At 43.2% G+C, this 71549-nt stretch overlaps 2 protein-coding genes across 7 annotated transcripts; one reads left to right on the top strand and one right to left on the bottom strand.

Moving 5' to 3' along the window:
• The first annotated feature begins 12242 nt into the window (after window positions 1-12242).
• LAMP2 (lysosomal associated membrane protein 2) lies at window positions 12243-54560 on the top strand. Of its 6 annotated transcripts, none has more exon segments than NM_001244255.1 (9): window positions 12243-12450; window positions 24036-24154; window positions 25710-25923; window positions 30862-31020; window positions 32768-32955; window positions 34517-34639; window positions 36825-36888; window positions 37278-37442; window positions 48485-49902. In NM_001244255.1, coding segments are annotated over 9 exon segments (1236 nt in total). In that variant the 5' UTR covers window positions 12243-12386; the 3' UTR covers window positions 48625-49902.
• An 11188-nt stretch (window positions 54561-65748) lies between these two features.
• On the bottom strand, window positions 65749-69965 carry LOC100154946 (testis-expressed protein 13D-like). Its single transcript, XM_001925205.6, has 2 exons — window positions 68493-69965; window positions 65749-66924 (listed from the first exon to the last, which is right to left on the bottom strand). Exons 1-2 carry the CDS (start codon window positions 69511-69513, stop codon window positions 66878-66880), a joined length of 1068 nt encoding a protein of 355 aa, XP_001925240.2. The 5' UTR covers window positions 69514-69965; the 3' UTR covers window positions 65749-66877.
• Between the last annotated feature and the right edge of the window lie 1584 nt (window positions 69966-71549).

The raw sequence follows: 71549 nt of genomic DNA, 5'->3' as shown, positions 1-71549 counted from the left end.
TCCAGAACAGAGTTTCTAAAAATGTATCCCACCAACCAAATACATCCGAATCACCTGGATATCTTCCAAAAATGCAGATCCCTGGGCCCTAGCCAGACCCTTAGATTCTCTGGTAGTGAGGTTTAGAAATTATCATTTGATATAAACCACAAGTTCTTCTGGACACTAGAATTTGAGAACCCTGCTTTAGGAAGTTCCTTTGTGGCCCAGCAGGTTAAGGGTCCAGCATTGCTGCAGCCATGGCACAGGTCACGACTGTGGCACAGGTACAATCCCTGGCCTGGGAACTTCCACACGCCTCAGGCTTGGCCAAAGAAAGAACAGAAGCAAAAAAACCCCAAAACACCCTGCTTTAAAACTTCAATGTAGTAGTCTCCAGCAGGGGGTCTGAATCCTGGCTGTATGTTAGAATCATTTGGAGACCTCTTAAAACTCTGACACCCAGACCACACCTGGTGTTAAGTCTGAATCTCTGGAGGAGGGACCCTGGAATCTGTATGTTTTAAAAAGTTCTCCAGGTGATTCTAATGTGCAGTCATTATTGAGAAACAGTGATTGATGTGTTCCACAGTACAGATTTGAATGTTAAATAATATTTAACAAATTGTCTGAGTTCCCCCATGGTGCAGTGGGTTAAGGATCTGGTATCGTCATTGCAGTGGCTTGGGTCACTGCTTGGCATGGGTTTGATTCCTGGCCCCAGAACTTCCACATGCCGTGGGTGCAGACAAAAAGAAAAAAAATTAACAACTTTGCAAATTTCTCTCTCTCTCTCTCTCTTTTTTTTTTTTTTTTTTTTTGCCACACCAGGGAGATAGGGAAGCTCCTCGCCAGGGATCAAATCGGAGCCACAGCTGCAACCTATGCTGCAGCTGCATCAACATCAGATCCTTAACCCACTGCACCACAGCGAGAACTCTCAACTTGTCAAATCTCAGCCAAGCACTTCGAGCTCATAATATGTTACCTGCTTACTTTGGATTTGAATTACTTGTGCTGGAGGAAAAAAAGAACTATTGTGAGGAGAGACACAAGGTACCTTTTATTCAGCATGAAAAATCCCAGTAGTTTACTGCCATTATTATTCAGATAAGGGAGGTTGTGAGGGCTCTCTGTGCAGTCCCGTGTTAGGCACTGCTGGCAGCGCTGGGCATAAATGTGCTCCTCGAGGAACTTAGTCCTAGTGAGAGAGTCAAAACAAACCTGGGGCATTCCTTGATGGTCCAGCGGGTTAAGAATCCGGCAGTAGCAGTACAGTGGCTCGGCTCACTTCCAGGGCATGGGTTCAGTCCCTGGCCTGAGAACTGCTGCATGCTGAGGGTGGGGCCCAAAAAATTGTTCGTTTTTTTTTTAATTAATTAATTTATTTTTTGTCTTTTTGCCATTTCTTGGACCACTCCTGTGGCATATGGAGGTTCCCAGGCTAGGGGTCGAAACGGAGCTGTAGCCACCGGCCTACGCCACAGCCACAGCCACACGGGATCGAGACACGTCTGTGACCTACACCACAGTTCACGGCAACACCGGATCCTGAACCCACTGAGCAAGGGCAGGGATCGAACCCGCAACCTCATGGTCAGATTCATTAACCACTGTGCCACAGTGGGAACTCCAAAAATTGCTAGTTTAGAAGCTCGCCAGAGGAAGAGGGTTTGAGCTTCATCTGAAAACATTTCAGGATTTGCACCATTAGTAGAACACATGGACAGCTTCCTCTATGAAGGGTGTCATAGACTTCAAATGCAAGCAGCAAAGTTCCCCAACTAAAAGTGACTTAGGCTTATATGGACATTTATTATTTATTATTTCACTTAACCAGAAGCTGGGAGGTGGGCAGTGCCATGGTTTGTGTAGCATCTCAATCATATCATCAATATTTTTGTCTTTTTGCTTTGATATCCTCAGAGCAGCAGTGACCTCTCTACTCATGGTTTCAAGATAGCTGCCACAGCACCAAGCATCATATCCTAACTCTAGTACCTCAAGCAAGAGGTTGACGGAGGCTTTTTCTACATTCATCTCATTTTGTGAGAGAAAAAACCTCTCCCAAAACTCCCTCAGAATCTTCCTCATATCTCATTAACCAAAGCTGGCTCACTTGGTCATCCTTCTATCCATCAACTAGCAAAGGCTCGCATAAATGGTTCAGAGCAATTGTGATTCATCTCTTGGAGCTGCGCACATTTCACTTGTGACATAATTAAGGTTCTGTCACTTAGGAAGTAGGAGGAATGATTCTTTGGTAAGCAATAAGCTGTGTCTGCCACCGATGTAATGTCAATGAAAACTTATGCCATAAGAAGGAGACCGACCAAGCTAGAGCTATGAATGTATAATGTGAAGATAAAATTGGCTTGGTAGAAAGGATAGATTGTGGAGGCCTTAAAAGCTAAGCAGAAAAATCTAGAGTTAATATAGTTGGAAAGAAAGAGCTGACAAAGGTTATTTTTATTTATTTTTATGGCCACACCTGCAGCATATGGAAGTTCACTGGTGGGGGATTGAATCCATCCAAGCTGCAGCTGTGGCAACACCAGATCCTTTAAAAACCTCACTGCAGTGGGCCGGGGATCCAACCCATGCCTCTGCAGTGACCTGAACTGCTGCAGTTGGATTCTTAACCCACTGCACCACAGTGGGAACTCCTGGGGAAGGGTTTTGAGTAGGAGGAAGTTGTGGTAAAAGCAATATTTTGGGAAGATCAATGTAACATTGGATGTAGGATGGATTGGAGTCCATGAGACCAGGTAGACAATGAGGGTTTGGTCTAGGGTGGAAATAGAGTCCTAAGGATGGATTCAAGATAAATAGAAAAAAAAGCATAACAGAATTTTTTTTTTTTGTCTTTTTGTGGTTTTCTTGAGCCGCTCCCGCGGCATATGGAGGTTCCCAGGCTAGGGGTCCAATCGGAGCTGTCTGCCGGCCTATGCCACAGCCACAGCAACGCGGGATCCGAGCCGCATCTGCGACCTACACCACAGCTCACGGCAACACCAGATCCTTAACCCACTGAGCAAGGCCAGGGACCGAACCCGCAACCTCGTGGTTCCTAGTTGGATTCGTTAACCACTGCACCATGATGGGAACTCCACATAACAGAATTTGGTTGAGTGGCTAGTTTGAGGTATGGAGGAGCTAGATGAAAGATAATATCAAGGAGTTCCCTGGTGGCCTAGGAGTTAAGGATCTGGTATTTTCACTGCTTTGGCTCAGGTTACTGTTGTGGTGCGGGTTTGATCCCTGGCCTGGGATCTTCCTCATGCCGCAGGTGCCACCAAACATTTTTTTTTTAAATGAAGATAATGTCAAGACATTAAAAACAATGTCTACATTGTAAATCCAGTATAATAAAAACATATTTATAGCATAAAAAATAAAAAAATACAAATAATGTCTAGAAATCTTTGTGAGGACAAAGGAAATGGGGAGAGACTCCAGTCTTGGGGAACAAGAGAAATGATGAGTTTGGTTAGGAGAAATGAAGTTAGAGGTGACAGTGAGCTGTTTAAGTGACTGCGTCTAATGGGCAGATGGCTTTTCAGAGATCAGAAACAGCACCTGATGCTAGAGACTTTGCACAAGAGTGTGGTGGTTAGGAACATGGACACTGGAGCTAGGCTGCCAGGGTTTGAACTTAACAGACACTTGACCATGGGCCATACTATGATTAACTGTATGTGTCCCTCTCAGATTCATATGCTGCGGGCCTAATGCCTCCTGTAAGGATGTTTGGAGGTGGGGCCTCTGGGGGCCCATAATTAGGTCATAATTAGGTCATGAGTGTGGAGCTCTGGGGAGTGGGATTAGTGCCTTATGAGAAGAAACACTAGAGAGATGATGTCTCTATCACATGAGGACAGAGAAAGAAGGTAGCTCTCTGTCAACCAGCTCTGGCTCTCACCAGACACTGATCTTGGGCTTCCCAGCCAGCAAGTGTTCATTGCTTACACCACCCAGTCTATGGTAATTGGTCCTAGTAGCCTGAGCTGACAAAGGCAGGTTATTTAACCTTTCTGTGCTTCTGTGTCCTCACCTGTAAAACAGAGATAATAATACCTACCTCATAGAGCAGTTGTGAGAAATACATGAGAAATAAATAAATGTGAAAGACTTACAACAGTCCCTGGCATATCCGATGCGCAGCTATTATTTTTTTTTGGTGTCATCAGCTTAGAGGTGACCCTAGAGGCCAGCCATGGATGTGCTCTTAGAATGTTCTCATTTCAGCTGCTCTTTTTAGAACAAAAGATACCAGAATCTGAAGTTCTCTTGTGGCACAGCAAGTTAAGGATCCGGCATTGTCACTGTAGCAGCTCAGGTCAATGCTGTGGCGTAGGTTTGATCCCTGGCGCTGGAACTTCCATATGCTGCTGGTGTGGCCAAAAAAAAAGAAAGATACTGGAATCATTATCAGACAGACCTTTCTTGGAAACCCAAAAAGAACAGCTACAGCTGAAAGTGACTGTGGTGATTTTCTAGTCCAATTTTTTTTTTCTTTTTTGGGGCCACAGCTGTGGCATATGGAAGTTCCCAGGCTAGGTGCTGAATTGGAGCTACAGCTGCCAGCCTACACCACAGCCACAGCAACACAGGCTCTGAGCTGCGTCTGTGACCTACACCACAGCTCATGACAATGCCAGATCCTTAACCCACTGAGCAAGGCCAGGGATCGAACCTGCATCCTCATGGATACTAGTTGGGTTCATTACTGCTCAGCCACAATGGGAAATCTTCTGGTCCAATATTTCAATATTTCTTGGGTTTTTTTTTTTTTTTTTTTTTTTTTTAGCCATAGAATCCCTTGTCCAAACAAAATTTCACAAAATAGAAAACTGGAGCCATTCTGATTGGTGTGGAGTGAACGGCAGGATATCCAGCCTACCTGCTCTGAGATACCAGCCCTGAGCCCGTGGATGCCATGGAACACACTTTGAGAAACACTGCTGTCGTTCCAACCCATGGACAGTAGAGGAAAGTGTGATTCAGTGGCCAAAGAGAGTAAGTGGCCTGAACAGGCCACAGAGTGAGTAGTGGCCGAAATGGGATCAGAAACCAGCTTTCCTGGGTTTTACAAAAGCTCAGGGGACCGAGTCACTTCGGAGCGAGCCCTGTGCCAGATGCAGCCGAATGGGGAAACCTCGGCCGGGCCCTGTGAACCCGGCACTTCATTTTATTGGCTGGTTGGTGTCTACATCCTGGTGGATGCATCTACCCCGGGTTCTCAGAAATCACTGGCTCTGGGGAGAAAGGGTAGGGAAATATGAATGCAAAGAAAGGGACAGAATCAAGTGATGTGCCCTTCTTCTTTTTGACTTCTGTTACATCCCCAATGAAGGGGCTGGCCAGATAGATTGCCTTCCTGAGTCCACTGTAAAGCCAGCACGGACTCCTGCCACCAGCCGGAAAAGGGAATAAATAACACCTGGAAGAGTGAAGTTGCCAGGAAACTTAAACATTTCGATTCATAAGAGTGCGAAGGTCTCCATGTCATAAATTCTGTACCAGACCTGAACAAAGTCCTCTGTGTTTTCCTGGCCTTTCTCACTGACATGAAACTTTAACGAAGGGGGGCCTTTTAGAGCACAGGATTTGAGCCAACAGAGGCTAGAGCACTAGGCAAGAAATACAGAGGTAGGAGTTTTATTCCCAGCTCTGCTGCCTACTTGGCCAAGTAAACAGATCTCCCTGGGCAAGATGAAGGTGTTGAAGCAGGCAAGAGCACTTCCACTTTTAAATGTCTATCATTCCATATCAGGCGTCTGCAATAAGCTGCTGACATCTTATGCCAAAGAGCTGGCAGCAGTCATATCAGTTCCACTTGAAGCATCAGGTTATTGTCATCCTCGACAGTGGCATGAAGGGAAGCAAGAATCTCTGACTCTGAACCGTCTCTCCCCAACCCCGACTGCAAAGGAAGGGAATGATATGACATTGCAACATACCATCTCACCGTCTCGCGGGTCCTAATGGCCTGGGGTCCTTCTCCTTCATAATCTAGTGAGTTGAAAGAGAAGGTGGAGATTACAGTGAAGAGATAAATGAGGCTGGTGTGTGTGTGTGCGTGCGTGCGTGCGTGTGTGTGTGAGAGAGAGAGAGAGAGAGAGAGCGCGCGCGAGAGCGAGAATGACGAAGAGAGACATTATAGACAAGGAGAAAGTGAGCAAGTGGAAGAAGGAAGGGGGAAGTCAGAAGTTTGTCCACAGTCAGCTGGTTTGTCTAGTGGAAAGAAAGCATCTATCCTGCCACTTTCCCTGATGTGACACAGATGGAAAACACTTTGGAAATATCCTGCCAGGGAGACCATTCTGCCGGCTTAGCGCGTAGGTCATGTGATCTCCAAAAGCCAGAACCTATTCTTAGATCTGCTATTCATTCGTGAATTCAATACGTGTTTACTGAGCACTTACTATGAACATAGATTGGTGAAAAAAAAATGGCCATGTTCTCTGCCCTAAAGAACTTCATGGGGGAGTTGCCGTCGAGGCTCAGCGGAAACGAATCTGACTAGCATTCATGAGGACGCAGGTTCGATCCCTGGCCTCACTCAGTGGGTTAAGGATCTGGCATTGCTGTGAGCTATGGTGTAGGTTGCAGACATGGCTCGGATCCTACATTGCTGTGGCTGTGGCTGTGGTGTAGGCCAGTGGCTATAGCTCTGATTCGACCTGGGAACCTCCATATGCCACAGGTATGGCCCCAAAAAGACTTAAAAAAAAAAGGAAGTTGTTCATGGGCTCCTGTAGGGTCTGGGCCAGAGAACAGACAATTACAATATGATGAATGCCATGATGAGAGAAGTCCAGAATTTTAGACTGACTAGTTAGGTGAACCCCCCTCTAACTTAGCCTTGACTGCTTAAAGATTTCTTAGGAGAGGAGTTCCCATCACAGCGCAGCGGAAAGGAATCCAACTAGGAACCATGAGGTTGTAGGTTCGATCCCTGGCTTTGCTCCAGTGGGTTAAGGATCCGGCATTCCCATGAGCTGTGGTGTAGGTTGCAGACACGGCTTGGATCTGGTGTTGCTGTGGCTCCGGCGTAGACCGGCAGCAACAGCTCCTATTCGACCCCTAGCCTGGGAGCCTCCATATGCCGCAGGTGCGGCCCTAAAAGGATAAAAGACCGAAAAAAAAAAAAAAGATTTCTTAGGAGAGAGTCATGTCACCTGATGGGGAAGCAAGGCCAGCCTTGCGTTGGAGGAGGTGGGAGAAGGAATGTTCTGGGCAGAAGTAGGACCACAGATTATTTTCATTTTCTTCTTTGTGTTTAGCAATGTTTTACAAATGTTCCTCATTGGACATATATATATCTATATAGAAAGAGTTTTAGGGAATTCCCTTGTGGCACAATCTGGTTAAGGATCTGGCTTGTCACTGCAGTGGCCTGGGTTGCTGCTGTGCTATGGATTTGATTCCCTGGCCTGGGAGCTTCCACACTGCCAAAAAACAAAACGAAACAAAACAAAACCAAACAATCCCCAAACCAACCAACCAACTAACAAAAACCCAAAATAAAGAATTTTAAAATATGAAGGATAACAATGACTGTCCTTTAATCAGTGAGCACCAGTGAGAACTTCCTTAGGTCTGTGACACACCAGCAGAAAGAAGGGAACAGCACAATTACTGCTAATAATAACAGTAATGGGAATGTTTGTTGAGTGCTTTTCATGTCGGTGTTAAACTTTTTTGGCTGCACCCCCAGCATGTGGAAGTTCCCAGGTTGGGGATCAAACCCATGCTGAAGTTTTGCCCAGCACTACAGTCGACGAAATGCCGGATCATTAACCCCCTGTACCGCAGGGGAACTTCCTATAAGGCTCCTCTTTCAATGATTAAAGCGACATACACAAGACCACTAGTATTCACCTTCTCTTCCCTTGTGGCACAGTAGGTTAAGGTTGCAACTGTGGTGTGGGTTGGATCCCTGGCCCAGGAACTTCCAGATGTGAGGGTGCTGACAAAAGAAATAAATAAAGTTTGACTTCTAAGAAATAACTTCCTGCCATCAGCTTATTCTGTCCCTTCTCCAAGTTGGAAAGGGTGTGTGAAGAGGAAGATCATATGCCCACAGAGCATGCAGTGACCATCCTAAGGTTGCATGATAATCTGATGGCTGAATGGGTTCCAAAATTCACTTCGGCATTGCAAAGGCTGGACCCTGCTCTGTTCTGGCCACACTGGTGATGCTTAACTTGTGGCAAGTTTCCACTTTTATTTTAGGTTTTTTTTTTTGTCTTTTTATAGCTGCACCTGTGGTATATGGAAGTTTCCAGGAGAGGGGTCGAGTTAAAGCTTCAGCTGCCAGTGTACACCACAGACACAGCGACACCGGATCCGAACCGCATCTTTGACCTGCACCTGCAGCTTGAGGCAACGTCGAATCCTTAATCCCTGAGCGAGGCTGGGGATGGAACCTACATCCTCATGGATACTAGTCAGTCTCTTAACCCCCTGAGCCATGACAGGAACTCCAAGTTTCCATTTTTCAAGACAGTGACATGTCTACATGATTTACTAAAATTCCCTTACGTTCATGATATAGTTCTGGGATGCAGTTCCTATGTTAACCACAGGGTGATGCTGCAGACAGATCTAGGGATTTGTTTGGGAAAGAGGGGTTTAAGAATATTTGTGTTTTTATAAATTGTGGTACAGCTACACAATTAAAGGTTATGCAGCTATTTTGAAGAATGAAGTGAAGCTATATGACTTTTAAGGACCATCCTCAAGATATGCCACTAAGTGAGAAAAGCAAGTCACTAAACAATAAGTAGAGCATGCTTGTATTTATCTATTTAAAAAAGTATGTAGGAGTTCCCGTCGTGGCGCAGCGGAAATGAATCCGACTAGGAACCATGAGGTTTTGGGTTCAATCCCTGGCCTCGCTCAGTGGGTTAAGGATCCATCGTTGCCATGAGCTGTGGTGTAGGTCACAGACGCGGCTCAGATCTGGCGTTGCTGTGGCTGTGATGTAGGCCAGTGGCTACAGTTCCGATTAGACCTCTAGCCTGGGAACTTCCATATGCTGTGGGTGTGGCCCAAAAAAGACAAAAAGACAAAAAAATAAAAAATAAAAAAGTATGTAAATATATATGCAGATGTAGGTACATGCATAATTTTTTCCTGAGAGTTTTAGAAAAGAGATTTTACTAGTTATTACGTTGAGGAGTGGAAGTCCAGGGGAGATGAAAGTGTGTTTCCTTTAGATTTTATACCCTAAAAAATTATTTGTTTTTTGTAGATGATTTGCACTCATTCATTTAAAACCATTATTACAAAACCAATCCAATTGCTGTAAAAATGGAAATACCAGAGAAGTTAATGAAAGTCCCTTCTCCCCACTTCTTCATCCCATTCGCCAGAGGACAGGTGACCTCGGTTTGGGCCTCTTTATTCATTGTGTGGTTTCCAGAAAGACAGTTTCAGGATCTGGGAAGTTTCCAGAAATGCAGAAATGCCCCACCCCAGACTTGCTCAGACTCCATAGTGGAGCTCAGTACTCTGTTTTGATGGCAGAGAGAGAATGCAAATAATTACAGGATGCGAGGACAAAGATATGTCACCTGCCAATTCAGTAAATAGAGAATGTTGCCCCCATCCACCAAGCCATCAGCCACAGCAGCCCCCCCCACCACGGTGCGCCCCAGGGGAATACAGGATGAAGAAAAACAGGATTCTGGCCCTAGTTAGTTAAGATGTATATCTCAGAACAATTTCAATGACCCCAGATTCTTGCATCTTCCCATACAGAGAAAAGCACTAAAACCATTAACTTGACTACGTAGTTTTTTCTTTTTTTTTTTTTGCCTTTTCTAGGGCTGCTCCCGAAGCATATGGAGGTTCCCAGGCTAGGGGTCTAATCGGAGCTGTAGCCACTGGCCTACACCAGAGCCACAGCAACGTGGGATCCGAGCCGAGCTGCGTCTGCGACCTACGGCACAGCTTATGGCAATGCCGGATCCTTAACCCACTGAGCGAGGCCAGGGATTGAACCCTCAACCTCATGGTTCCTAGTATCATTTGTTTCCGCTGTGCCACAACGGGAACGCCTTTTTTTTTCCCCAGCAAAACCTCTCATGTCCTGACTCCTCGTTTGCCTCTTTGGAGCAGTTCCTCAGAGTCACTTGAGAGGCTGTCTGGGTCTTCAGTTCTCATTAAGGTCCTCAAAACATAACTTGCAACTTTTCTCTCTCTCTCTCTCTCTCTTTTTTTTTTTTTTTTGGTCTTTTTAGGGCCGCACCTGCTGCACATGGAGGTTCCCAGGCTGGGGGTCGAATCAGGGCTACAGCTGCCGGCCTACGCCACAGCCACAGCAACATCAGATCCTTAACCCACTGAGCAAGGCCAGGGATTGAACCTACATCCTCATGGATACTAGTCCAGTTCCTTACCTCTGAGCCATGAAGTGAACTCCAACCCGCAACCTTTAGGTTGTTCATTTTTCTTTTCACAGATGAAAAAGTAGATGACACCAATACCGCAGGGCCACTCATTTATTTAATAAGCATTTACCATTTTTTCCATTCTAAATCTGTATCTTTATGTCCATTTCCTTCCTCTGACCCACACTTTTCATTGTCAGTCATTTACCAGCTCTGAGAGGGTCATCATTTCTCCCCCCATTCAGTGGGCTTGCATTTAGGGAGGTGTTTGCCGGTGTAGGCCGGCAGCTGTAGCTCCAATTCGACTCCTAGCCTGGGAACCTCCATATGCCGCGGGTGAAGCCCTAAAAAGCAAATAAATAAATAAATAAATAAATAAATAAATAAATAAAATAAAGTTATGCAGTTTATAGTTGAGGGAGAAGTGATAGATTCCTTTCATTAAGACTTGTGCGGGGGGGGTGTGCAATTTCTGGGTACTCAACCCACTTACGGCTTCTCCAGGACATAGAGCCTACCAAGCCTTATTGATGGTAGGGCAGTCAAATGACCTTGTTTTGCTAAAAACAGTGCCTAAGACTAGTGTATCTCAGTCCCTCTTGTAGTGCAAGTCACTTGCTCATGACTCAGTTTCACCCACAAAAGAACACATTCACTTTCAGCAGTTAATCATATTAAAGCAAATGACAGTGGGGGTAGATCTCTGGTGCTTAGTATTTGAGCTGGGGCGGGTGTTAGGTTGAGGAGTCACAGGTTCCATTTAAGAACTAGTAAAAACTATAAATTTCCCCAGAAAAATCTACATACATAAATCTTGCACGTGATTTCTGGGGATTTACGAACATCCCCCCTCCTCCCTCAAGTTCACCCATTGGCACCAGATTAAGATCTCCTGGAGTAGATGATTTTGTAGGTCTCTTTTAGCGTTTCTCAAAATGTAGTCTGGGGACTTTTGGAATCAGAATCCCTTGAGGCCCTTGTTAAAAAACAAAACAAAACAAAACCAGATTCCTAGGACGGCCACAAACCTACTGTTTCAGAATCTCTGGGGACTGAGTTTGAGGATTCTGTATGTTATTAAAAAATCCCTGGGTGATTCTATGCAAACTAACATTTGAGAATCAGTGCTTTATCCCAACCTGAGATTTTTATGGTTTTTAAATGCTTTCATTTGTTGAATATTTTAGGTTTCACCTGTTCAGCTGTCAACTATACCAAAGGGTACATTTAGTATGAACTCTAAGAAGATTTACATGTTTATAGGCAGAGGAAAAACATCTGAAGAAAGATCAGTGTCTGTGCAGTAGGAATAAGAATGGTTTTTTTTTCCCCTTTGTTCTTCTACTTTATTTCTCTTCTTCCTCATTTTCTTTCTTTCTATATTTAAAAAAGACTCTTCCTCTTTCTGAGTTTAGTTTCCCCATCTAAAAGACAGAGTGTTGTAACCAGGTGAACCTCAAGGCCAAGCTCTACTCTGGCGCTCAGTGACTCCATATTACCCTTGTCCTTTTAATGGTGTGAACTACATGGACAACAGTGTTTGGAGAATAATCATGTATTTTTTTTTTAGGTATGACGTTTCGATGCCTAGCAACCGTCTTTACTTCAGCAAAAGTATTGCTTTCTTTCTCTGGGAGTCGGAACTGAAATAATCTCTACCATCTGCAGCCCCCGAAAGTTCATCCCCTCTCCTTAACCTTAGAAAAGGCCGTCCGCGCACTTCTCTTAGGAGCGTAAGAATGAGTGTGAACCAAAAAGCCAGGGCGTGGTCGCCCCGCCCACCGGGCACCGCATCACCACCCCTCTGGCCCCCTTCACGTGCGGAGATTGGCTGAAGGCAAGAAAGAGCCCCGCCCCTGGTCTTATGACCCGCTCTGAAGAGCCGACGAGTCCTCGCTTTTGCAGCGTTGTGGTCGGTGGTCAGCGGCGCTCTTGCCCGGGTTCTGGGAGCCTTTTCCCTGGTGTTGCTGCTCTTGCCGCCGCCGCCGCCTGCTCTGCGGGATCATGGTGTGCTTCCGCCTCTCCCCGGTTCCGGGCTCCGGGCTCCTTATGCTCTGCCTCGTCCTGGGTGAGTTGTCGGGCCCTCCTGCTTAGTCCCTGAGCCTGGGCCGGGGGCGCCTAGTTCAAAGGCCACAGCCTGCAAGACTGGTCCAGGGGAAGCGGTTTGAGAGGCTAGACGACTGACATTGGGCGTTGGCGCTTGGCCCGAGGTGACGAGCAGTGACCTAGAGAAGGCCCGACCGAGGGATGGCGGGGGAGAAGGGCCCGCAAGAGTAAGAAGGGGCAAGTAAGGTGGACGCCGAGGGAGTAGGTAGGGAAGAGGGAGGAGTGGAGCAGATCGGGGTGGAACGAGTAACTTGGGGAAGATAACTAAGGAGTGAGGAGCGGAGGAGGGCGGTACTTGCAGATTCTGGGGGTGGCACATACAATTAGGAGAGCCCTGGTTCTAGAATTGGCGAAGAGTTTTGAAGATGGTGGAAAACTATGGGGCGCGAGAGAAAACTGCAGAGGGAAGAGACTGCCTGCGTGGAGGAGATTGGGGGGAGGGCGAGGGCAGACAGGAGCAGATTCTGAGGATAGTGAGAGGTTGGGTTGGAGCGGGTGGGGGTAGGAATTTGAGGCCGTGGAGCAAGGGTAATTAAAGAGATGAGGGATGATGCTGGATTGGCGTCTGGTACTTGGAGTTTTGAGGTGGAAGGAGTCTAAGGTGGCTGGGGCAAATTCCAAGCGAGAAAACTAGGACCCAATAGTCCGGAGTCTAAAAGGATGAGTAGGAACTTGGGTGGGGAGTGAATGTCTGACTTGGAGGTGCTGAGGTCGTTGGTTTTCTACCAGTTTTGTTACTTCCTCCCAGCTAGACTCTGACAAAGAAGTACCCAGATGTTGAGGTTTTAGGGGTGGTGTGGCTGAGTCTTGTATGTACTGCTTTTTTTGCCTTTAGAAGCTCCCTTTCTTCCCCCTCACACAGCTGGTCTCTTACCACATTTTGAGAGGAGGAGGGTAGGTACCGTCCTAGGGGTTGGGTTGTTATCAGGTCCTAAGAATGGTTGGCTGAATGTTGGCTGACGGTGCTGTGCACACCCCACCCCCGCCGGCCCCAAGCATTGGGTCCCCTGAGGCCTTTTATGCCTGAAAGGTGAACTTTGACCAGAATGTCTCTTCCTGACCTGATAAATCCAGTGCTGATTGCTACCACTGATTCTTGCTGTTTGTGGCCTAATAAAAGGAGGAACAGACCCAGATGGGAGTGGAGATATATTAGGGGCCTGAGAAGGCAGCGAAAGGTACATGTTTTGGAATTTACATTTCAGTAGAATAAAATGAACACCCTGGAAGAATGGTGGCTTCTCAACCAGGGGACTTTTTGGCAATACATTTTTGGTTGTCACAGCTGGGGATTGCTTCTGGCATCTATCTAGTGGGAAGAGGCCAGGAGTGCTTCTAAACATCCCGCAATGCACAGGACAGCACTCCTCCCCCAACAAGAGAATTATCCACCTTAAAATGTCAATAGTGCCAAAGATGGAAAATCTGGCTCCAGAACTTATAGCTTTGGAAGGGGTCTTGATGATCTAATCTAGTGATTCTCAAGGATCTTTTTGGAGGTTGGGAGAGGGAGGCTCTCTGTCAGCTCAAAACTGTTTCCAGAATAATACTAAAACATCCGTCTTTTTCACTCTCGTCCTCTCATTGGTACAGTGGAGTATTCCAGAGGCTATACAATGTGTGATGACATCACCACTGTGATGGCTCTGGTGTGTTTTACTCACTTCCCGGTTTTAATTTCTAGTACGGCAAATACCAGTAGATGTAACCCACACAAACCAAAGTTCTTTCGAGGTCGTCAGTGGATAGAAAGTAAAGGGGTCCCGATGCCAAAACACTGGGGAGTCCACCTTGGCACACGGTGCTTGCAGGAAACGTCCGTGGCCCTTCTGACCGCCCCCCTCCCGGCCCCCCCAGACCTTGCTGAAACACTCCCCTGTGAAGCACTTACTGAGGGCCAGGCGCCCCTAAGAGAGGATTGTTGACAACGAAAAGCACCTTATCAGTGCCTAGAACACGTCTGACCAAGGCATCTGGTAGTCAGTAGTTCACTGCCAATTGGATCTGCACAAACAACACTGTAATTGTTTAGAGAAAGTGAAAAAAATAATCATTGTCTTGCTGGCTTTCATGTCATTAATTTTTTTAAATGAAAGCTTTTTTTGTTTTGTTTTTACAAAAGCAGTGCTGGCTCATTGCAGAAAATAAACAGGCAAAAAAGAAGCACATGAAAGAACCCATCAGCTCATCTGCTAGTTTGCCATTTATTGATTGGGGACTAACTAGATTCCTTCTCTTGGAAGATTTCCAAGATAGATTCCCTCCTCTTTCAAGTTCAGGATAGGATTTGGAGAAGTAAAAGTTAATAACGTACGCAGGTCAGGTTTTTTCAAAAGTACCAGGATGAAATAGAAAGTACTTTTTCTCTGCAGCTGCTTTTGCTGTCCTCTTTTGGTTCAGTGTGGAGCTCAAACTCCTTCCGTATGTGTTTTTTTTTTTTTTTCCCTTAAGAATTTAGCAGTTCTTCAGTTCCTTGGTGGGTTTTGCACATTACTTTTATATATCCAAATGAATACCAGGAATAGTTTTTTTTTTGAAAACTCAATAAGTATTTGTGAAGTACCTGCTATGAATTTCATGCAGTTCCTGAGTACTGCAGAGGGTACTGCAGAGGGTACCGAGGGAGGAAGGGGGATCTGTTCCTGAATTTATGGTGTTATTAGCATTAATGCTCCAGCTGGGCAGGTTTCACTTGGTAATTTTATAACTCTCTCCCAGTTCCATCACGTAACTTTAAAAATAGCTGCTTTAAAGTAAGCAAAGAAAAAAAATTCATGGAGACAATGTATTGCTCTATTTCACAGAGATTAAGGTATCTGGTATTTATTTGAATAAATTATACCTGACTAGAAACCTTTCTGAAGAAGAGCTATATAGAGGCTTTATAAGGAGAATAGGGGGTGAAAAACTTTTCCTACCATCATTGCTTATGTTCTGTTTGTGACATCGTAGATTTCAGGATTCTTCTGTGGTTATTGATTCCTGTAAGTAGTCTGACTTCTAGTTTTTTTTAGGGTTGAGGCTTTTCTGGGTGGGAAAAACCAGATATAAGTGTCCTGAGTGTGTCCGTCCCTGGTAGGAGTCCCTCCTTGCCACCGTTGTTTGTGGGATGACTGTTGTGTACCAGGCACTGGGTGGAAGGCGTAGGTAGGGCAGCGGAGCAGGTGAGACGAATAAGGTTTCCAGGTTTCTGCCTCTTGGGGAGCTTACCTTTTAGCGGGGGAAGACAGCCCGATAGCTGCGTGCTGGAATCGGAATTTCAGCTCGTGAAAAGTGCCGAAGAAGATGAAGCAGGTAAAGAGGAAGAAGTTAGAGCCGGTCTTAGCAGTGCTCGGTTGGGGGGATGACCTTCCTTTAGGTTTTGTGGTCAGAGGCCTTCATTGTTGGGTGACATTTGAGCAGAGGCCTGAGTGTTGGAAGGTGGCCAGCCAGGTGACTGACTTGGAGAGGAATAGGAGTAAACCTTGTCTTTCTCAGACTCTGAGGTTATTAGGCTAGCCTGTTTTCCACTCCCCCCCATTAGTCAAGTCTCCCCTGTGGTGTTAGTCTCTGTGAGTGGAGACTGTCTTTTCTGCAGTGTTATTTCCCATTGCCTCCCTAGCACAGGGCCTGGTGCTGCATGGTTAACTCTGTAAATTTTTTTTTTTTTTGTCTTGTTTTGGGCCGCTTCCATGGCATATGGAGGTTCCCAGGCTAGGGGTCTAATCGGAGCTGTAGCCGCCGGCCTGGCCTACACCAGAGCCACAGCAACGCGGGATCCGAGCCCCATCTTTGACCTACATCACAGCTCACGGCAACGCCGGATCCACTGAGCGAGGCCAGGGATCGAACCCGCAACCTTATGGCTCCTAGTCGGATTCGTTTCCACTGAGCCACGACGGGAACTCCATTCAGTAAATTTCTGTTGAGGGTCTTCATTCGTGGGTGCTGGAGATAGGTCGGTGAACTAGACCACCTTGGACTCCTTTTTCTTCTGTGAACCTTAAATTAGGTCTTGCAAGAAGTTTTTTTGTGCTTTCGGATTGAGAACCTTAAGATCAGTGTTAAGCAGTATAGATAAGTATAAACCAATGCATTAAAAGGATAATGCCATGTACTAATGCTAGTATCTTACCTGTACCCCTTCGCATACACTTTACACTGTAGCGAAGGCTCACATGTGGAGCTAGGGAAAGTCCTAGGGGAGAACGTTTTTACAAAGAACCAACCTCTCTCCTTTTGGAGGTGACAGAGAAGCGAGAATAATAAGCACTGAGATTTTTCTGTAGCCTTACCACTGATAACTTTGATTTCAAGAGTCTGCTGAAATTATTCTGGCTTTGAGATACTTGAAAGGACAGGCTTATCATTCATCCATTAGTCTTTTCATTACATCTGCTAGGATTTATAGATATTCCAATATTTCCCATGAGTGCAGCTTTCTTCCCCTATATCCTTGGGTGGAATTTGTGGTCAAGGATTACTTCCCAGCATTCCAGCTGACTTCAGCGGTCTTTGGTGCAGGAAGACCGCTCTTCCTCCTGTAGTGACAAAAGCATTCCAATCATAATTTCAGAGTAAAGTGATCAGAGATCCCCTCAGATCTAAAAGCATACTCTATAAGTCCTTGTTGGTATCCTGCTGTGCCTTGCAAAAGAATTCTGGAGATCTGCCAGACACTATTCAGCAATAAGCACTTTCCATTAGTTGAATGGTGTTGAATCTTATTTCCTTCTCAACTCTCTGACCTTAAAAAAATTTATTTTGTAGTCATTATTACTCTCCTTTTTTAAGAGATTTATTAGAAATCAAGACTATCAGCAACTGAAGGGGTAATTATGCTTATTATATTAGGAGTTGTAAATGAGGAACAATGGTCAATCTGACCTAACAGACCTGTGAGTTGAAAAGAAAGAGTAAATAGATGTGGGATGCCTGTGTCCAGTTTTGTTTCGTTTTGTTTTTTAATGGCCACACCCGCGGCATGTGGAGGTTCCCAGGCTAGGGGTCAGATTGGAGCTGCAGCTGCTGGCCTACACCACAGCCACAGCAACGCCAGTTCCAAGCCTCTCCTGTGACCTACGCCACAGCCACATGGATCGGAGCCACATCTGTGATCTATCCCACAGCTTGTGGCAATGCTGGATCCTTCTTAACCCACTGAGCGAGGCCAGGGATGGAACCTGTATCCTGACAGACACTATGTCGGGTTCTTAACCAAATGAGCTACAATGGGAACTGGTTTTTTGTTGTTTTTTTTTTTTTTTAAAGACCTTCTGCTCAACCTCATCCAGAATTGGTGAGTTTGAGGACAAAAATCCATAACTTCATATGATGAAATTAGACATACCTAATATTTGGGAAGGATCCTTTTAGGTCCTGTATTTGCTAGAAGGAAAGAATTTTTTTTTTTTTTTGGAAGGAAAACTTTTAACCTGGAATCTCTAACTTGCTTGGCAAAGTTCTCTTAGCTCTGAAGGACTTCCATATTTTTGAAGAATGTTTTGGAGAAATACACACCACAATTCTTAGCAAGGTTAACTTGTCCAGAGTCTCACAGCCAGTTAACTGGACTGCCTGATTTGAATTCTAACTCCAGTGATAGGGTTCTTTAATCACCTCATAGTGCCTCTTAGATCAGTGTTTTTTCTTGGATTTATATTACCACTAGTATTATGTTCCCATTCCACCCCCATCTTGTTTCCAAATATATATTTTTCTCTTTTTTTTCCTACAAATGTATATTTTTCAACTCCACTTTGGGTCAAATAGACTTCTAAAAACCTAGCCACTTTTTGCAGTGTGTCTTGCTTAGAGAATAGATTTCGGAGTTCTAAAAGAAACAAGAAATGATCTCTTTGGAAATAAGATTAAGAGGATATTTGAATTTGAGAAAGTTGATTTTGCCTTTTTCTTTTCTTTGGAGAATAAACTCTCAGCTCTATAATTATACACTCTAGGATATATTTAGCTGTGGTTTTTTTTTTTTTTTAATGCCACAAAGCCCTTTAAACAAAAATGGCTTGGCTATTCTAAAATGAAACACAGCACTAAGATGGAAATGGCTTACTGAAGATATTTTTACCAAAGTCTAAATGTTTCAACTAGAAATTTACCTTCCGGGAAAAGCATAATTCCTTGCTTGAAATCCATGGCAAAATTTATTGAGGAGAAAAAACCGACATGGGAGTTGAGGGAGTATCCAGAAGACTGATAGGTTGGGTTCATGATTTGGAAGAGCTAAAAGCTGGGACTTCCTGTAATTAGATTAAGCTGTGTTCCAAGTCCTTATTGCATGGTGTCTCACCTTGATGTAATCAGTCAAGACTTATTGAGAATCTAATATGTATTCAGCACTACTAGGAACGGCAGGAGATAGAAGGAAGTAATAGACATGGTCTCCCTCACCTTGACACCCGTGATGGATGGCATTCATACAAAAAACACGCTCCTAGGGGCTGTGGCACAGATAAGATCATCTGTCTAAGGGAGCATTTTGGAATTCAAATGAGACCTTATCAAAAGAATCTTGACTCTCTCTATGTATATCATTCATTCATGGACTTTGGTACGTTTTTTATTAGTTCACAAATTACTTGCTGTGGACCATAATTTACGGTGGCATGACAGCGAAGTGATAGTCGAAAGCTTGTTTTTTGGAGTTTATGACAATGAGGGGTACAGAATTTACAGGTGTAAAACAGCTGAATAATTCAGGATCGTATAAAATATACTGAAATGTGGAGATATGCACTGTCGACTGCTCCCCGAGAGCTTTTATATAGTCAGGGAAATGTTTATGAAGAAAATGGCTGCTGAAAAATGAACAGCATATCTAGGTTCTTAATAGTAAGCAACAGAAGTAAAATCTGATTTTTAAGCAGGAAAGGATTTTTATTAAAAAGATACTCGGACATGGCGTGTGTATACCTTTTGACCCTTATAATTACATTCCTAGACATATACCCAATAGGCACACATACATGTGTGTTCACCGAAGTGTTCGTTTGCAATAGAACCAAGCTGGAAACTATCCAAGTGCCCATCAGTAGTAGCGTAGACAAGTAGTGGGGTTATTCACTCAATGATAGAAAGCTATACTTACAGAGCGAGAAATGACAAATTCCAGTTACACACAACAGCGTGGGTGACTCACAGACATAATAGTGAGTGAAAGAAACCAGATACAAAAGAGAGCATAGAGGAGAGTTCCTGCTGTGGCGTAGCGGGCTAAGGATCTGGCGTGGCCGCAGCTGTGGTGGAGGTCGCAGCTGTGGCTTGGATGAGATCCCTGGCCAAGGAACAACATATGCCGTGGGTGCGGCCAAAAAAAATAGAAAAAGCATAGTGAATGATTTCATTTATATCAAGTTGAAAACACAGGCAAAACTAATCCATACTGTTAAAAGTCAGGATGGTGGCTGCCCCAGGAGGAAACTGGTAATTGGAAGGGGGAACAAGGGAATTTGGGGGAATACTTGGAATATTGTTTCCTAACACAAGTGGGTTCAGTTTGTGAAAATTCTTTAAGCAGTATACTTTGTGCACGTTAAATCCTTTCCATATGTATGCTGTGTCCTTTTTCTTTTTTTTTTTTTTTTTTTGGTTTTTATGGCTGCACCCCTGGCATATGGAGGTTCCCAGGCCTAGGGGTTGAATCAGAGCTACAGCTGCCAGCCACAGCAACTCGGGATCCGAGCCACACTGGCGACCTACACCACAGCTCACAGCAAAGCTGGATCCTTAACCCACTGAGCAAGGCCGGGGATCAAACCCGAAACCTCATGTTTCCTAGTCGGATTCGTTGCCGCTGTGCCACGATGGGAACTCCCGCTGTGTACTTTTGTGTGTATATGTTACACATCCATAAAATTTTACTTCATAAAAAAATGTACATTAGGTAATTAAGAAGTACTAGACTTCTTGACTGTATATCCCAGAGCCTAGTTCAATACCTAATTCAATACTTGGGATGATGCCTCTGAATTGCACTGCCACTGCCAAGCATTAGACTGCAGCTTGCTCCTCTGGCTGCTGCCACTAGCTCTGGCCTTGTTGCCTGGGAGCCTGATCCTGCTGTAACTACTTCCACCTGAGAGTAACAAGTTCCATTCCTAGCTCCATTTTGCTGCCCTCCTATTCAAAATCTGGAGTGGATGCTGTAGTTAGATGGAGCCTAGTGCAAGTGCCTGTTCTTGCTGCAAGGGAGGCTGGGAAAGCAAGCAACCAACATTTTCAGCTCTTATAGTGGGTGGGGATATCCGCCAGAAATTGTTTAAAAAAAAAAAAAAAAGGAGTTCCCATCGTGGCTCAGTGGTTAATGAACCCGACTAGTATCCATGAGGATGTGGGTTTAATCCCTGGCCTCACTTGGTGGGTTAAGGATCTGGCGTTGCCATGAGCTGTGATGTAGGTTGAAGATGCGGCTGGGATCTGGTGTTGCTGTGGTTGTGGTGTAGGCCAGCAGCTACAGCTCCGATTCAGCCGCTAGCCTGGGAACCTCCATGTGCCTCAGGTGCAGCCCTAAAAAGACCAAAAAAAAAAAAAAAAAAAAAAAAAAAGGCAGGGCGAGGGGTGTTTTAGATTTTGGTGCAGCCAAAAAAGAGTGAATCCCTCCTGAGGTGGTAAACCAGTCGATTTCAAATGTTAGGAACAGTAGAAGTCTGGGGTAGAGGTTGTCTAAGGCATGGCGAGTGGGTTCAGTAGAACAAGTTTAACTGGATTAAAGGGTGTGTTCTGGGAATGTGGCTGAGAGAAGTTGAAGGAATAGGGTGGGACAAGATTAAGGATGACTTTGAACCACCCGCAGAGGACTGAAATATCATATGGGAAATGTGGAGCTGGGTGCGAGGTTGTCAAGTGTCCTGAGAGAAGAAGAGGTAGTTAAGGACTGTTGATCTGGACAGCACTTGTAGGGGCAGTTAGGAGGCATCTGTAAATTGGTGTGGAGGTGAATTGGAAATAGAAATAAAAGGCAAAGATTGGATTTCAGAGGGAATTTGAAGGAAAAAAAATCAATAGATGTTCACACGAAGAGCATGAAGTAGAAGCTAATTCCCAAAAGCTTTTGAACCTGAGTGGCTGTGCCAGGTGCTGCCTCTCCTTTCTCCTAAAAGCCAGTGAGGTTGAGACGGGGATCCGTTTAGAGGACGTGGAGAATGGATTTTTGTTTTGAAATTGTTGAGTTTGAGGTGCTGGGCGCTGAGTCAAAGTGGCCCCTGCGCAGTTGGAGTTGGAGCCCTGGGTGGCCGAGGAAGCTCTGTGTAGAAGTGTAGCTCTCACAGGGAGAAGGGCTGGAAAGGCACAAGAACCCAATGTGCTGGACCCTCGGGCCACTTCTCATTTTTTGAGCTTGGCTGGTGGGCTCTTTTGGCGTTAGTGTGGTGAGTGGTAAATGTGAATCCCAGCCTGTGCCTTCTGTGCCTTCACAGAGCTTGCTCCTCCCAGCCGGGCACATGTTGACACTGTCACTGCTTTACACTGTCCTCTTCCTGTTGCTCTAACATGTTTGGAAAGGAAATGATTATTCCATGTCAGGCTTTTCTTGGTTCTTTCTAATAGTTTTATTTTGTTTGGTTTTGTTTTTTGCTTTTTAGGGCCATGCTTATGGCATATGGAGGTTCCCAGGCTAGGGGTCGAATTTAACTATTCCTATTAGAATAGTTTTGAATACTTTGAATACAAAGAGAGTATATTAAGACTAGGGACTTTATTACCTTTTTTTTTTTTTTTTTTTTTTTTTTTTTGCTTTTTAGGGCCGCATGTGAGGCATGTGGAAGTTCCCAGGCTAGGGGTCCAATCAGAGCTGTGTCTGCGACCTACGCCACAGCCACGCCGGGTCCTTAACCCACTGAGCGGCCAGGGATGGAACCCGCAACCTCATGGTTCCTAGTTGGATTCGATTCTGCTGTGCCACGACGGGAACTCCTCCTGTGGAGCCACAGGGGGAACTCAGTTACTGTTGAGCCACAGCGGGAACTCCTCCTTTTTTTTAACTTTAATTTTTATTTTGTATTGGAGTATAATTGGTTGACAGTGTTGTTTAGTTTCAGGTGTACAGCAAAGTGACTCAGTAAAACTAGGGACTTTAAACAAGACTGAGAAAAGCACTTGGGGAAGAATGGCTGGAAAACTTCTTCAGGCCTCACAAGGTCTTTTGGCGTCTCAGCCGATGCATTTAGGCGCTGTCTGTAACCACCAGCTTTAGCATATCAGATGCAGGCTTGGCCTCTGGCTCCAGAGCGTGACTGGAGTTTTTGTGTATGACTTGAAAGCTGTTGCTGAGGCACGCCTTCTTGGTACTCCTCTTAGGACTAGTCTGTAGCGTGTCCCTGCTTGTAGGTGACGCCAGAGTGCTCAGGTATCCTTCGAGGCTATGCAGCTACCTTAACAGGAAATGGATCACCTTTGGGTATTGCGAGAGACAGAGAGGAAAATCCTTAGATGGTTGCCCATCATTTATGCTGTTGCTGTGTTTGTTTGCTGGCGTTGTCGTGTTTGGAGTCCTTAGGGTCTTCAGTGTGACGGGTGATGTCCCCCTGTTTAACCTAGGGTAGAAGATCAGAGTTGGGTTGGCTGAAGAGTCTCAAGGCTTTTCTGTTCCTGAAATGTTCCTCTGCTGAAAGAGAGGTAGCAGGTTGAGAAGGTGGAAGAGGCTTTGAGTTCATATCAAAAGACTAATGAGCCTTTCTTTCTTCTTTTTTTTTTTTTTGTCTTTTTTGTTGTTGTTGTTGCTATTTCTTGGGCCGCTCCCATGGCATATGGAGGTTCCCAGGCTAGGGGTCTAATCGGAGCTGCAGCCACCGGCCTACGCCAGAGCCACAGCAATGCGGGATCCGAGCCGCGTCTGCAACCTACACCACAGCTCACGGCAACGCCGGATCGTTAACCCGCTGAGCAAGGGCAGGGACCGAACCCACAACCTCATGGTTCCTAGTCGGATTCGTTAACCACTTCGCCACGACGGGAACTCCTAATGAGCCTTTCTAATCAATGGGATTTTAAAACAAAGGAGCATGAATGTTGCATTTATAAAAACCTTTTGCTTATGGATCGAGCAGCCTTTGCAATACTGTCCCTTTGGTCATATGGTACAGGTGCTTAGACCTATTACATCTTCACATGAGAGTAAAAGAGTTTTGCCAAGACTTCTGAGTGTCCTAGGTCGTGTAGCTTGTGACAGTATTTAAAGCTGTAAGACTTTCCATGCTTCCCCTTAACCTCATTTATCTTAAAAAAAAGTCCTAACAGGTAAACTGGAATTGCCTAAAACAAAACTAGCAAGGCACAGAGTATGTAGAAACAATTATTAGGAGGTAAAAGGCAAATGTCGCCAGTCTGTGCCATTACCTAAGCGTCCTAGGTTGAGTAACCCTTTGGGGAAGTCATCGTGCTAACTTGATCAACAAGATTTTAATGAAAAGATACAAACAATCAAGATACCACATATTTTAAAAGTGTTTTGTTTCATTTTAGAGCTGGTTGAACTTTGGTGGATAGAGCCTGTTTTTATTTAATATATGTTTTTATAGTCCAATTTAAAAATCTTACTCTTTTTAATACATCTAGGAGCTGTCTCGTCTTATGCATTGGAACTTAATTTGACAAATTCAGAAAAAGCCACTTGCCTTTATGCAAAGTGGCAGATGAATTTCACAATACGCTATGAGACTACAAACAACAGTCATGTAAGTATTTTTATTTTCATTTGAGCTTTATAGTAGGATTTTTTTTTTTTTTTTAGGGGCTGCACCTGTGGCATAGGGTGTGGGTCCCAGTTCCCAGGCTGGGGGTCAGATCAGAGCTGTAGCTGCCAGCCTGCGCCATAGCCACAACAATATGGGATCCAAGCCAAGTCTTCGACCTACACTGCAGCTCGTGTCAACGCTGGATCCCTGACCCACTGAGCGAAGCCAGGGATCAAACCGCATCCTCATGGATACTAGATGGGTTCTTAACCTGCTGAACCACATTGGGAACTCCCATATAGTAGGGATTTATTTCTACTTTGGGAACTCCTGAGCTATTTTTTTTAATGGTTGCTCCCATGGCATATGGAAGTTCCTGGGCCAGTGATTGAATCCGAGCCGCAGCTGTGGCAACACTGGATCCTTTAACTCGCTGCACAGGCCAGGCCAGGGATTGAGCCTCTATAGTTGGATTCTTAACCCACTGTGCTATGGTGGGAACTCCCTATGGAGCTATTTTAAGATGTACACTTGAAGGTATTCTGTTTAGTGTTGGAATGGATATTTTAATTCATCAGTTCTTCAGAGTTTTTGGATTTTTTTTTTTTTTTTTGTCTTTTTAGGGCCGCACCTGTGGCATATGGAAGTTGCCAGGCTAGGGGTCAAATTGGAGCTGTAGCCGCCAGCCTATACCACAGTCACAGCTATACCAGATCCAAGCCACATCTGCGACCTACACCACAGCTCACAGCAACACCGGATTCTTAACCCACTGAGCAAGGCCAGGGATGGAACCCAAGTCCTCATGGATGCTAGTCAGATTCGTTTCTGCTGAGCCACGATGGGAACTCTGGTTCTTCAGTTTTTCTCAGAGTTGGTTAAGGGCAGATTGTTTGATGACTATATGGTGTTTCAGGTCTAACTACTTATGTAGTGTTTTTAACATCACCAACGTCAAAGCTTGCTGTTTCTTTAATAACTTGCTATTAAAATCTCCTTTGAGGGGGTATCCTCTCAATCATTTTTGCTGAATTATTTCTTTTGATTAAGGTCTTGATGGAGTTCCCGTCGTGGCTCAGTGGTTAACAAATCCAACTAAGAACCATGAGGTTGCGGGTTCGATCCCTGGCCTCGCTCAGTGGGTTAAGGATCTGGTGTTGCTGTGAGCTGTGGTGTAGGTTGCAGACGTGGCTCGGATCCCACGTTGCTGTGGCGTAGGCCGGCAGCTTCAGCTCTGATTCGACCCCTAGCCTGGGAACCTCCATATGCTGCGAGTACGACCCCTAGAAAATTAAAAAAGAAAGAAAAAAAAAAAGATGATCTTGCCTGATTATAACCTGATTTAAAAAAAATCAACTTAATGGAAGTTCAGGCCAGTTTTCCTTTTACTTTTAGATATACATGTTTGTCCAGAGTGACTGGTGTGTAGCTGGAGTCTGACAGGACAAGCTGGCCGTGGGGGGGTGCGAAGGCATCTGAAGCGTCACCCCCTGCAGAAATGCCTGTGTTCATTGCTGCCTGTTTGTGTTTTACCCCCAATTCCTTTTTCTTTTAGAAAACTGTATCCATTTCAGACTTTGGTGCTGCAACGTACAATGGAAGCTTTTGTGGGGATGACCATAACGATCCCCAAATTGTGATGCAGTTTGGATCGGGTTTTTCCTGGATTGTGAATTTTGCAAAGGAATCGTCTAGTTATTTAATCAACAGCATCTCATTTTCCTACAACACTAGTGATACCACAACATTTCCTGATGCTAAAAAAAAAGGTAACCCGAAGAATTGGCTTGTGTTGTGTTCTCTCGCTTTTTATTAATAATAAAAAATGTAAATCATTAAGAAAATTCATCCTTATGCACTCTAAGGGAAATGTCTTCCTAACTAGAAGGGAAATGGCATGGTTTTGTATCCCCTTGCCCAGCATAGTGTTCAACACAGGGTATTTGCTGTCATCACTTAGTGCGCAGTAACTCTGTACCAGGTAGTACCCGGAGTGTGTTGCCAGCAGCATCTCACTTAATCCTTAACCCTGGGAAGTAGATGTTATCAGAAGTTTACTGGTAAAGGGAATAGGCTTGATGAGATTAGATGTCTTTCTCAGAGGTCACACATGTTGGTAAGTGGGTGAGCTACTGGTGTTTGAGCCAAAGTTTGTTGAGCTTAGAGTCCATGCATTTAACTATTATTTTTTTTTTTTGTCTTTTTGTCTTTTTGTTGTTGTTGTTGTTGTTGTTGCTATTTCTTGGGCCGCTCCCACGGCATATGGAGGTTCCCAGGCTAGGGGTCGAATCGGAGCTGTAGCTGCTGGCCTACACCAGAGTCACAGCAACGTGGGATCCGAGCCGTGTCTGCAACCTACACCACAGCTCACGGCAACGCCGGATCCTTAACCCACTGAGCAAGGGCAGGGACCGAACCCGCAACCTCATGGTTCCTAGTCGGATTCGTTAACCACTGCGCCACGACGGGAACTCCCTAACTATTATTTTTTTATTTCATTCAATAGAGAGCACCCAAGTGTTGAAGGGATGAGAAAATCCTTACCTATAACTATTTTATTCATTTATTTTTTGTCTTTTTTTTTTTTTTTTTAGTGCTGCACCTGCGGCATATGGAGGTTCTTGGGAGCTGTAACCTCAGGCCTACACCACAGCCACAGCAATGCAGGATCTGAGCCATGTCTATGACCTACAGCACAGCCACAGCCACAGCAATGCGGGATCTGAGCCATGTCCGGCTCGCAGCAACACCGGATCCTTAACCCACTGAGCAAGGCCAGGGATCAAACCCACAACCTCACGGTTACTAGTTGGGTTCGTTAACCACTGAACCACAATGGGAACTCCAATAACTGTTTTATTTTAATTTTTCAATTATTTATTTATCTTATGGCCACACCTGCAGCATATGGAAGTCTTTGGGCTAGGGATTGAATCTGAGCCACAGCCTTTAACACCAGATCCTTTAACCCACTGCACTACAGCGGGAACTCCTAATGACTGTTTTAAATATGGACAAGTTTAGTAACCCTAAGACCAGCAGAAATGCTTCATCTCTGAATCTTTTTACCATTTAGATGGGATTTTTGACTGAAAAGTAAAAAAAAGCAAGTTTAAAAAAAAAAGGTAAAATTAAGTCAACACTTGCTGCTATTCTGAGACAATTTTAGGTCAAAATGAACTTGGGAAAAGCATTGGCAATCAGGCCATTCCTGTAACTACTAGAACTGAAATGTGTATTAAAATGTTTTGAAGGCCTGAATTAATGGAGATTTCAGTCTTGTTAGGAATATAATTCCCTGCATCCCACTCCATCAAGACTGGGTTGTTAACTTTGGGGTTGTAGTAGTTTAGCATTTCTCACAGATAATATCTCATTCTGACCCAGAAGCACAGGCAGACGGGCTTTTGTTGCCTGGACTTGGGATGAGTGACTCATTTGCATTTATGGGATATCAAAAGATCATATTAAAGACCCACGAGTGAATGAGCTCATGTAAAACTTGGGAGGTATAATTAACAGACTTGGAAAGGAAATCCTAGTTTTCTTTTTACTGATCTCTTAGTTTGAAAGGATAACTAAGGCAAAGTTGTTATTGGATATCTTGAGTATTTAGCTTTCTGCCCTACATTGTCTTTCAGAACTAGTATTAAGGTCTGTCCCTACTAACTTTCTTTCTTTCTTTCTTTTTTTTTTTTTGGTCTTTTTAGGACCACACCGGCAGCATACGGAGGTTCACAGGCTAGGGATCGAATCAGAGCTACAGCTGCCAGCCTGCGCCACAGCCACGGCAACGCCAGGTCCAAGCCGAGTCTGCAACCTACAACCACAGCTCACAGGAACGCCGGATCCTTAACCCACTGAGCAAGGCCAGGGATGGAACCCAAGTCCTCATGGATACTAGTCAGATTCGTTTCTGCTGAGCCAGGACGGGAACTCCCCTACTAACTTTCAGGGAGCTTAAGAACTAGTTGGAGAGACAAAGCAAAGTTGTTTCCCACAAATTATGTGGAAAACATTGGAAAGCAGTGAGATCTGTGTGAATTTGCTGTTTGTGTTTGGGGGCTGGCAGGTTCATAAATCTTTCCTGACAATGTGAGGAGGGCTCTAGATCCTCCCTCGCAGGGTACAGAGTCAACTTTGCATTTGGTTTTAAGTCCCTGAGCCCATCTGTGGAGGCCTGGGGATAAGTGGTCCTAATGAGGAGCAGAGGTCAGCATGCTTTGGAGGAACGAGAAAGCTTGTTGTGGAGAAGGAGGACTCGATCGCATCTCGGCCTGATGATAGAATTTGAATAAGCGAAGAGTTCTGAGCAGGATATTTACAGCAGGGGGAAGCATAGTATGTGGAGCAGTAATTGGAGAGCTTTCTGCCTAAGGTAGAGGCTGTGTGTGTAGTAGGAGGAAAATCAAGCTGGCGAGGTGCAGTGAGTCTGAATTACAGGGGGCCTTAGACGCCAAGGAAAGGCATTTAGCTTGAGGGGATAGGCACTGGGGAACAATTTTAAGTTTTTAAGCAGGAGAATGATGTAACGAAAGCAGAGACAGTAGTTTATAAAGAGTGTTCTGCAGAATTAATTGGAAGTGAGGAGACTACAGGCAGAGATGCCAGCTTAAGAGGCTTGTTATAGGAATCGGGGGGTGATGTAATGAGCACTGGACCAAGGGGGGTGGTGGTAAAAACATACGGGGTTCAATTCGATAGATTTGATGGAAAAACTGTAGACTCTAAAATGTTAACACCTATCTCGGCCCCTTTTACTTAAAAGAAGGAAAGAGGCAATTTTTTTTTACTAGCTTCTGTGTAATATTGAAAACTGTTTAAGATTTTAAATGGCTTCCTTGTATGGACTGTTGATGCTGGGTTGTTTTGGTTTTTTGCCGCACCCGAGGCATGTAGAAGTCCTAGGCCAGGGATTAAACCGGTTCCATAGCAGCTACCCGAGCCTGTGCAGTGACAATGCCAGATCCTTAAACCTGCTGCACCACAAGAGAACTTGTGATGATGGTTTTTGCAGTAATTTAGTGCTATAGTTTTAGGCATCTGAGAATTAAAGTGACTTTGAAGCTGCCATTTCCTTTTTAAAAATTTTTTCATGGTTAAAATAGAGAAAAGTATTGGAGTCCCCTTGAAGCGCAGCAGGTTGAGGATCTGGTGTTGTCACTGCAGGAGCTCGGGTTATTGCTGTGGTGCAGGTTCAGTCCCTGGCCTGGGAACTTCCACATGCCGAGTGTGTGGGGCAAAAAACAAATACAGGAAAGTATAGAGAATAATATAATAGACCTCACATATACCCTTTACCCATGACTGTTAAGTGTCATTTTCCCCATATTTGCCTTATCTTTTAATTTAAAGAAATAAAACCTCACGTGTACACTTGAGGATTCCTCTGAACCCACTCCCCAGAGCCATTTTCCTCCCTGCCTCCAGAGAGGCAACCACTCTTGGGAATTTTGGGTGTAGCCTTCCTATCTGTGTCTTTATATTAGACTAATATATACATGTCATTATATTTCATAAACAATACATCATTTTAAAAAAATGACAGTTTTATAGTGTAACTCCAGTATATTTATATCTCATTTTTGCATCTTTTTTTTTTTCTTTTTTTAGGGCCGCTCCCGCGGCATATGGAAGTTCTCAGGTTGTGGGTCAAATAGGATCTGTAGCTACCGGCCTACACACCACAGCTACAGCCACAGCCACGCAGGATCTGAGCCGTGTCTGTGACCTACACTGCAGCTCGTGGTAACACCAGCTCCTTAACCCAAGGAACAAGGCCAGGGATGGAACCTGAGTCCTCATGGATCTTAGGTTGGTTAACCGGTGAGCCACATTGGGAACTCCTGCACTCGTTTTTGAGGTCTGTCTCTAAATAGTCAGTTCGCACATCTATGCACTTACGTTAATGGTGAGGAACAGCTTTGGAGAAAAATGTTCTGGTTCATTGGTTAAAATTCTTTTTTTTTCTTTGGCCGTTAGGGGGTGCCAAGGCAGCGTAAGTTTTCTGCATTGCTTAGATGATGGAGAGGCACAGAAGGCAGCCTGTGTTAAGGACCTTAAATACCTTCTTCCTTGTTGCTTTTCCAAAGAAGCTAAGCCATTTGGGTGGACATGTGTGGTCCTAGTCTTTTGCAGTTTCACTGTAGGCATTATAACAACTCTGCAGAATGGCAGTAACTTACTGCTTTCACAATCTGAAGCTTTCCTGAAATAGAAGTCTTTAAATTCTAACCAGGAAGAAGTTCCAAAAACTCATTTTAATTGCTTTAACTTAACTTTGGGATAGTAGCACAAAAATAAGTATTCGCTATAAAATCCCGGATTATTCCATCTCTCTTCATTGTTTTGTCACTAAGTCCTATTGCTTCTATGATAGTTATGTATCTTCGATTTGGCCTCTTTGCTGTCTTCCTTAAAATGAATGATATGTGTGTCATTTACAGCTTTAAATTTGTTAACAAAATCCAACCTGTCCTTAGATGGTAGATGATGCTTCAAAGCGTGAACACCTGCAACTTTCCTTGCTAATCCCTGTCACATCTTTCCTCATATGCTCTGTGTTTCAGCCCCAGTGAATTTGTCAGTCCTTATGTCACTTCAGGGATGGTGTGGGGCGCACAGACAGAAGAGATAAAAGTATAATGTATCTTTATATGGTCACTCCTGCCTTCTTGGAAACAGCTGTTGTTAATCTTGTTTTATAGGAGTTTTAACTGTGAATGACTCTGTGGGATTCCAAGTTCCATTGAATGACATCTTTAGATGCAATAGTTTATCAACTTTAGAAAAGGATAATGTTGTCCAGCATTATTGGGATGTTCATGTACAAGCTTTTGTTCAAAACGGCACAGTGAGCACAAAAGGTGAGTACTTAAGTATATATTTCTATACTTGGATCCTAATTTAAGATTAGAGTATATATACCAGGTAGCTTTAGTTGAAGTCTTTATGGGAAAGTATTTATATGTTAAGACTCACAGCTTATAGTGGACTGTAAAGTTTTTATAAATGGCAGCAATTCTTACTTTTTTTTGGGGGGGAGGGGGGGCTGCACCCTTGGCATATGGAGGTTCCCAGACTAGGGTGTCAAATCGGAGCTGCAGCTGCCAACCTACACCACAGCCACAGCAATGCCAGACCTGAGCCACGTCTGTGACCTACACCACAGCTCATGGCAACGCCAGATCCTTAACCCAATGAGCGAGGCCAGGGATCGAACCTGCGTCCTCATGGATGCTAGTCAGATTCATTAACTGCTGAGCCATGATGGGAACTCTAAATGATAACAATTCTTATTCTTGTGGAACTTGGCAGTTTTAAAGTTTCTGCTGTAAGTGTCGTGCAATGGTCTTTTAAAATGCTCTACCTGTAGTGTTTTTTGCTGATAAAACCTAGTCTTTGAACAAATCCTCAAATAGCATTTGATCCTCAGCCCTTTGGCTTTTGAAGATCCAAAACAAAGACTGAAAAATTGGATTTCTGGGTTCTAATTTTTTTGTTGTTGTTTTTTTGTCTTTTGAAGGCCACACCTTCGGCATATGGAGATTCCCAGGCTAGGGGTCTAACCGGAGCTGTTGCTGCCGGCCTACGCCAGAGCCACAGCAACGCCAGATCCGAGCCGCATCTGTGACCTACACCACAGCTCACAGCAATGGATCCTTAACACTCTGAGCGAGGCCAGAGATCAAACCCGCAACCTCATGGTTCCTAGTCAGATTCATCTCCACTGAGCCATGACAGGATTTCTGGGTTCTAATCTTGATTTTCATAAATTGATTTTGTAACTTTATATTACTTTTTTGGAAATACAGTAATTTCTCATTCATCAGTTCTGGAAAACTACCAATACTTCCTAAGAAGAGGTTGAAATGCCTATGATTTATTGTAGGGATAATACAAATTAAAAGTTCATTTGTATTTAAGTCCTTCAATGACTTTAAAACTTTTTTCAGTTACAGGATTTTTTTTTTTTTTTTTTTTGGCCACATGTACAGCATGCAGAAGTTCCCTGGCCAGGATTGAACTTGAGCCATAGCAGTGACAATGCCAGGTCTTTAACCCACTGAGCCACCAGGAAACTCCCACTATTCTTCCTTATAGTGATTGTATGTGGGGAAGAAGAGGTCAGGCCTAGGTAGGGGTGAACTGTTCTAAAACTTTTTTTTTTCCCTTTTCTTTTTGGCCGCCCTGAAGCACATGGAGTTCCTAGGCCAGGGATCAGACCCAAGCCACAGTTGCCTATACCACAGCTGTGGCAACACCAGATCCTTTAACCTGCTGTGCCGGGCCAGGGGATCAAACCTGTGTCCTGATGCTGCAGACACAGAGGGAACTCCTGTTTTCCAACTTAAATCTCTGATTTTTACGTCAGAGACAGGTTAAGTTTTTAGGATCTGAAAAGATGAGTATGTGGCCACCTGTGAGTAGATAAAGCGTGTGTGTGTATCTGGAGCCTGTCTGCCGTGTCATAACTCTTAACACTGTCTGCATATGAAGTAGCAGTTTGAGAACCTCTGCTTCATTTAGTTTAAAATAATACTATCAAGATATTTCCTACCCTGAATAGAACCTTTTTGGACTTTTGTTTTAAAAATCTGACTTTTGTTTTAGAGTTTTTGTGTGATAAAGATAAGACTTTAACTACAACGGTGCCCGTCATTCCCACCTCTGTGCCATCTCCTACTACAACACCCACTCCAAAGGAAAAACCGGAGACTGGATCCTATTCAGTTACAAGTAGCAATGGTACATGTCTTCTGGCAAACATGGGGCTGCAACTGAACATTACTCAAGATAAGGTATAGTTGCCTGTTTTAATTTAATTTATTTATTTACTGTCTTTTTAGGGCCACACCTGCGGCATATGGAGGTTCCCAGGCTAGGGGTCAAACAGGAGCTGTAGCCGCCGGCCTACACCACAGCCACAGCAGTGAGGGATCCAAGCCGCGTCTGTGACCTACACCACAGCGCACGGCAACACCAGATCCTTAACCCACTGAGCGAGGCCAGGGACCGAACCCACATTCTCATGGATATTCTTCAGGTTCTTAACCCACTGAGCCACAGCAGGAATTTCTAGTTGCCTGTTTTTATCAATACATTCTTTCTATATCTCCTTTCAGATGTAATGGGTCTAACCTTCAGCCTAAGAGTTGTGTTATTAGGATGATGCAGTTTTTTGTATTTTTTTTTTGTCTTTTTGTCTTTTTGCCATTTCTTGGGCTGCTCTTGCGGCATGTGGCAGTTCCCAGGCTAGGGGTCGAATCGGAGCTGTAGCTGCCAGCCTACGCCAGAGCCACAGCAACTCGGGATCTGAGCTGTGTCTGTGACCTACACCACAGCTCACGGCAATGCCAGATCGTTAACCCACTGAGCAAGGCCAGGGACCGAACCCGCAACCTCATGGTTCTTAGTCGGATTCGTTAACCACTGCGCCATGACGGGAACTCCAGGATGATGCAGTTTTGAATAGAGATTAGATGTTGACTTTGTACCTGTGTCCTCATGGATGCTAGTCAGATTCTTTTCCGCTGAGCCATGACGGGAACTCCTTGGCCATCAGTTTAAAGGACTCTTTGGAGTTTAGATTCTGTTTGCCATCAGTAGGTCAGAATGCGAACAGTTGTTCTTTATTTCAGTTAGTGTAAGATATAACTCCTTCACACTTTTGTCTGAACCACACTGTAGGTGTGGAACAGTGCAGCTGTTTCTCCAGCTATTTGATGACTGGTGTAGGCAGACAGGTAAAGAGTACATGACGGAGGGAGTTCCCGTCCTGGCACAGTGGAAACGAATCCGACTAGGAACCATGAGGCTGTGGGTTCGATCCCTGGCCTTGCTCAGTAGATTAAGGATCCGGCGTTGCTGTGTCTGTGGCTTAGGCCGGCAGCTGTAGCCCCGATTCGACCCCCAGCCTGGGAATCTCCATATGCTGTGGGTGTGGCCCTAAAAAGACAAAAAGACCAAAAAAAAAAAAAGGAGTACAAGAGGGCACCTCTGGTTGCAATGCTCCACTGAGGCTACAGAGGGCGTTCCAGCAAACATATCCCATTTCCATAAAACTGCAACTTCAGCTAGACAGATAGCTTTTGTGCTCCACAAAAAATGTGTTTTCATTTGGCTCATTATTTGAGGAAGCTTCCTTCTTGTTTTCCTTTTTTTTTTTTTTAAAAAGTCTTCTGAGTCATAGCTTGAGAGCCTGTGCCAACTTTGCTTGAAAGTAAGATGTCATAAACTTAAGTACTCACATCCAGAAAATGATTTTTTTGTTCACCATAACTTGGTCTTATTAGAGTATAAGGTTTTGCTACAGATTTTTATGGTTCATCCGTACCTTTCTCTCCTCCTCTTCCCCTAAAGGTTGCCTCAGTTATTAATATCAATCCCAACACAACCAACGCCACTGGCAGCTGCCATAGTAAAACTGCTCTACTCAGGCTGAGCGGCAGTAACATCAAATATCTTGACTTCGTCTTTGCTGTGGTGAGTAACAGATTTCTCTAAAATTAGGTTCATTCTCTTAGAAACACATCTGAAGGTCTGGAGAGGTATGTGCTGTGTGTTTGTGCTGTGTGTTTGTGTTTCTATTTTCCATTTCAACACCACTATAAAGTGTAGTCCATTGATTTCTGTTGATCCCTCAGGATGATCTTGATGTTCTGTGGGCTGGACTCTTATATTCATATTCACCAAAAGCAGTTACTCTGCTTAGGGTAGGAGCAAGAATTTACCTACCTCCAAAAAATAATCCAATCTCTCCATATAGATGTAGGTAATAATAAAGTCTATTTAGAAGAATACAAGGTATTCTTCTCTATTATTGGTTAGAAAACTCTCATGTTTGTCTGTTTTAGGCATTTTTGAGGCTATACAATTTTTTTTTGAGGCTATACGATTTGTAATAGTACCAGCAATAGTGATAGCTAACATTTATTGAGTGCTTGCTATGTACAAGGCTCTGTGTAAGTACTTGACATGCATTAAGTCAGGATAGTTTATAATGGCAGCATTTGGGGTTTTGTTTTTCATGCTCGTTTTAAGGACTGAACCCCAAAGAGAAATTTCCAGGTTAAGCATGAATGTTCTACTTCTAGCTAGCATGAATTAATCTTTTTTTCCTTTCTTTTTATTTTTTATTTTATGGTTGCATTCATGGTTTATGGAAGTTTCCAGGCCAGGGACTGAATCTGAGTTGTAGCTGACCTACACCTCAGCTGTGGCAATACTGGATCCTTAACCTGCTGTACCACAGCGGAAGCTCCAGTCATTGGGAAATCTTGATTTCCACCTGCAAGACTTTTTTTTTTTTTTTGCCTTTTTGTGGCCCTACATGTGGCATATGGTTCCCAGGCTAGGGGTTGAATCAGAGCTGCAGTCACTGGCCTACGCCACAGCCACAGCCACAGCAATACCAGATCCTTAACCCACTGAGCAAGGCCATGGATCAAATCTGGGTCCTCATGCATGCTAGTCTGATTAGTTTCTGCATAGCCATGACAGGAACTCCAGAAGCAAGACTTTTTTTTGTCTTTTTTTGGGGGGGGGTGGGCTGCACTCGTGGTATATGGAGGTTCCCAGGCTAGGGGTTGAATCGGAGCTACAGCTGCTGGCCTACACCACAGCCACAGCAACGCCAGATCTGAGCCACGTCTGCAACCTCCCCCACAGCTCACGACAACACCGGATCCTTAACCCACTGAGCAAGGCCAGGGATCGAACCCACAACCTCATGGTTCCTAGTCAGATTCGTTTCCGTTGCATTGCAACGGGAACTCCAGCAAGACTTTTTTTGAAGAGTGAGTGTGAGAGTGTGTGTGTGTGTGTAACACATGTTACAGTAAATGGGAATGGGGAAGAGGGGCTAGCTAGCAATGAGGGAAAATGTTGAACTAGGAATAGTTCTCAAACTTAAGAGTTATTATATGAGGGGATAAAAAGCAGTTTTGCTTTTAAATATTACTCTCTCTAGGAATGGGGAAACATTCTCAACATTTGATATATAAAAAGTTAGGTATGTCTTTGTTTCATGTCTAAACTTAATATCTTGAGTCGGAAGCCTTTTTTCTCTCTGGAGTATATGTCAAGATTATATATATTGAGGATTATACTTTTGAAAAGTTATAAAAATCTTCCTTTTCCCCAGCATGGAGATAATTCTTCTGTTATAGTACATGTGTGACCAGTGAATTACTATTAAAAGTGTCTGGGAGTTCCCTCAGTGGGTTAAGGATCCAGTGTTGTCACTCCTGTGGCTCGGGTCGCTGCTATGGCTTAAGTTTGATCCCTGGCCTGGGAACTTCTGCATGCCGAGGATGTGGCCCCAAAACCCCCCCAAAACAAACAAAAAGGTTGTTGTGATCTAGGCTAGAGGTGGTGAGGGCTCAGAAAGTGACAGGAGGAGCAGAATGGAGAGTGAATTGTTAAGTGTCTACGAGCCATATGAGTACACCTCTGGTGCAAAAATTGGAAGCAAAATGCAGAGGAAAAGGGTTAGGGTCACATTTTGATCTCCCTTTACCTAGTTGCAGTTTATTCTACTAGCCCTGGTCTAATCCATGGTTTTTATCTTCTGGGTAATAGTATTAGCTCGCTTTCCTTTGGTAGATATTAACCATACTGTAGACAGCTGTGCTGTGTTGATTTTAACTGGAAGCTCTTTTTCACACAGAAAAACGACAACCGATTCTATCTGAAGGAGGTGAATGTCAGCGTGTATTTGGTTAATGGTTCTGGTAAGCAAAACGTTGGCCTTGGGGAAAAGAGTATGGGTTGCACTGAAGGAATAGAAACTGTAATCTCTTGTGACCAAATAGTGCCTTATTTAATGGAGAGAAGATTCTATGTGAAAATTGTACTTAAAAACAGTAACTTAGAACTATCGTGTTCAATATTTGCAGTATCCCGTATTGTCAAAGCACGGTAGATAATAGGGATGTGACTGAGTTTTGGGCTATAGAAACATCCATAGAAAGATAGGGAACCAGTGATCTTAACAAGGGCTTTTTTTGTGGGTACAGCCTATACCCCAAGCTCCCATATTTCACAGAAAAATCCTGAGGACTGTCCCATTTTTTATGTTGACAGGATAAGAATGTACTAACCTTTTTTTTCCCCTTTAAAGTTTTCAGCATTGCGAATAACAATCTCAGCTACTGGGATGCCCCCCTGGGAAGTTCTTATATGTGTAACAAAGAGCAGACTGTTTCAGTGTCTGGAGCATTTCAGATAAATACCTTTAATCTAAGAGTTCAGCCCTTCAGTGTGATGGAAGGAAAGTATTCAACAGGTAAGAATCAAGCAAGTTTTGTTAATAATTTATGTTCTTAGGTTGACTAGCTAGGTAGCTTATCCTTTGAGTCATAGAAACTTGAGAAGTGAAATGGAGAAATATGACTTCACCTCTCGACTCTGTTGTAGAGTCTTGAGCAAGTTGTGTATCTGGCTCATCATTTTGCTCAGACTTTTTTGTGTGTGTGGTCTGAAAACCATTTGCAACAAAGTTCTTAAAGCCAAAAACTGATAGGAGGAGTTCCTGTTGTGGTGCAGGGGAAATGAATCCGACTAGTATCCATGAGGACGCAGGTTCGATCCCTGGCCTCACTCAGTAGATTAAGGATCCGGCATTGCTGTGAGCTGTGGAGTAGGCTGGCGGCTGCAGCTCCAATTTGACCCCTAGCCTGAAAACCTCCATATGCTGTGAGTGCAGCCCTAAAAAGCAAAAAAATAAAAATAAAAAAATAAAAACTGGTAGAAGCTTTAACTGAGCTTTACTTAAGATGTAGAGACTCCTCCGCAGGTTTTAGTTTGTGGGAAGGATGGCACTTGAGGGCAGCAGTTTTTGAACATCTGCCTCTGCCTTCTTGGGGCCATCTTCTCGCTGAAGACATTTTCCTACCCAAATTAGAGCAGTTTGGTCTCACTTTGTTAAGACCAAAAGTGGCGGTAGGAAAGCCTCCGCTATCGTGACCTGTGTTTTGGCCAGCCAGAATGATCTGGAGAGGTTTAAAAGCATGTGCCAATGTGAGTGAGGCTTTTTAGAAGGTCTACTCAGGGCTAATGGTGGTATTTATCAGATTTTTAGTGGAACCTTTGTGAAGAGCTCATTACCGTGTGTTTATACCAATATGAGAGATGCATTGGACATTACAAGATTAAAATTTACATGAAGAGGAAAAAAAGTACATAAAATTCCTTAATTGACTTGTCCTTTAAAACTGGTTACTTACAATTGAGCGGAGGCATTCTAGTCATCCACATCCTTTTTAACAGTCAATTCCTTCTAGGGTTTAGAAAGAAATGTGGAAGATGTGTTTAAAAGTGAATATGCTGTGAGCTGTTCAGTGGTTTTGCAGTAGGGCTGAATACCTAGCCTGACTTGGCTAGGCCAAAATAAATTGAGCTCGTCACCCTACCATTCTTGTGATTAAAGAGGTTAATCACAATTTAAAAATACTTGCAAGAATTCATTTTCCCTTTTGTCAGTTTCGCTTGTGTACTTCAATTATTTTGGTGCCATAATGATTTGACTTTTAAGTCTTTATCTAGCTCCCCTACATTATTGCCCTCATTTTGGGTCCAGATTTGTGTTTAGAATTTGAAATCATTTTCCCTGTAAAATCAGCTCAAGCCTGTTTATCTAGTCAGCTGTAATAGAGACGAGCTGTGTTTTTTCTCTAATTTGAAACTTTGGCTTTTATGTACGTAGGATTTAAAAATGTCTCTCAAAGGCGTATGTATACAACATTTAGAACTGATAATGAATGCATAATCTATTTGTGGAGCTAGGTTCTTGACTGTGGGTACCTATAAATGCAACACACTGGTACTACTTCACTGTATAGGAGGAGGAAATAGACTTTCAGTAAGGTAAGAGTGTTGATTGGATTTTGCTGAATCAGACTACGCTCTAGAAATCGAAAAAAAGAGCCCCTGTGGGCTGCCAGCCCTGACCAGATTGATAAGTGTAGTAAACACACTGGAATTAGTAAGAGGTCCCAGTTTCTTGACTTTTGCAGCCACTAAAAGCATATACGCAGAGTCAGGCATCTCTACTTTTTTCCTGTAAAGGCTTACACGGTAAATGTTTCAAGTTTGGAGGCCATATGGTCTCTGTCACAACAGCTCTGCTGTTGTAGCATGAAAACAGCCATAGGCAATAAACGAATGTGGCTATGTTCCAATAAGATTTTATTTGTGGATGCTGAAACTTGAATTTCATGTAATTCTCCTGAGTCACAAAATCATCTTCTTTTGTTTTTTTCCAATCATTTAAAATTATTTGGCCAGATTTGGCTCACAGGCTGTATAATTTGCCCGATCTCCACTCTAAATTAGAGGAATCCAGAGCCAGCAGAGCTATTCTAATCCCATGATAAACCCTCCTGATCTGCTCCGTTTCCCAAAAGACATTCATTCTACCACTGAGAGTCTAATCTGACTGTGCAGAAATCTGGCTAGATTAGCTCTCTTCCTTTCTGATAACACAAGTACTCCTATTTTGGAGAAGCACTTGAGATGTAAACAAAGAAACAGATACACATGTATATGGTTTACTCATGAATGTAAATAAGTATATATTCATATATACGACTGTCTCTTTACAAAGACATACACGCGTGAAGGGACAAATAAGATTTAGGATTTTAATTTTAGAACAACTCATAATTTTATTAAAATTTTTTTATTATAGTTGATTTACAGTGTTGTGTCAAACAACAATCCATAATTTTATGTAGCTTTATCGTTGAAATATACGTGTCTTAATTACTTAAAGTTGATCTTATAAGCATTTCTGACTTTTTAATCAACATCTTTTACTTTTGGACACCATTTAAAAGTTATACTCATTATTTGTTACACACTTTTTCTCACCCACAGCCCAAGAGTGTTCGCTGGATGATGACACCATTCTAATACCAATTATAGTTGGTGCTGGTCTTTCAGGCTTGATTATCGTTATAGTGATTGCTTACCTAATTGGCAGAAGAAAAAGTTATGCTGGATATCAGACTCTGTAACACTCATCCACACGTGACTCTGTTACAAAACAATAAAGCAAGTACAAGTTCCAACATGTAATACCCTTCAATTTAAGGTATATAGAGTTGCAGTTCTGATCTTAGAAGAGGTTGTATGGGGGATTTCAAACTTAAATAGATAAAAAAATACCCCTGAAACTATAAACTTCCAATTAGTCACATGATTTTGGTTTTCCCAACTAAGGAATTTAAAACTGTTATTTCTATACCAAGAAACACATGCAAAATCATGTTGATTTTAGATTCTATTTTATTGTCTTGAATTAGTATTGCAGTGTTCTCACTTTAGATCTTCTGATTACAAATAAACAGTTTAGGAGAAAGAGTTTTTAAAAACGAGACTTTTTTCCCTCTGCACGTGTGTTGTCAAATTGAGACAACACATCCTACAGTGGATTTGTACTTGCTCCCTTTGCATTTTTTGGTGATTTTGTTTGCAGGTTAACTTAGCTGCTTTGGCATTGCTGCATATTTGACTATGAGAGATATGCCAGTAGTTTTGAACAGGGTCTCATAGTACTATGTTCTTAGCAATGAATGCTTTTCTGATGCCTTTTGAATACATTTGTATTTAACGTGGCTGTAGTGACAAAAGCTTTTTCAATTTTAGAATAGGTGTTAATCTTTTTTTAAAAGAAACCCTGGATAATTTCAATCTTTTAAATTGCAAGCCACAAGACTATTACAACTGGGCATTTCAATCCATTTTCTAGATGCTTTAGAGCTAATTGCTAGGCAGTGCCAATTTGGGGCATTATTAGTCCTTTGTACCTGTAAACTGGCCTCTACATGCAGTGCTAAAATTAGCCTTCTAGCATTCTTGCTGGTAGTGGATTGTTTTATTCTTTTCCTTAAAGAAGAAATGCCAGTATGTCCTAGAACCTAGATAAAGAAGTGCACTTAAACTTATAATTTGCATCTAATCCAAAAGTCTTGGTCTTTTCTTGGTTCATGAAAAAGCTGTTCTTCGTTTCCAGCTTGCATTGATTGCTGTAACATTTACTAATTTGGCTTTCACATTTATATAGTTCTATACTAATCAAAACTTACATTATTGTTCGTTATAGTAGAGTCTTTAATTCATGTGCTTTGTGTTCAGTCTTGTGCTTTAGGGAGATGCACCAATTGTCCATTTACCCTGCCTGCATCACCTAATGTTTATGTGAGAAAGCAAAACATTTCGGCTTGATAGTTAACACATCAAGTATTTCTTGCTGCTTCTAGGATGTCTTTTTTGTTTTTGTTTTTTTGTATTGGGATGGCTGAGTAAATATTAATTTTCAGCCATATATGGGAGAAAATTGTTAATTTGCAGCCATAGATGGAAGAATCCTTGTTTCACGGGGGTGGGCACCCCTCTTTCACTATGTGCACACCCCTCTTTCACTAGAAAATGAGATATCTGTGTTCCAAAATATTATTTATGTTGTATTAATTTGGTAGTCTAGCAATACACGGAGGCAATTGCATGTTAGCTTGTGTATGTCTATAACTACCTTTCGAGTTACATTGGCATGATAAATACTTTGTCCCGCTTGAATTTGCTCTCTGTTTAGAGTAGCCTGAAAAATCTTACTGGCTCAGAATCAGATTCCTGACTAGCCCCTCTCTTAAAGCTACGTCGAGCTGCATTGCCAGCTTAAGGCACTTTGTAAAGGCTAAAGATAAATCTGACTTTAAGAAATTATTTTTTATTTAAATAATGTTTTAGTGTAAGGTTATTAACCTTATAAGAATGCTTACAAGAATGTGAGCCTTAGATATTTCTCATGAGTCAAAGCAGCTTTTTAAAAAAATAAGAATTGGAAGCACAAATGGGTGGCACTGGCTTAACGCTGTTAATGTTTCTAAAAGTTTCTACATTTAGATTATATACCTTATCCATATTAAAATACCTCTAATGAGCACTGTTTTATAGAAAATCTGACTTAATCGAATATTTTTGTATTTTACATGGGCCAGTTTATATCCTATTATGTACGCTATTATTTCCTATAGCCACGTATTCTTTGTACCTTTTGTAGTTTTGTTTTACTGTGTTTACACCTTAATGGTCTAACACTCTATTTGGTTCTGAGTGTTTTTCATGTATTACCATTTGTATAAGGAAACTGGTCCATGAGTTTCCTGGTGGCTCAGCAGGTTAAGGATCCAGCATTTGTCACTGCTGTGGCCTGGGTTTGATTCCTGGCCTGGGAATTTCTGCATGCCTCAGGTGTGCCCGCCTCCCCAAAAAAAATTAACAAAAAAAAAAAAATTAAAAGAAACTGGTCCATGTAAATACTTTCCATGTTTTTTCTTCAAATGTTTAAACCACTAGTCGATGTATGGTATTTCTTTTTAGATATTTGCCTGTCCATTTGCTCAACATATTGCTTCTAAAACAAACAATAAAGATTCTTTTATTTCTTAAGGGAATTTGCTCACATTTTTTTCCTATTGGTTAAAGTCTAGATTTTATATACTACATAATGGCAATTTCTTCCAAAAGGAAAAATTTAAAGAAATACTTAGAAATAGAACTAAATTATTTCCACAATGCTCTATGTATTACTATTGGAAGAGCAATCCAATTATAGAGTAAGAATCAGGTCTTGGATGAGGTGTGTGTGTGTGTGTGTGTGTGTGTGTGTGTGTGTGTGTGAGAGAGAGAGAGAGAGAGAGAGAATCTGATGTGTAGCCAATTAGGGGACCAATAATCTAGAATATTTATTTCATAGTAAAAGTAACCAGGTGTGTTTGCACACATTTCTTTCTCTCAGAGCACCTTAAAAGGTTTGAGCCTTCCAATTCCCAGATAGCTTCCCAGTCCACTTTATACTATCACACACAAAAAATGAGCAGCCTGGCTAGTAACTTTCCTCTGGATTACTTAGTTAAGCCATGCAACTGCCAGTTACTTAATTATCACAGCTCCCAACTCTGTTAGCTACCATATGACTTTGGTCAAGCTACTACTCAACTGAGGTCTCTCAATTTATCTGGGGCCTGAGGGCTTTCAAGTCTTGTTACACATATTTCTTTGAGTGAGAGTTTTCATTTCAATGAAGAAAAATATACATTTGAGTACTTATAGAAGGAATCTGATAAGAAGCTACTTAGGAATTCTTATAGATTCACTTTTTTTCTCTTAAAATTATTGAAGCATTGTTGAGTTACACTGTTGTGTCAATTTCTGCTGTACATCAAAGTGATTCAGTTATATATTCTTTCTCATATTCTTTTCCATTATGGTTTATCACAAGATAATGAATATAGTTTCCTGTTCTATAGAGTAGGACCTCATCATTTATCCCTTCTGTATGTAATAGTTTGCATCTACTCACCCCAGACTCCCAGTCCTTTCCTCCCCATCCCCTCTTGGCAACCACAGGTCTGTGAAGGCTCAGATATCTTTAAGATTATAGCATTTTATTTCTGTTTATTTAGGTAGATAATGTTAAATTGTCTTGGGCTCTTGTGTCTCTCTCCTACCTTTCTCCTGATCTTTTACCCCAGGAGCTAACTTTCTGCATCAATAATTACCATATCTTCTTTTTGAAACTAGTATAGACATGTTTGAAAAATAGCATAGAGTAGCTTCAGTTATCTTTTCAGATTCATATAATATACTTCAAACAGTTTGACTATAGATCTTAAAAAGAATATGATAAATAAGATGTCATATATAAGAATGTGCTTTTTTTTTTTAATGGCCACACCCATGGCATATGGAAGTTCTTGGGCCAGGGTTCAAATCTAAGCTGCAGCTACGACCTGCGCCTCAGCTGCAGCAACAATGGATCCTTAACCCAGTGTGCCAGCCAGCGATGGAACCCCATGCCTCTGCCGCAACCCAAGCCACTGCAGTAAGATTTGTCACCCATATCGCCACAGTGGGAATTCCCAAAAATGAGCTTCCTTTTCTTTTTTAAATCGGAGGGTGTTTTTTTCTTTATTTTTTGATCACACCCATGGCATATGGAGCTCCTGGGAAAGGGATCAGATCCCAGCTGCAGTTGTGACCTATGTCACAGCTGCAGCAATGCCAGATTCTTAACCCACTGTGCTGGGCTGGGGATCGAACCTGCATCCCAGTGCTCTAGAGACGCTGCTGATCTCGTGCCACAGCAGGAACTCTGAATGTGCTTCTTAAGGCTAATTCTTCCAAAGAGAAATTTTGACAAGTTGATTTTGTAGAGTTCCTTTTGTGGCTCAGTGGTAAGGAACCTGACTAGTATCCATGAAGATATGGGTTCAATCCCTGGTCCCGCTCAGTGGGTTAAAGATCCAGTGTTGCTGTAAGCTGCGGTGTAGGTCGCAGATGCGGCTCGGGTCTGGCATTGTGGCTGTGTTGTAGGCCAGCAGCTATAGCTCTGCTTCAGCCCCTAGCCTGGGAACTTCCATGTGCCTCGGGTGTGGCCCTAAAAAGACAAAAAAAAAAAAAAAAAGATGTTTGATGTATATTTCATTATAAATGTATATCTTGGCTTTTCAAACTTCACACTTAAAATTATAGTTGGAAAATTTCTGAGCTAACAGAAAAATGACGATTAAGTGTTTTTTTTAAATCTACATGAACCTTTTTATTGAAATTTCAGTGGCTGTGAAAGTTTATCTTTAAAACTCTTCACTGGTTCTGTGACTGTTAAATTCTTCCACAAATAGACTTTTCCTTTTCCCAGAATTATTTTCAGTGTGGTCTCAAGTATACATTAGGCAAATAGATCAGGTCAAAATGACTTACAGAATGAAGTTTTCTTTTCTTCAGGATGTGGTCCTGTTAAAATGACTGTTTTTATCAAAATTTATTTCCGTTACCTAAAAAAATTTTTTTTTTTGGTCTTTTTGCCTTTTCTAGGGCCGCTCCCTCGGCATATGGAGGTCCCCAGGCTAGGGGTTGTATCAAAGCTGCAGCTGCCAGCCTACGCCAGAGCCACAGCAACATGGGATCCAAGCTGTGTCTGCGACCTACACCACAGCTCACAGCAACACCGGATCCTTAATCCACTGAGCAAGGCCAGGGATCGAACCTGCAACCTCATGGTTCCTAGTCAGATTTGTTAACCACTGCACCATGACGGGAACTCCCCTAAAGAATTTTTAAAGGTTGAATTCATAAAATCAAGTTATTATAAATTCTTTACATATTAATTGAGAGCATTTTAAGTAAATGACAACATCTAGAAAGATCTTCGTATTAGCAGAATTGCCTTTTTGATCTACTCTGGGAATATTGGTCTTATGTGAAAGCCTTATTGGCAGTATTTATGAAAGTCATTTCAGTACTAGGTCAAATACCCAATTTGGGGAAAAGAGGACTATGAATTCATTGCCAGAATAAGAAATTAATCTACTAATGAATTTTTTAAAAACCAAGTTATATTAAATGCAAGGCATAGTACTTTATAGTATATGTCACCTAATAGTTTATAAGCTGGGTGGTAATTTGGGAAATTAAAGGGAGGGCAGCTAACTGGGTACTCTTAATATCATATATTCACAAGTCACATCTGGCACACGCTACTCTCTGAATTTTTGACATAACCAAGAAGCAAGTAAAAAAGATCATTGAGCTGACAGCCAAAGTCAGTGTCATCAAATGCAATAGATTCTAGGATTGCGTCTTTTTTAAAAAATAAATTTTGGGGAGTTCCCGTCGTGGCACGGTGGTTAACGAATCCAACTAGGAACCATGAGGTTGCGGGTTCGGTCCCTGCCCTTGTTCAGTGGGTTAACGATCCGGCGTTGCCATGAGCTGTGGTGTAGGTTGCAGATGCAGCTCGGATCCCGCGTTGCTGTGGCTCTGGCGTAGGCCGGTGGCTACAGCTCCGATTCAACCCCTAGCCTGGGAACCTCCATATGCCATGGGAGCGGCCCAAGAAATAGCAACAACAACAAAAAGACCAAAAAAATAAATAAATAAAATAAATTTTGGAGTTCCCGTTGTGGCACAGTGGAAATGAATCCGACTAGGAACCATGAGGTTTCGGGTTCGATCCCTGGCCTCGATCAGTGGGTTAAGGATCTGGCATTGCCATGAGCTGTGGTGTAAGTCACAGACATGGCTCGGATCCCACATTGCTGTGGCTGTGGCATAGGGCCGGCAGGTACAGCTCCGATTCGACCCCTAGCCTGGGAACCTTCATGTGCCGCGGGTGTGGCCCTAAAATGACAAAAAAATTTTAAAAATTTAAAAAATTAAATTTTACCAGTGTGTAGTTGACTTAGAAAGTTGTGTTTAGGATTGCATCTTGTTCCCAGTTAATTGCCCCAGAGGATAGCAAAGGCTGGCACATTTCTTACACTGAAGCACAATCAGATTTGCCTTGCAGCTATTCATTTTTATTTTTGGCACAATTCTAAGAAGCTTAATTATCTGATTTATCAATCCCTGGTAAATTGCAGGCTAGGAGGAGAACTAGGGCAATAAGAGGCAAGGAAATAGAAAATAATGAGAAGTGGAATAGAAAATGACAAGCCTCCTCCTCACTCTGCAAACATATCTCCACTTTCCTTCTCTGGTCACACTCAAGTCTCTTCCGCCCTAAAGATATCCTTTCTTGACCCTCTGTCCCCCTTCTAACTACCTTTCTTTTGTCCTTTCTTCTAAACGTCTGTATGTTCCCCATCTCAAGTTCTTGATCTCCTAACCAGTCACTTCCCATTCGCTCCTAAACCTGCAACAATTTGACTCCTAACCCCCTCCCTCCATATTGCTAGATCCAAAGGACATTTCTCAGGTGTATTTTACACTATCCCCCACGCCAGTTGAAACTATTTCCTTCCCTGGCTTCTGTGGAACCATTTTTCAACCTGCCTTTCCTATTTTTCCCTGCTCCTTTTTTCTTCAAATATTGATGTCCCCAAGTGTTTTGTCTCAGGTCCCTTAGTCTGTCTGCCCTTGCTGAGAAATGTCTTTGTCCCTGGTTTGAACTATCACTTAGGTACATCAGCCACTTGGTTGGGACCTAGGTCTCTTAAACTCAGCAGAGCCAAAATGGAATGTCTCTCTCTTCCACATATTCCTCTCTCCATCCTCCCCCCACACAAATTTTTAAAATTAAAAAACTAACCCACAAACATAAATTCAAGCAAGACTGAAATACATGTATTCCTGTGAATGGTACCAGCATCTACATAATCACTCAGGCATGGGATTGGAAGCCATTCTGTTATCTCTTACCACACTCACTACCTCCATTTGGTCAATTCTGTCTTCTAATTGGATCTCCAATCTGTCCCTTCTGCATCTGCACTTCATTAACTGAGTTCAGACCATATTATTGGTCATCTGGCGTCTAGTAATAGAGTTGCTTCCTAACTTAATACCTCCAGTCTTCCATCTGCCATAACTTCTGAAACAAATATTCTGCTTAAGATTCTGCTGCATTTTTTTTTGGAGGGGGGGAGGTATCACTATAAGGCCAAACTTCCTGGGGCCTGTAGTGCCTTTGTGAGCTGGTCCTTGTACCCTTTTCCTGCCTCTTTTCCAAGATGACCTCTTAATCCACTCTTCGCTATGCTAACCTGCTTGCCTTTCACCCAAAGTGCTGTGTTCTCTTAACCCTCCATATTTTTGTCTCTGCTATTTTCTGTACCTGGAAAGCCCTTCACCCATTACCTGCATGGTTACTTCCTACTTATTCTTAAAAACTAAGCTCTAGTGTCACCTCTTTCAAACTATGTCTTGTGTAACAAGGCTGAGTTGAGTGTGCTTTGAAATAACTTCTATGACACTGTGTGTTGCCTGCCCCTATTATCACATATTTTGAAATTCTAATCGCTGATTGTCTCGACTCAAAGACTAGACCAAACATCTTGAGGCAGACGGTTACATAATCAGGGCTTTGTATCTTTTCCTATTACGAAATGACCCCATAATGCTGTGCATAGTTGCTCATTTGGTCCATTTCATTAATATTTACCAATCTGCAGTGTTCCGGGTACTGTGCTTCAACATCATAGCAATTGGCCTCTGAAAGCTCACAGCCTGATAGCAGGGCAAGACTAATTATATTTATCTATTATCTTCTGTTTAAGAAATCTGGGAAGTATGTGATTATTTTATACATCTTTCATCCAAAATGACTGCATTTTTTGAGTCACTTGAAAGCATATGATTTGGTTATTTGGAAAAATCACTTATGGAACGTCTCATTTTGCTGGTAGTGGCTGCCGACGACTTGTTGCCTTGGTGTAAAACACGAATTACGTGTATTGGAAAGTACTGTCATTGTAACTTAAAAAATTAACAGATTTGAAATTGTGTCACTGTTTTTGTTCTCAATTGTCCTTTCTCCACATCTAGCTCAAGACTGCAGTGCAGATGACGACAACTTCATTGTGCCCATAGCGGTGGGAGCAGCCTTGGCAGGAGTGCTTATTCTAGTGTTGCTGGCTTACTTTATTGGTCTCAAGCGCCATCATGCTGGATATGAGCAATTTTAGAAGCTCAGTCTAATTGATTTTATCAAAATACATGCACATAACAAGATTTTCTTACCTTTTAGATTTGAAACACTTTGTTAAGATTGATATATTGAAACTTTAATTCTTAAATCAGTCCCAGCACTTTGAGATAATTCTTTATTAATATAAACTGTTAATAGAACAGCTTAAAATTTTAAAAAATGTTGTGTTTACTGGTCCTGAAGACAAATTTGTTATAAAGAACATTGGTGTACAGTGTTCTAAGGTCTATCTTAAGAAGAGTTGGCCAAATTTTGATTCTAACCTACGATGCCTTAAACTTATTAACCTGGCCATTACAAGGACAAAAAAATGTTGTTGTCTCTTAGTGGAATTAATAAATACTCTTTGACTATTGGTGTTCTGTTTCAATGTATAAGAGCTATTCTGCTTTAAACTCATCACAGTTGCTTTGCATATAGTTCATTAAATAGATACCGATGTGGCACAAATGCCCATCAGATATGCTTAAACTTGGTTTTCAGTTGAATGTCCTCAGGACCATTATTATTTTTTTAGATTATGTGACTTTTGTAGATTTCTTTGAGTTCACGTTAAGGATATAGTCAATATCTTAGGCTTGTAATTTTTCCTTAGATAAAAAACAGACCCAGTAGGCCACAGCAGAACTTAAACTGGCTTCAGAATTTAAAGAGTGTTTCTTTTTTGGCAATGTAGACTGAAAAGATTCAAGCATATTTAACCACTTGCCTTTTTTTTTTTCCCTTCCTGTTTTTCTCTTCCTTGGATGCCTGATTAGCATTGAAAGATAGAAATATTCTATGAACTAATTAGGAGAGATTGTGTTGTGTTTCTCTACCTCATCTTGTTGATCTCTAGAGCATTAAAATCTATTTAGTGTTGTCATCAGACTGGTACTTATGAAATGTAAGCTAACAGCAATCTCAGAAGGGAGGCAGTGAAGCATAGCAACTAGGCTCTTGCTTTTTCCAAGACGGCCCCTGTGGGGCAGAGCATAGGTGAGGGTGTGGAGAGAAGCTGTTGACATTAAGATGAGCTGGATAATCAGCCCCTATTGAAGCATGCTCCATGTTCTAAGTGCAGCACAGATGTTGGATGTATAGACAAATAAGAAGGAAGCTTAATCAATACACTCGGATTTCACAGTGAAGTGATTATTTTATTAATTCACACTGTATATATTGGCTTGTTCAGAATATTTGTAACTCACTGATTACAGTATTTTGGTACACAGCTATCCCTCTCTAAAGGCTTTTAGTAAAATATAGTAATCCTTTCGATGAAAGCTGATGTCATTATTGAAATTCGTATTATACACTCAAAACCTTAGCAACTTTTTTTTTTAATGAAAACTGCAAGAGGAGGAAAAGATAAAATTAGAGGGAAAATGCAAGTTGTTATTCAATTGCAAATCACACCAAATACCACATTTTGTTAATTGCATTAGACTTAAACTCAAAGGGACCTTAGGAATTATTTAGTCTAACCCCATAATTTTACAGAAAGGGGAGTGGCTTTATTGCATATCTAGTGAGCAACAAAACCATTATTAGCATTTTGATAAAAATTGTCCTAATGAAATCTATTCACTCAGTAGTAAGACTAGTTTAAACTTGAAACTATGAGATGAGGAGTTCCTGCTGGCTTATTGGGTTAAGTATTCTGCACTGTCACTGCTGTGGCTCGGGCCACTGCTGTGATGTGAGTTTGATCCCTGGCCTGGGAACTTCCACCTGCCACTGGGTATGCCCCCCCCCCAAAAAAAGAAAAGAAAAAGAAAAACTATGAAATCAGAATTGCACACTTTAGTTTCTGTACTATTTATTTTCAATAAATGACACATGATACCAATTTTGCTTAAGTTTGTTTGTGGTGAGCAGTGGCTTGATGTGGGATCTCAGTTCCCAGACTAGGGATTGAACCTGGGTTGCAGTGGTGAAATGCACTGAGTCCTTAACTACTAGGCCACCAGGCAACTCCCTGCTTAAGTTTTTTTTTTTTTCTTCTTTTTCTTTTTAGGGCCATACCCAAGGCATATGGAGGTTCCCAGGCTAGGGGTCGAATTGGAGCTGTAGCTGCCTGCCTACACCACAGCCACAGCAATGTGGGATCTGAGCTGCGTCTGTGACCTACACCACAGCTCGTGGCAACGCCAGATCCTTAACCCACTGAGCAAGGCCAGGGATCGAACCCTTGTCCTCATGGATACTAGTGGGGTTTGTTAACCACTGAGCCATGACAGAAACTCCTGAAGCCCAGTTTGAATTACTTGACCAAGGTCCTCTAGCTAATAATTGAAGGAATCAAGATTCAAATTCAGTTCTGTATGAATCTAGAGCTCAGAATCTACATTGCACGTGCACACTGCCTTGGTAGCCCACTGGATTCTGCTATTCGTTCAGGCCACTGCTCAGCTGAAAATTATCTATAACTTGATCGCTACCTAATGTTTGTGTGAAAACAACTATACTGCATTTTCTTGATCCTAAGTCCTTTTTAACTTAGATTTTATTACTCATTCAGAATTCTTATTTATATTTTCATGAGGGAGTTGTGGCAAGGGAGAAAGGGAGTGGGGAAATATGCAGGCAGTGGTATTAGTTGAAGATGATAGCTCTTCCTCCAGTGCCATTAGACAATTCAACATAAATTCTTTCCATATTAGGCAAGCAAAATTCTGTTTTGGATCCTTTCTCGTTCTTCGACCTTTTTTGTACTGAGGAATTAGATGTGATTGAGATGAAGTGACAGAGTTAAAGGAGGATCAGTTGCTTGGAAATATTTGTGTTCACTTAGCAAAAATAAAATAGGGGTAATGCTCTCAAAGACTGACCTGTGTACACTTTCAAAATGCTTGTTTCTTGTTTGCTTGTTTCTGCTTAATTGCATTCTTACTAATTTCCTTTCCTTGCTTTCTGTCTGTTCTTTTCTAACAGCTGAAGAATGTTCTGCTGACTCTGACCTCAACTTTCTTATTCCTGTTGCAGTGGGTGTGGCCTTGGGCTTCCTTATTATTGTTGTCTTTATCTCTTATATGATTGGAAGAAGGAAAAGTCGTACTGGTTATCAGTCTGTATAGTCAGATCTAGTGCTTTTTGTTTTTTGCCATCAGGAGTTATGTTTTCCATTGGCTAAAAGCCAGGAAGCGCTGTGCAATCGATTGTTTAAGATACACAGATTAACCTCAGTGAGTTGCTAACTAACTTGGGCATGAGTAGCACTATTTAAGCAAAAATGTATTACGACCAATTTCTTTTTTTTCTGTTTTTTTTCTTCCTTTGTAAAAGTGTAATTGAAAGAAAAATTGTGGCTTTGAATAGTGGGGTTTCTTTTTAAAATAAATAATGGTTTTAAGCTTCTGGATACAATTATGAAAGCATTTCTTTTGAAGTATAATTTTGTATGTTGCAATTACTTGTATTTTACGACTTTGATGTTATTTGCAAAATCAAGGCTGTTAAAGAATTTAACTCGCTTCAGGAAATAAATTCAAGAACATAATGATTTCATTTTCATTGGTGGCAAACATAATATTTGGTTTGGAGTAAGACTTAGTTTTTCCACCACCTAATCAAAATTATTTTGTGGCACAGTTGGTTAAGGATCTGGCATTGTCACTGCAGTGGCCTGGGTTGCAGCTGTGGCGTGGGTTCAATCCCTGGTTTGGGAACTTCCATGAGCCGAGGGTGTGGCCAAAAAGAATTATTTAAATCTTGATTTAATTTTTCTGCTAGTTGAAAGAAATGTCTTTACAATATCGTATTTAATAACAAAAGTCTGGCTGTTTTCTTCTTTAGTGTTAGTGGCTACTATATTTTAACAAGGATTTTTTTTTCCTACTGGAGTTTGGAATATATTGATTATTTCAGACTTGCCATTTATGCTAAAGGATGAAGTAAGATCTACAGCTCTTTTTTTAAGGTGTTGACATAATTTTTTTTAGCGTTATGATTTAGAATGTTTTTTTTCCTTAGAGCCTTAATTTGTTCAGAAAGTTCATTCATCCTCCACTAAAAAAACAAAGTTTCTCTATTTTGTGTGCCTCCTGTATGCTCTTATCCTCTGTATGAATAAGTTCTAATTGATATTTTTATAATTTTTTTGTCTTTTTAGGGCCTCACCCACAGCATATAGAAGTTTTCAGGCTAGGGGTGGAATCAGAGCTGCAGCTGCCCACCTATGCCAAAGCAATGCAGGATCCCAGCTGCATCCTTGACCTACGCTGCAGTTTGCAACAATGCTGGATCCTTAACCCACTGAGCAAAGCCAGGGTTTGTTGTTGTCGCTGAGCCACAGCGGAACTCCTAATTGATATTTTTAATGTATTGGTTTCTTTTTTCTCACAGCAGCAAGTGCGTAACTCTAGAGGCTAGTGAGCCCTGAAGTGTCATCAGTCAGATGGCTGGCTGGCCCAAGCTGGACCAGGATTATTCTGCCAATTTGTTGATGTAGACTTATATCTCTGTAGGGACCTCTAAATGGCTCTGGCTGCTGGAGTAAGGTACTAAAGACCACTCATCCCAGTGTCTGCTTGACTGGCTAGGCTATAGAATTTGTTCTTTGATTCGGAAGCACAGTGTTGTATTTCTCTAATGTCCAAATGGCTGCTTTGCACACCTGTTATTAGCATAAGGCAGATGTTTATTTTATCAAGCTGTTTCATCTCTATATAACTAAAAAACAGAAGTTTCCAAAGATCTGCCTTCACTTTAAAAATAGTCCTTAGATTAAGAAATTAGGAGTTCCCGTCGTGGCGCAGTGGTTAACAAATCCGACTAGGAACCATGAGGTTGCGGGTTCGGTCCCTGCCCTTGCTCAGTGGGTTAACGATCCAGTCCAGCGTTGCCGTGAGCTGTGGTGTAGGTTGCAGACGTGGCTCGGATCCCGCGTTGCTGTGGCAGTGGCGTAGGCCGGTGGCTACAGCTCCGATTTGACCCCTAGCCTGGGAACTTCCATATGCCACGGAAGCGGCCCAAGAAATAGCTAAAAAGACAAAAAAAAAAAAAAAGAAATTAAGCTTAAACCTTAATTTATTAAATCCAAGGATTAAGTCCCCGTCTACCTCTCAGTGAAATGCAGATGCTCACCACTGTATTGCTGCCATTAACTCATGTCAGAGCTCCTTGCCAATAATCGGAATTGGAAAATTTTCTCTTAAAAAAAAAGAAAATTCAGCAACATTTTTCTTTACTGTCTTTATATGTGCATCTCAAAAGCATATATTCCAAACTGGAGCAGAAAGTCAGATTTCTCAATTGCATTTTCCTTAGAACTCTCTGATTTGCAGACTTAAGCTCTCCTCTATTTGCTTGTGAATAAGAATATTTTCTTTTTAAAGTGTTCTACTTTGAAAACAATTGTTTATTTGTTATTTGGTCAAAATAATGGCACTATAAAGAAACAGTGGTTTCGTTTCAGTAAGTATTTTTGAGATGATGGTCTGAAAGCCAGATTATTTAAGTCAGTTTGTGACCTTGCTACAAGGCGTATGGATTGGAAAATTCAGATACATTCAAAATTATGGGTTCATTTAAAAGTTTTCTATCTTTTGGGTAGGAGACTAATTCTTCACTGAGTATCATGGTTTTATCTTAGGTAATTAGCAAACATATGTTTGATTCTTTTTTAAGAATTAAGATTAATTAAAATATGAAACATTAACAGAGGGTTAAAACAAAAGCTACTTCAACTGCAATAAAATACAGGAAGCCCAAAATCTATGAACTGAGTGTTCAGTTAGCTTTGCCCACTGAGTTCATTTTTATGTCAATAGAACAATGGATCAGATGGACTTTGAACTCATGAATATAAAGAATTGTTTTCACATAAACTGCTTTGGAAGAACTGATGCTTGCCGCTACCTAAAGTTTTGGATATATCAATATAGTGAACTAATTAATACCTACGAAATAAAGCATACTATGATTACTCCAGTTTGATCTGATATGTGTGATTTTTTTTAGATTGGTGAATCAAAATATAATAAAGACTATACAATCTGTATCACTATGGATAACTTCATTTTTATTCCATGTTCTCAGTCTTAAGAGCTTGGATTGATTTGTATAGTCTAAGTTCCTCAAATTCCTGTTTCTTGGAGTTCCCGTCGTGGCACAGTGGAAGCGAATACGACTAGGAACCATGAGGTTGCAGATTCCATCCCTGCCCTTGCTCAGTGGGTTAAGGATCCGGAGTTGCTGTGAGCTGTGGTGTAGGTCACAGACACAGCTCAGATCTGATGTTGCTGTGGCTGTGGTGTAGGCCGGCAGCTGTAGCTCAAATTGGACCCCTAGCCTGGGAACCTCCATATACCGCAGGTGCGGCCCTAAAAAGCAAAAAAATTTAAAAAACTAAAAAAAAAATTCTTGTTTCTTGAATTATCAGTGGGACTCATTATCTCATAGGTCTGCAAATTAACCAAGTGCCCTATTAAGAAAGCATTAGAAAATTTAAAGCAGACACTTCAAATACGAGGAGCTATGTGGTTATGAAAATTCAAGAAAACACTGAAAATATGGAAATCGAATATAAGAGCTTCATAATAAATGTACTTTTGGCATATGTCTGTCTGCACTGATAAACTTAATGTTGAAGTTGATTCCATTCTGAGCAAATTATACCTCAAGGATATGGGCCAAGGAAGAGATATCCATTGTCTGCAAATTCCTTTAAATTCCTTATAATTCAACTTAATTCGCAAATGTTATGTGATTGGATTAAATGACAGTACATTCCTTTTTACATAACAGACATTTTGGGTGGGAGAAGGACTTGAACTTTGGATCTCTCCATAGTTCCTGAGTAACAGGGTTTCATTTTCTGATTGTTAAATGTGCAATGGCTTTCAGAGTTCCCATTGTGGCACAGTGGAAACGAATCCACTAGGAACCACGAGGTTGCGGGTTCCATCTCTGGCCTTACTCAGTGGGTTAAGGATCTGGCGTTGCAGTGAGCTGTGGTGTAGGCCGGCAGCTGTAGCTCCAATTCAACCCCTAGCCTGGAAACTTCCACATGCCATGGGTGCAGCCCTAAAAAGCAAAAAAAAAAAAAAAAAAAAAAAAAAAGTTAATGGTTTTGATTCAGTCAAAATATGGCCTTACCTTGAACTTGTGGGACTGGGGAAGGGGTTTTCAATAGAACCTGTCTTGTCTTCTTTGCTGAATATATTCCACAACTCTACCTCATAGAGCCTCTGAGAGAGGCACTTCAAGATTACTAATAGAGTGGGGTTCCTGCTGTGGTGCAGTGGGTTCAGGAGTGGCATTGTCTCTGCAATGGCTCACATCACTGCTGAGGTGCCAGTTTGATTTCTGACCCACCCAGCTCAGTGGATTAAGGATCTGGCATTGCTGCAGCTGTGGTATAGGTTGCAGCTCTGGCTTGAATTTGATCCCTAGCCCTGGGAACTTCCACATGCTGTGGGTGTGTCTAAAAAATGTTTTTTTTAATTTAAAAAAAATTATGGGTAGCAAGTAGTGTGGTTCTATACATGTTGCCATGTATCAACGAATCCGACTAGGAACCATGAAATTGCAAGCTCGATCCCTGGCCTCGCTCAGTGGGTTAAGGATCCGGTGTTGCCGTGAGCTGTGGTGTAGGTCGCAGACGTGGCTGGGATCTGGCATGGCTGTGGCTGTGGCGTAGGCCGGCCGATTGGACCCCTAGCCTGGGAACTTCCGTATGATATGCCGCGGGTGTGGCCCTAAAAAGACGAAAGGCAAATAAATAAATAAAAATTCAACTTGGAGGTCCATCCTTTTAAGTTCAATGTGTATATTGTAAATGTTAGAATTTACAGCCTTTAGAATTCTAAGGAAATGTTTTGCTTTCTCTTTGATTTTATTTTGATGGCAGTGTAAATTTGAGTCCCTCTGTTTTAAGAGATGACAGGAGATACCTTGGTATACAAGGCATTTTTATTAGGAAAATGCAGCTGTTTTATTGAGTAGTTACAGTGCTGTGCATTTTACACACATTTCATTTAATCCTCCCAGCGACTCTGAGATTGGACGCTATCATTCCCTGTTTACAGAGGAGGTAACTGAGGCTTGGTTACTTAACAAAGGTTAACTGACAAAACTGACATTTGAGCCCAGCTCTTTCTTCCTTCAAAGACTGTGCTCTTAACCACTGTGTATCCTGGCTTCTAAGAAACAATAGATTTTTTTTTTCTTTTTAAACAATAGATTTTTTTTTCTTTTTTCTTTTTTGTCTTTTCTAGGGCCACACCCGCGGCATATGGAAGTTCCCAGGCTAGGGGTCGAATGGGAGCTGTAGCCACCAGCCTACACCACAGCCACAGCAACGCCAGATGCGAGCCGCATCTGCGAACTACACCACAGCTCACGGCAACGCCGGATCCTTAACCCACTGAGCGAGGCCAGGGATCGAACCCGCATCCTCATGGATACTAGTCTGGTTCATTAACCAGGGAGCCACAACGGGAACTCCAAGAAACCATGGATTTTGTAAAAAACTGTATGCTTGATATTGAATGGTTACAGAAATCTGACATCTGTACTCTTCTGTCCTGCAAATAGTCACCCCATAAGTGTTCTTTAGTATCCTTCAAATAACTTGAGTTTTGTCCAGCCTACTTGAAGCGAGGATGTATGTTGTGGCAGCGTGCCTTTTGAAAGATCAAACCAAGGCCAGTTTATGCTGTACCTCATTTGTAATGTTAAGCCCTGAATATCACATTTTTTTTCCAGAGTAGCTTCATCTAGTTATTCTGATCACGTATCATTATCATTCTGCCCTCAAACTGTTCTGCCCCATGAATCATTTTGACTGTGCATTAGTGTGTTTGAGACTAAATGGAACTGTCTCTCTCCTCCCTTTACCTAAATTAATGCCATCCCTACCCCCAAGCTGTTCCCCCACTTTAAGTGCACTGTAGCCTTGACACTCAGCAATCCTTGCTAGGTGGTTCTGAGCCCAGTACGCAGTTCCTACTCTTAGATTTAGAGCCTTTTTGAGAGGATTTCAAGAAGTCCTTATCCATGTACTTAGCGTCCAACCATAATCCTCAACACTCCCTCCTTACCTCATCCGCTCTCCGATACTTCCTCGGCTCTAGCCATGCTGGCCCTCATGTTATCCTCAAAGACCCTAAGGGTGCCCTCACTTCAAGGCCCTTGTACTTGCTCTTACTTCCACCTGTAAAGATCCTGCCCAGCTATCCTCGCGGCTCACCCTCTGGTCCCATTGAGGTCTCTTTTGAAGTGTAACTGCATCCCCTGACCACCCTGACACGGCGCCCCCTGCCCCCACCACTTCCACTCCCCTTAACTCTCTCACTTACTACTTACCACCTGTTACCATCTCACATCCTATGTATTTCACTTGTTAATCTGTATTTCCTGTATGTCTCCCACTAGAAGGTAAACTTCATGAAAGCAGGAATTACTGTTTACTACTCTGTCCCAGTCCTTCGAAGAATGCCTGGCACGTAGTTTACACTGAATAAATAACTGCTGATTGGAGTTCCCATCGTGACTTAGTGGTTAACGAATCCGATTAGGAACCATGAGGTTGCGGGTTAGATCCCTGGCCTTGCTCAGTGGGTTAAGGATCCAGTGTTGCCGTGAGCTGTGGTGTAGGTTGCAGATGCGGCTCCGATCCCGCGTTGCTGTGGCTCTGGTGTAGGCCGGTGGCTACAGCTCCGATTAGATCCCTAGTGGGGGAACCTCCATGTGCCGCGGGAGCGGCCCAAGAAATAGCAAAAAGACAAAAAAAATAAATAAATAAAAATAAACAACTGCTGCTGGATGAGTGGTCATCATGTATAATAGCTAAACAGTTAAGTGCTTAATACCTTATTTCGTCAAATCTAAGACGCCATCAATTGCAAGATAAATACTGCCAATTAAATTGTGAGGCCTCGGGAGTTCCCACTGTGGCGCAGCAGAAACAAATCCGACTAGGAGCCATGAGGTTGTGGGTTTGATCCCTGGCCTCGCTCAGTGGGTTAAGGATGCGGCGTTGCCGTGAGCTGGGGTGTAGGTCAAAGACACGGGATCCCGTGTCGCTGTGGCTGTGGTGTAGGCCAGCAGCTATAGCTCCAGTTGGACCCCTAGCCTGGGAATCTCCTCCATATGCCACAGGTGAGTCCTCTACTGGTTTCAAAGATGTGGAAGAAGTGTTTATCTTAGAGCACATGGTACTCCAGGCACTGTGGAGTGTGCTGTATGTGAATTACAACACCTACCATTAATCTATTGAATGCATCTGGGGTTCAGAGCCAGTACCTTTAAGCACTCTATCATTACAACCTACCTTTTAGTATGACATGCTGCTTCCTGTGTCATTTCAATTACCAAAACAGAAGTCTTTATCTGTGGTTGCTATAATTTTCAATTTCTTCTTTTTTTGTCTTTTTACCTTTTCTAGGGCCGTTCCCACGGCATATGGAGTTCCCAGGCAAGGGGTCTAATCGGAGCTGTAGCCACCGGTCTACACCAGAGCCACAGCAACGTGGGATCCGAGCCGCGACTGCGACCTACACCACAGCTCACGGCAACACCGGATCTTTAACCCACTGAACAAGGCCAGGGATCGAACCCGTGTCCTCATGGATACTAGCTGGTTCATTAACCAGGGAGCCACAATGGGAACTCCATAATTTTCAATTTTAAAACAGAAAATTTAATATTTGTGTTTCCTTTTTTTTTTTTCTGGTCACCTTATGGCATAAGGAGTTCCCCAGGCAAGCAGCTGCTGAAATGCTTGGTCCCTAACCCACTGGGCTGCACCGGGAATTGAACCTGCATCCCAGCACTCCCAAGAGGCCCCCAATACTGTTGTGCCACAGCAGGAACTCCTTGTGTTTCCTTCCTTTAAATGTTACATAGCATGGCATAGCAGGTATATCAGAAAAGGATTTGAATCCTGGCTCTTCCTACACACAGTAGCGCTCTGATCTTGGACAAGTTACTTAGCCTCTCAAAGCCTAGGCTTCTCCATCTGTAGGATGGAGGTGGTACTACTACCTATCTTGTAGTGTTTTAAAGGGAATTAAATAAGAATGCCAGCAAACATACATAGTAAGCAATAAACGTGAGGTGTTTTTTCTTTTTCTTTTTTAGGGCTGTACCTGCAGCATATGAAAGTTCCCAGGCTAGGGGTCAAATCAGAGCTGCAGCTGCTGGTCTATGCCACAGCCACAGCAATGCCAGATATAGGCTGTATGCAGTCTATGCCATAGCTTATGGCCTTCACCCACTGATGGAGGCCAGGGATTGAACCTGCATCCTCATGGATACTAGTCAGGTTCTTAACCCACTGATCCACAGTAGGAACTCCCAATGTGAACTTTTAAAAAAATAATACAGATTGGTATCTGCTTCCTAAAGATGATAAATGTCAAATGTTTAGACAAGATCATGGGAGGAGGAAGTGAAAAGAGAGAATAGGGCTGAGATTAAGACTTAAGGAATAGCACTCCACTCAAACTAGTTTAAAAAAAGAGGAATGAATTATGTAGTAATTGGATAAGTTGCACAGAATCCAATTGAAGGAAGTATGTTTGAGACTCAAAGGGGTAGAGTTAAATTATAAAGCTTCGACTGAGAGTAAACATGATAACTACCAAGAAAGTTTAGAAAAAAATGAGTGATAACTTGTACTGTATTTATTAAGATGTGTTATAAAGCTAGGATCAAATATTATATCTAATAGACCATCAATTTAATGGACAACACACATACTTTGTGTATTTGGCATTTGATACAGATGTTCTTTTCAGACCAATAGGGAAAGAATAGAACATTGAAAATGATGCTGAGGCGTTCCATGGTGGCTCAGTTGGTTAAGGATCCAGCATTGTCACTGCTGTGGCTCTGGCTGGCTACAACTGTGGTATGGGTTTTATCCCTGGCCCAGGAACTAATGCATGCCTGGCCCAGGAACTAATGCATGCCACGGGCTCAGCCAAATTTTTTTTTTTTTTTAAAGAAGGAAAAAATGACACTGAGATATTTGGTTAATTATTTTGTGGAAAAAATACATTGAGAACCACCTCGCGATAAGTGCCAAAATAAACTCAAGGATGATTAGAGTCACATTTTTAAAAATTGTAATCAAATGTAGATTGTTGTATCTTATCTCAAAATAAAAGCCTTCCTAAGAATAAGAGAAAAATGATGGTGGAGAAGATTTTAATACATAAAAATTTAATACTTCTGACTATCAAAATGCCATCACACCCAAATTAAACTACAAACAAGGGAAAATACTTGAAATTTTAAGTATGACAAAGGGTTAGGTTAATATCTTTACTATCAAATAAATACAAAACAAGATGGATATTCCATGAGTACATGTGTATGAATAGCTAAATCATGACAGAAGAAATGCAAATGGATAAGTAATTTGAAAAAATACCATCTTTCTAATGAGCAAAGAAATACAAATCAAGAGTTCCTGTGTGGCTCAGTGGGTTAAGAACTCGACTAGTATCCATGAGGATCCAGGTTCAATACCTGGCCTCACTCAGTGGGTTAAGGATCTGGCATGCTGTGCCGCAAGCTGTGGTGAAGGTCACAGATGTGGCTCAGATCCTGCATTGCTATGGCTTTGGCTGGCAGCTGCAACTCCATTTCACCCTCTAGCCGGGGAACTTCCTTATGTGGCAGACGCGGCCCTAAAAAGAAACGTGTGTGTGTGTATAAATAAAAAACAGGTTATCTTTCAAACTTTTTTTCCCCACATTTCGTGGCATGTGGAGGTTCCTGGGCCAGGGGTTGAACCCTTGCCACAGTAGTGGCCCAAGCTGCTGCTGTGACAACGCCAAATCCCCAATCTGATGAGCCACTGGAGAACTCTCAAACTGGTTATGTTTTTAATGATTACATTCACTCTTAGGCATGGTCCAGAAAACTCTGCACAGTAACATAGTGTTGAGAGTGAAATGAAAATTTGGAAACAATCTAAATTCCCAATAAGATAGAACTGGTTAAGTAAATTGAAACACTGACATAAAAATCACATTCTCAGAGTTCCCTGGTGGCTCAGTGGATTAAGGATCCAGTGTTGTCACAGCTCTGGTTACTGCTATGGCATGGATTAGATCCCTGGCCCGGGAATTTCCATGTGTCTTGGGCATGGCCAAAAAAAAATCGCATTCTCAAATAATTCAAATATGAGACAGTGTGCATTTCTTACTGTTAAGTGAAAAACAAATGTCAAAAAGAAATAGGTACCATTATTCTGTTTTGGTGAACAAATCTAATTCTCTGTTACCTATAACTGCTCCTCTGCCATCCAAGAGGTACTTTTCCCAATCCTTATACCTCCCCCCATGCTGGGCACAGAGCCCACCACAAAGAGGTCCATATTGGAGCCACTACTTTTAGAGTCGAGGAGGCTGCAAAAAAAGTATGTACCATATATCCTTTGTGTGTGTGTGTGTGTGTGTGTGTGTGTGTGTGTGTGTGTGTGTGTGTATTAAAATATAAACAGCCGTCACCTCCAGGTTTCAGGATTGTGCATAGTTTTAATTGCTTTTCCTACTTCTGTTTTGGTGAATCTGGTTTACTTTGATGATCAGAAAGGGCCTCAGGAAAATGATTTCCCAAGAGAGTGGGTTTTGAATCTGCTTGGTTCATTCTTACATCCTGCTCATAAGAGCTGGTTCTGTGAGAGGACAAAGTCTCCATGCCTACCAAATATGCGGGCTCTGCTCTCATTTAAAACTTGTTTTTATCAAAGAAACCTTGGTGTATTTGACATTGTTCACTAGATGTTCTTTGCCAGGCATCAGGCACAGCTCTCTCACCTGCAGAGAGATGCAGAAGCACCTCTCAGCGATTGGTCTTTTCTTGCCTCCTGTGATACCTGAGAGGCGCTTTTCCACCTCCTTACACTTTGCACTTGCTGCCTGAAGAGGCCCCCACAGGAAGGGTGGGGCCGGAGCCACTGCTTCTGCAGCGGAGCGTGACGAATGGGAGTGGACGTGTTGATGGCGAAGGGCTCTGTGGAGGTAGGGCGGGGAATGCGTCAACCACAGAACACTGCCCTGCCTTCTGCATCTCTGTTTCTGCAGCTTTCACCAGGATGATGCCCCTAGGAGCCACATCCACACTCTTCTTCCAGCACCTCCTTTTCTGTTTTTTCTTTTTTCTTTTTCTTTTTAGGGCTACACCTGTGGCTATGGAAGTTCCCAGGTTAGGGTTTTTTTTGTTTGTTTGTTTTTGCCTTTTTTTGCGATTTCTTGGGCAGCTCCCATGGCATATGGAGGTTCCCAGGCTAGGGCTCTAATCGGAGCTGTAGCCACCAGTTTACACCAGAGCCACAGCAACGCCGGATCTGAGCCTCGTCTGCAACCTACACCACAGCTCACAGCAACGCCAGGGACCGAACCTGCAACCTCATGGTTCCTAGTCGGATTCGTTAACCACTGAGCCACGATGGAAACTCCGGCTAGGGTTTGAATAGGAGCCCCAGTACAGCCACAGCAACGCAGGATCTGAGCTGCATCTGCGACTTATGCCACAGCCTGTGGCAATGCCGGATCCTTAACCCAGCGAGCAAGGCCAGGGATTGAACCCACATCCTCACGGACACTATGTCTGCTTCTTAACTGGCCACAACGGGAACTCCCAGCACCTTCTTTTAAGTCTGACTCTTGCTATCTCCACTCATTAGCCTCCACCAGACTGCCTCTATGACTCAGAGTCCTTCCATTATAGTCAGTTATATCCATCAAGTTATTGACTAAAACTTTATAGTTTTTTAAACACAGCATATTATTAAAAAAACATATGCAGCCTAAGGAAAAGATTACATCTTAATTGTATGAATTTTTGTTAGTGATCTTATTTACTACAAATCTCCATTTTTGCATTTTAAAAACTTAAGTTGTAAATAGAAGTAATCAATGCGTTACTTGGGGATAGCAGTATCAATTAATTACTGCTATTAATTGATAAAGGCAAAGGTTGAGGCTCTGTGATAGAGTAGAAAGGGCATGGAGTTTGGTGTCAGGCAGACTGGGGTTAGAACCCAGGCTTCACCAACTCCAAGCTGAATGATTTTAGGTAACTTATTGAGTTGCCACATTTATAAAAATAGGAGTAAAATATCCTTGAAAAACTATTAATAGAGGTATCTATTATACCTAACTTTACGGAGCTGTGACAGTCACTGATAGGATAAATGGCCATACAGTATCACATAGTAGGCACTCAGTGAGTGGTATGAGAAGACACACAGTGGGTATCCTTTATACCCATTTCCCCATCATATGGCAGAACCCTAAGGGCAGGGGAAGGGAGCCAACACTTTTTGGGGATCAGAGAAATTCAGTAGCTTGTTTGAGGTCACACAGCCAGTGGATGGCAGAGCAGCGGTATGAACCCAGGTCTCTTTGGCTCCAAAGCCCGGGCTCTTGCTGCTTGACCTGCGTGTGCCCAGCCTAGAATGAAGGGATAATTGACGGCCAACCTCAATGATTCCGGCCAAAGATTCATGCAGGGTGCTATGAAAAATTCAACCCTGAAATAGGTGATGGCGTTGAGCTATGGAAGAGTCATGCCCAGGCAGCCTGCTTTCACACAGATCTATAGTCATTCCAGAGCACATCAGAGTGTGTTGTGAAGCCCTAAATGAACCATTAGGAGATCCATGTGTTCTCCATGTAAAGTGTTCACATTACATTATGGATTACAAAGGTTCTCAAACTTCAGTAAGCACCAGAAACTCCTGTTAGGTGCTATCGCACCCCCAGCCCACCCCAACAACCTCTGGAGTCAGGAGGTCTGAGGTGGAGCTTGAGAATTTGCCTTTGTAGTAAATTCCCACGTGATCCTGATGCTGCTGATTCAGAAACCATGCATTAAGGACCACAAGATTAAAATGTATTCTAGGGAGCTCCCACCGTGGCTTAGAGGGTTAAGACCCCGATGCTGTCTCTCTCAGAGTGTGGGTTCGATCCCTGACCTCACTCAGCGGGTCAAGTATCTGGCGTTGCTGCAAGCTGCAGTGTAGCTCAGATCCACTGTTGCTGTGGCTGTGGCGTAGGCCTCAGCTGCTGCTCAGAACTTCCACATGCTACAGGTTTGGCCATGAAAAAAAAAAAGTGCTATAACATTCCTGTCCCATCCTCCCAAAATTCCAGGGAGCTGTCAGCAATACACAAGAGTATCACAAAAACAGGCTCCAACCCAGAAAACCTAGCTTTGGGTTGATGTCTCTGGTGGTCCCTTTCCTCCCCAGCGCCCTTCCAAGGAGCCAAGGCCTCCTGGTAGTCAGGACTTTGAAGGGAGAATGCTGGTGGGGTAGGTTCCCTTCTGTTCTCTGTCCCATCCCTGTCTCTTAGCCAAGCAGGTAGCCAGACTCTACCCCTCTTTGCCTCAGGGAACATTTGTCTTAATAGCCTGGCTCTTTTCCAGGATCCTGAGCATCTTGATGGGATTCTGCACAGGAGGGAGGGGACGGTGCCTTGTAGGACAGAAAGGCAGGAGGGAAATTTCTGCTGGAGATAAAGGGCCTCGGGGAAATGATTTCTTTCTTAAATTAATTTAAATGCCCGCATCTGTGGTATATGGAAGCTCCCAGGCTAGGGATTGAATCAGAGCTGCAGCTGCCGGCCTATGCCATAGCCACAGCAACACCGGATCTGAGCTGCATCTGCCACCTATACCGCAGGTCAAGGCAATGCCGGATCCTTAACCCATTGAGTGGGGCCAAGGATCGAACCCACATCCTTGTGGATACTAGTTGGGTTCATTACCACGGAGCCACAGTGGGAACTCTGGAACTGGCTTCTTGGTGCCTATAACGAGGCTGGACACCAGGCATTAGAGCCTCCAGGCTGGGCAGAAACCCTCTCCTCACCTCACCTCTCGCGCCCCCAGGACTAGCAGAGAAGCCCACCTTCATGGGACCATGTGGACTTGGACAGTGAGGGGAGCAGGGACAAGGAATATAAGACCCGGTGGAGTACATTCTGCCCTCCCATTCTTGCGAGTTACCCAACTCGCAGGAAGAGGAGGGGCCCCTGAATCGTGAATGAGACTGAACTTTCTGTCACCTCAGTGGGATGGGGGAAGATGCCCATTTAAACTGCCGCTTCTGAGCGAACCTGCCCTGAGAGACACACCACACAGAAGACACAGCAGGTAAGTGCACACGCTTTATTACTCGTTAGAATTAGAAAACCTCTGACAAAGGTTGAGCTTGGTGAGCTGGGATCTTCTGGGGGAACTCAAGGACACCTTTCGTTCAGACTGGAGGCTGATCTGACTTCCCACCCCCTGGGCTCCCCCCTGGCTCCCCCTGGCTTGCAGCAGCTGCCTCGGGGGAGCAGACAGGCTGCAGAGAACACATCAAGTGGAGGAGAATGGGCCCAGGGGTGATCTCAAGAGTGCTTGTCCTAGTCCAGTTGTACTTTTAATCCAGTAGGTCCTTCCAAGGGAAGCACCATCCATAGCACTATGCCTGTTCTTGGAAATCCACTTTATTCTTCATCTGCTCTTGACTGGAAGGGGGCTTGGGATGGGGGCAGCCTGAGGCTGAGGGCTTGAGTGTGCAGCCAACACTCTCCCAGGAAATGTCTTTCTTAAAGACAATCCAGTGGTCTTTCAGACAACCAGGAAAACAGCTGTCCCTCTCAAGGGGGGGATCAGCAGGAGTACAGAAAAAGTCCTGCCTGTACTTTTGTGAGAATACTTTGCCAATACATGCCCCCGCCCATTCATTTCCACTGGGATTAACGGGATGAGCAGTTCAGTCATTCAAGCCCTTCCAAGAAAATCTTAGACATACCCCCAGAATCATAGACATGGATCTTGACTTTATTTCAGTTGGGTTTGTCCAAAAGCCACACTATGTGCAAGGCAAAGAAGTCACACCTGATATAATCTGTGTCTCAAGTTAGGTTCTCTCCTGTCATCTAACCAAACTCATCCAATTGACTTATGCATGCACCAGATAATAACACAGAATAGCAGTTCTTAGAGCATACTAGACAATAACTATTCAATGAATTAATGAATACAATTTGACAAACTTGTTATAACCCCCCAAATTTAATACTACCCTCCCAACCCCGTTTGAAACTCTGCTATGTCAATCTATTTTCCCCAACAGAAGCACTAAGTTTAACACAATCTGTCTGCCCTCCCTTTCCCAAGATGTATGCCAGAATATCTCCTTTCCTCTGATTCCTTCATATTCTTTTCAGCTCCAGCCAGTTGAGATCTCACTGAGGTGAAGGTTGCTGAGAGCCAGAAGGATATTTCGTGATGATTCACACACTGGGAGCTGAACCTTCAGCTTCACACGAAGGTCCTGGAGCTTAGAGACACAAAGAACAGGCCTTCACCAATGAATGTCATAAAAACAAATTGGGATAAATATGGACATTGCTGTAGTATGTAGCTTAACAGTACCATTCTCAAGGAAAAGCAGTGTTCCTAGAATAAAATGTATCTTTTAAAAGCATGGTTATCGGGAGTTCCCGTCGTGGCTCAGTGGTTAATGAATCCAACTAGGAACCATGAAGTTGTGGGTTCGATCCCTGGCCTTGCTCAGTGGCTGTGGTGTAGGTTGCAGACGAGGCTTGGATCTGGCATTGCTGTGGTTGTGGTGTAGGCCAGCGGCAATAGCTCTGATTTGACCCCTAGCCTGAGAACCTCCGTATGCCGCGGGTGTGGCCCTAAAGAGACAAAAGACAAAAATAAATAAATAAAGCATGGTTATCCTCAGCCAAAGAACTGGTGTTATGGGAGAGAGGAGGTTAGGAGAATACAGAAAGGAGAAAAAGAACGTTTGGTCACATCAGCCTCTCCTGGGTGGCAACCAATCCGTAGCAGCCACCGAGCTCCCATTTGTGAACCTAAATGCAATTGGAGAAATTTTCCTTTTAAAGATTAACATATTCTTGGAGTTCCCGTGGTGGCTCAGTGGTTAACAGATCCAACTAGGAACCATGAGGTTGTGGGTTTGATCCCTGGCCTCGCTCAGTGGGTTAAAGGATCCGGCATTGCCGTGAGCTGTGGTGTAGGTCGCAGACTCGGCTCGGATCCCACGTTGCTGAGGCTGTGGTGTAGGCCGGCAGCTACAGCTCCGATTAGACCCCTAGCCTGGGAATCTCCATATGTCTCGGGTGCAGCCATAGAAAAGACAAAAAGACAAAAAAAATATAAAAGATTAACATATTCTTCATAGAATTTCATCTTTAAAACAATATATACTATATACACACATATACAAGTATAACATTAAACTTGGGGGAAAGAGATCCACATGTAGAAACATATATTAATGTGTTAAAAATGGTAATTGCAAAGTTATCGTGGCTTAGTGGGTTAAGAACCTGACAGGTATCCATGAGGATTCAGGTTTGACCCCTGGCCTCACTCAGTGGGTTAAAGATCTGGTGTTGCTGCAAGCTGTGGTCATGGATACGGCTTGGATCTGGTGTTGCCATCGCTGTGGTGTGGCTGTGGCTCTGATTCAACCCCTAGCCTGGGAACTTCCATATGCTGAGAGTTCGGCCCTAAAAATAAAAAAAAAAAAAAAAGGTAATTGCTTCCTGGTAGGATAATGAAAATTTTTGTTTGATGGATTTTCAAATTTTCTCTCTATAAAGTAAATAAAAGAGTTAGTTTTTGATCAGAAAGGGGGCTCCAGAAATTGATTTCTCTTTGGAGTATGTCTCCATTCTTTATCCCTGAATTCAGTGAGGAGCTTATTTTGGGTCAAGTCTTCCCACCCCACTTAGTATCTAGATTTTCTTACATTTCTCAAAAGCCTGGTGTCGGGAAAAATTAATCACATTCTACACCACAGGCAGACCCAATCCCTCCTCCTGAGGCCTGGGGCAGGCTTCTCCTCTTGCTGGGGTTTAAAGGCTTTCTTACCTTTTGCTGGCCTGGGCATCAGTTCCTGAGGTTGCGGCTTCATTGGGTCTTCCTGGTTCCAGATGTACCCTGAGGGGCTGATGAAGTGGGGTCTCACAGGAGCTTCCTCTTGGCCTTGGATCCTCGGGTCCCACGGCAGGGCTACCTCCTCCTGGGACGCTGCAGGCCACACGCCAGATGGGTAGATCCCCCCAACAGGCATCTGGGGTGGGAATGCTGCTGCAGCTGTGGTTGTGGCTGCAGCTGCTGCTGCTGCTTCTGCCTCTGAGACTACCCTAGGTGGGGGAGGCCGTGAGTATGGGAATGGCAGGGGGAATGGCAGGGGCAATGGCATGGGTAATGGCATTGGCAGAGGGGGTTGAACAACCTGGGCCCAGGGACTCGGGGGGCCCGGCATGTAAAGCATGCCGCCTGCTGGGGCATTCTGGGACTCCTCCCTCTGGGCCTCCACCATCTGCCTACGCTGAGATGTCGCGATCAGCAACTTGTTTCGCTCCTCTGCGGTCAAGGGCCACACATCAGCCGCGAACTGCTGGGATCGGGACCGGGGAGCGGCCTCAAGGGGCTGCCTCTCAGCCCGGAGCAGCTGCCCGCGCAGCACCTCGCGCTCGTTCAGCGCCTGCTGCAGGTCACTGCGCGTGCTACGCAACTGCTTGATCATCTCCTCACGCTCCTCGCGCAGGCGCTGCAGCTGCGACGCCAGAGCCCACGCGGCCGTCTCGCGCTCCCCGACCTGCTCCTGCAGCCGCCGAACCCGGCGCGCCTGCTGCTCCCGCTGCCTCGTGGCCACACGCACGCTCAAGGCCAGCGCGCTCCAGACGCAGGCCCTCTTGACCGTGCGCGGTACCTGCAGGTCGGCCAGGATGGACTGCAGCTCGTCCTCGATCTCGTTCCAGGGCCGCGAGCGGAAGGTCAGGTAGAAGTTTGGGCCGCCGCCGTTAGTGAGCACCTCTTCGTTGATGAACATGACTACCTCGCTGTGGCGAAAACCGCTTCTGGGGTCACTGAAATCCACGGCCATGGCCGCCGCGGCCTAGTTGGCAGCAGAGTCGCCGCCGCGGCTGTGCTAAGAAGTGGCCGCCAGCCGATCTGCCTCTCCCCTCCTCCTAGCTCAGTCCTCCTGCAGCCCTTTCTCAGTCCTGGCCTCCTCTTCGGCCTCCTCCCCCTCTCACCCACGAGTTCTCCCCACAAAGAGTAGAGCGACCGGCTCACCACCGCGACCCGCTAGCAGGTTGGAGATGGGGGCTCGGAGTCACGCCGCAAGGCATGTTGGGAGCAACCTTGCTGGCTGAGCGCCCCCTGTTTGGCGGGCAAGTTGGGCGACTCCTCCCGGGTCTGCTGGGACCTACTTTTCTTGGCACAACGCCTCCTACAGGGCGGGCTGGCTGGGTGACTGCTTTGCGCCAGCCAAATGACTCCTCTCTAAGAGCTTTAGAAGGACGGCACCTGGATACGCCAAACACATTTCGAACCGAATTTCGAACCTGGGAGTCGGGTGAGTGGGCGTATGGGGTGGGGGGCTTTGGAGGTTCAGCCCTTCTCGCGTAACTCTCAGCTACTATATCCCACTTTCTAGACGGTCTCAGGCTGTCTGTCTTCCCTCCGCATCCTAAGCACAGGACCTTGGTGTTCGTCTCACCAAGAATATCAAGGGGGGGGGGGGAGAAAATCAAATGAGTGAACCATGAAGCCCCTCAGTTTTCCTTGCTAACCTGTATCTATCCAAGTCCCTCCTATTCCATTTCCTCCTGGATGTCACTACATCCTATTCCCCTGCACCTCTGCCCTCCGCCCCGGCTCCTGTACTACTGGGTATAAACCTGTTCAAGTTCCCTCTCTCTGTGCTGGGAATAGTTTCCTCCCTCTAACCTATGTCTTGGCTTTTCTCTCTTTTCGTTAGGGAGTAATCTATACTATGCCTACGTCAGTGTGCTCCCTTCACCCATCAACTTGCTGCACTTTGGTTTTCACCCCCCAAATCTTTAGTGAAAATTCTCTGATAACGTTACCAGCAGTCCCTACCTCAGTACAACAGCGAATGGATATTTTGAAAGTTAGTTTTCACATGATTTTTCAAGAGTTTGATTCTCCTGACCGTTCCCTCCTTGACACTCCATCCTGTCTTGCTTTCTGTGACATCAGTTTCTACCGATGTTCTGTTTCTTTGCCTATTTGTTCTCATTCTGCCCACAGCCCCCAAATTACTATTTGCCCAGTTTTGTCTTCAGGCCCCTTCACTTTTATTTCTGTATGTAGATCCTCCTTGGATGAGCTTTTTCACTCCTATAATTTTAATTAATTTATTTTTTCGCTGGGCTTCAATTCCATCAGCTGTAAAATGAGGATAAAGATAGGACCTACCTTCTAGAGTTGTGAAGGTTAAATATAGTAACATATACAAAATGTTTGGAATATATTAATTCTTATTACAATGATTATTTAATTGCTGCTCTAATAGAAGTCATTATAGTGGTGGTGGTGGATGATAGTTTTAACAGTCTATATGCCCAATGACAGCCCAGGTCCTATCTGGTTATATATTTACAATATTATATTAGTTTCAGGTGTACAATACAGTGATTCAAGATTTTTATAGATTTTGCTCCATTTGTAGTTATAAAATATTGCCTAGATTCCCTGTGCTATACCATATATCCTTGTAGCTTATTTAAAAATAGTAGTCTGTACCTCTTAATCCCCTACTCCTATCTTGCCCCTTCCCCTTCCCTCTCCTTACTGATAATCACTAGTTTGTTCTCTTTATCTGTGAATCTGTTTCTGTTTTGTTATAGTCACTAGTTTGTCTTATGTTTTAGCTTCCACATGTAAGTGATAGTACATAGTATTTAGCTTTCTCTGACTTATTTCACTAAGTATGATACCCTTCAGGTCCACCCATGTTGTTGCAAATGACAAAATTTCATTCTTTTTATGGCTAGGTAGTATTTGCTTGTGTGTATGTGTGTGTATACACCATATCTTCCTATATCTTTGTCGATGGACACTTAGGTTGCTTCCATATCTTGGCTATTGTAAATAATGCTGCTGTGAATACTG

The sequence above is a fragment of the Sus scrofa genome, chromosome X (genome assembly GCF_054392235.1).
Source record: "Sus scrofa isolate SSC_HxYL_T2T_F1_AM1 chromosome X, Sscrofa_HxYL_maternal_Yorkshire_Landrace_v2.0, whole genome shotgun sequence".
NCBI classification, from domain to species: Eukaryota; Metazoa; Chordata; class Mammalia; order Artiodactyla; family Suidae; genus Sus; species Sus scrofa.
This window is presented reverse-complemented; position numbering and strand designations above follow the sequence as displayed.

Excerpts from the sequence above, each read along its gene's own strand:
- LAMP2 (XM_085006112.1), top strand. The coding sequence starts at position 12,387 with ATGGTGTGCTTCCGCCTCTCCCCGGTTCCGGGCTCCGGGCTCCTTATG. Across the intron at positions 24,155-25,709 it reads AGACTACAAACAACAGTCAT|AAAACTGTATCCATTTCAGA; the intron begins GTAAGTATTTTT and ends TTTTTCTTTTAG. Across the intron at positions 25,924-30,861 it reads TCCTGATGCTAAAAAAAAAG|GAGTTTTAACTGTGAATGAC; the intron begins GTAACCCGAAGA and ends CTTGTTTTATAG.
- LOC100154946 (XM_001925205.6), bottom strand. The coding sequence starts at position 69,513 with ATGGCCGTGGATTTCAGTGACCCCAGAAGCGGTTTTCGCCACAGCGAG. Across the intron at positions 66,925-68,492 it reads GATGCCCAGGCCAGCAAAAG|CTCCAGGACCTTCGTGTGAA; the intron begins GTAAGAAAGCCT and ends TGTGTCTCTAAG.